The sequence below is a fragment of the Haliotis cracherodii genome, unplaced genomic scaffold (assembly GCF_022045235.1).
Source record: "Haliotis cracherodii isolate W230 unplaced genomic scaffold, xgHalCrac1.p SCAF_20, whole genome shotgun sequence".
In the NCBI taxonomy this organism is placed as follows: Eukaryota; Metazoa; Mollusca; class Gastropoda; order Lepetellida; family Haliotidae; genus Haliotis; species Haliotis cracherodii.
The window spans coordinates 3,119,247-3,170,665 of record NW_027266276.1 but is presented as its reverse complement, the minus strand read 5'-3'; the positions used below and the strand labels follow the sequence as shown (position 1 = coordinate 3,170,665).

At 42.0% G+C, this 51,419-nt stretch overlaps 1 protein-coding gene across 1 annotated transcript; it reads left to right on the top strand.

Moving 5' to 3' along the window:
* Window positions 1-13,133: 13,133 nt before the first annotated feature.
* On the top strand, window positions 13,134-42,512 carry LOC139470008 (3-ketoacyl-CoA thiolase B, peroxisomal-like). The gene is made up of 12 exons (XM_071252294.1): window positions 13,134-13,334; window positions 13,748-13,841; window positions 14,156-14,207; window positions 14,642-14,721; window positions 15,683-15,725; window positions 17,425-17,526; window positions 20,173-20,253; window positions 20,778-20,874; window positions 35,557-35,650; window positions 38,055-38,234; window positions 39,308-39,509; window positions 41,761-42,512. Exons 1-12 carry the CDS (start codon window positions 13,134-13,136, stop codon window positions 41,831-41,833), a joined length of 1,299 nt encoding a protein of 432 aa, XP_071108395.1. The 3' UTR covers window positions 41,834-42,512.
* The last annotated feature ends 8,907 nt before the right edge of the window (window positions 42,513-51,419 follow it).

Here is a 51,419-nt window from a genome sequence, read left to right as displayed (position 1 = left end):
ATTCAGGAAACACGTGTGCAGATGTGGAGTGCGGATTGTGCTGAGGGGCATCCTAAGTCTGAGTCTGGTTCTCCTGGTGTAAGCAATGATTGTAACAGTACAGGTATTTGGGTCAAAAACAACGAAGAACATGTGGAGGCATGTGATGGCACATCTTCTAGAAAGCAAGTATCGGCTCCAACAGAGCAAAGTGGAATAGAGCAGGGCTCCCTGTTGTGTTGTTCGAATCAAGCTGTAATGCAGAGTTCATTATTTAAGAACATATCAGAGTGTAACTTCAAGGCAGTGAAACACTTACTTCAAACTGGGACAGGAACAGGTCATCATCTATCGCCTTGGCTCTTTGTGGCTGCAAAAGCTGGCAGTGTAGAAATATTCAACTTGTTGGTGAACTCTGGTTTTAATCCAAACAAGAGACTACAATTTGGCCAAGCACCTATGCATTATGCAGCATATTATGGCAATGTAAGCATTGTCCAGTTCTTGATATGCAGTGGTCAGTCTGTCGACATAAAAGACACATTGTCCAACACTCCAATCCATTATGCTGTAGATACATGTCGGGACAATAGGAACATGATTGAGTTCCTTGTTCAGAATCACAAGAATGAAAAGATGGCTACAGATTTTCTAAACACCACGAGCGATACTGGGTCGGCGCCATTACTGATAGCCATTTGGAGAAGGAATTTCCAGCATGTTAAATGTCTGTGTGAATTAGGTGCCATACCTACGTATTCTGATTGTCGTATGGCAGTGCTTAAACAAGATGTAAAGATTCTTATGTATTTGTTGCAGAGAAATGCTCCTTTGACAGAGCAAAGATATACTTCCATAACACCTGGCTCACGGTCAGAGATAGAACGACACAACAATGAACAAATAGACATTTCTAGTGGAGAGGACAGTTTATTACATTTAGCCTGTGCCATAGAAAATCCACACTTACGGTTTCAAATGGTACACATCCTTTTAGCGAATGGGTATGAAATCAGGAGAGACTTCCGTTGGATCTGTGCTTCAGGAATGTCAGTGTTTCAGAAACATGAAGGAAAGACATTATACAATTATCTCAGAACACGTGCATCGAGTGTTCATCGGCTGACATATCTGGCCTCTATCAGGATACGACAACACATAGGCCCCTCTTTACCTACAGATGTGCACAGGCTTCCTGTTCCTGAACTGATAAAAGATCTGATCAAGCTGACAAACCATGGTGTCTCCTGCTATCGACTACAGGACACGACATTGCTTCCTGAGGGACCTCACATATAACGGTTGTTACACACTTTATATGTGTTTTTAATTACATTGATCTGCAATTGACAACGTCTGGCAGAGGTGTTGAAAAGTTCAATTCATCCTGTCGTTTATCAGAAATCAAATATGCACAAATTAAACTGACTGACTGAGTTGGGTTTAACGCCCCTTTTAACAGTACTCCAGTCATATCACGGCGTGGCCCAAATTAAAGGTGTGTGTTTTTTACATAAGGATTTTGGTGTTGATTTTTTTTAAAATTGATATTGATAATTATCATTGTTTATATTAGCTTCCAATAAACAAATCCAATGAAACTCATCTTTTGACTCAGTCTTTTCAGAGACTCTATTTAGAGTATCGATCCCCAGCACATTTTGCGTGTAGTGAGAGACAAGACATGGTCCAGCTCTGACTCAGTTGATTGCATGTCATCGTATGCCAAATGCGTGCATCGATGTTCGTGATGACAACAGCTGGATTCTCTTTCCAGAGTATTTACAGACCAGACTGCCGTCATGTGAATGGAATATTGCTGAGTGCGGCATACAATCAATCATTTTTTTTCAAATGACATTAAGAGTTTAACAGAAAACCACTGGCACTGATTCGACAGCTGAATCTTGGTTACATGCTTTCTCCGCATATATGTATGTGTTGATTCTGCACCTTCGTGTTTAGGTTTCATTTGTCATATTTCAGAAAAAACAACATAGACGTATTTAACTATTACTCAGAAATTGCCCTTTCAGCGAGTGAATAACTAAAACAAGAATGGTTAGTACCAAGATGACTGAAAAAAGTGTCTTCAAAGTTCAATGAAATCATTCTCACTTTGTCCTTAAATCCTCAGAGGAGACTTTCATGGCCATACCTTCAGTCATAGCAGCAGCAGGAACACGTCTTGAAACTCTCATAGCTGTTCTGCGTTTACAGTCTGGGCATTTCAAGTCACAGCTTAGTAAAAACGATACACCTCCTACCGGAAGAGTAGGGCGATACCAAACTTTAGCATTCAAGAATTCACGGAGATACACAATACCACACTCTGCACCAGGAGGAACACAAGGGCCATCTGGGGTATCCACTGTAACCATGGCAAGATGATCGCTAACAATAGGTAGGAAATCCCAATGCCACACAAAGTTCTTACGAGTTGCAGATGGTTACAATCTCTAGGAATCTTTAAGTGAGACAAATCTCAGAAACTGTCAAGCTACCCTCTTCCACAACAACTTCAAGATTCGGTGTGAAACCGTCGTGAAGACGATCACCAAAGGTCCCTGGTCTTCCTTCACGTCGTGTCTTAAAACTGACAAATACATGAGGATGTGTGGCGGGCTGATATTTTTTGTAGCTAGTTTGGAACATTCAGTAATCAAATGTCCACAAGCTTGTTTAAAAAATAAAGTTTGTTCTACCGCTGTGTGTTGTGTAAGAGCAAACTATAGTTTTGCCCGGAACTATTATAGTTCAAGACGAGGTCACTTTATCCCTTCATTATTTTTCTAAGATGCCGAATTTGAGACTAACCTTATGTTTTGTTGGTGTGGGCAGCCATTCGGTCAGAAAATGCAAAGATGAAATATAAGACAGAAGGACGTAACAAGAGTCAACTGCTACGAAAAAGAAAATGAATGTTACAAATAAAGGTCATTAATTATTTACACACGAATATTGAATTCAAAATAAAAAAACCAATACCAATGAACAGCTTGGAAAGAAAAGACGTCATATGCGAAGAAAGAACAATGTGCACTAAAGAAGGTCAGTTCAGAAAAAGGACACCAAACTTCTGAAGGATAACGTTGGCAGTAAAGATCGCCGTGTATATGATAAATGCATTCCTCGTGCATTCTGTGTGTGACGTCATATATATATGACGTCACATAATTAAACAATGCCTAACAGAACACTATGAATCAACCCCAATATTTGAATTCTTTTTCAAATTATCTGAGGCTAGGCGAGGCTATAGCGGCGTAGATCGTGTTACTGATCGATGTACTGTTGTCATCTACATCTCCACCTGGGTTAAACGGCTGATTGTCTATAAGGAACCAAAAGGTAGCGTTGTAGCGAGCGATCACTGTTTGCAACCATAAATATCTGCAGTCATCTGCATTTACATACCCTGCACCTAAAACTATCCGTAAGAATTTATTACACTCACATATTTCTTCCAAGACAACACTCTTATATAGTTTGTTTTAATATGATAGTAAAATGGTCACTGGTCATTGTCGCATTTGAGTGAGTGAGTGAATTGGGTTTAACGCCGCTTTTAACAGTATTCCAGTTATATCACGGCGTGTCAGCTTAATGTGGGAGGAAAGCCCGAAGTGATGCAGGTCTCAGACGTTTACCACTTCGGTGAAACCACGAGCACGGGTATGTTGCTGACAAACCTAGAAACATAATTGGGGTGAACCGGGATTCGAACCCAGAATCATAGGTTTCTGGCGTGCCCAAGGGACGCAACTCTGCACAGAGAATCGCGGCGCCTTAGGCGACTGGGCCACCCGTGCCCCCTTGTCGCATTTGAGCAGATACTAGTACCTGGATAAGTGGAGTATATAAGTGTATAATATAATAACAATAATTAACACTGTCAATAAAACAATATTTTCTGTAATATGAGTTTAACATTTTTTAGTTTTCATATTTTTGCAGGACATCAATGTGCAACTTATGCTATAATAAGGAGCAACCATTTTTGTCCAAGGTTATTTTTTCTGGAACCGAATATCATATGGTCGGTCCTTTAGGATGACCCTGGTTCAATGAACCGGGCGATTCCATTAGTACAATCAGGCAACAGCGAGTGAGGTGTTACTGTCATTCGTGACCAACTCGTCCCATTCCGGGACAAGCCGAATGTTACGGAAACGTGCGAGCGGTGCCGAATGGTGTTACTGTATACCGGATATAAAGTTTCGGTTGTTTAGAAAGATATCGATGCGTTTGCCTGCTGAGTGTCCGACAGACGTATACCCCTTACGACAACCAACAATCACACAGTGATTGATTGAGTGAGTGAGCTTGATGGCTGTGGGAAGCCCGAACTGATGCACGTTTTAAACGTTACCGCTTTGGTGAAAGCAACGAGCACGGGTAGGGTGCTAGCCAAAGAAGAATCCTAATGAGGGCGACTACGATCATCGGAGCATGGCAAGCCTGAGGAAAGCAACTCTGTACAAGCCGAGAATTTCTACCCTTAAACAAGTGGGCCATCCGTATCCCCTACAGGGCTATCCGTACCCTCACGGGGCCATCCGTACCCCTACAGGGCCATCCGTACCCCCTACAGGGCCATCCGTATCCCTACAGGGCCATCCGTACCCCTACAGGGCCATCCGCATCCCTACAGGGCCTTCCGTATCCCCTACAGGGCTATCCGTACCCTCACAGGGCCATCCGTACCCCTACAGGGCTATCCGTACCCTCACAGGGCCATCCGTACCCCTACAGGGCTATCCGTACCCCTACAGGGCTATCCGTACCCCTATATGGCCATCTGTATCCCTACAAGGCCATCCGTACCCCTACAAGGCCATCCGTATCCCAACAAGGCTATCCGTATCCCTACAAGGCCATCCGTATCACTACAAGGCCATCCGTATCACTACAAGGCCATCCGTATTCCTACAGGGCTATCCGTACCCCTACAAGCCAATAATGGGACAGACAGTGAATTATGGGACAGAAATGGGCTGTTGGGCTTCAAACAGTGTACCCATGTGGGGAATCGAACCCGGGTCTTCGGCGTGACGAGCGAACACTCTAACCACTAGGCTTCTCCGACGCTCGAGTGGATGGATGAATCGACAATCGACGGACGACTTCAAAGTGAGCTAATACTAAAAAAACCCGCATTAAAATCACTTGAAACTTTTTTTCTGTCACACTATCGACCGCCTCCGTGGTGGAAAAACATCTGCCCTGAGAGCGGCAGGTGGGTGGTTCGATCACCATCTGGCCGCGTCACACCAAACGACGTTGAAAGATGGTACTTGTTGTTACCCTGCCTGACGTTCGCAATTATTAACGGATAAAACAAGGACTGGTCGGCGTGCGTCAGCATACTGTGTCTGAGTGGGGTATTCATGTTAAAAAGCGGCATGGTATGTGGGGTAGCACGATAAAACCAACATTGGTCCGGACAAGTAAAACCACGCCACCTCATTTCACCTCACCTAACCCCATCAACGCTGGGCAGACACGGGTGGGCCAGTCGTCTCAGACATCGCAAGTCCATGTACACATGCACAGAAACATATAGCATCGTAGGTTCGAATACGGACTAGTACAAGCAGCCACACACTCGTATGGCAAGCCGTTTTCACATTTATTACGGAATTACAGATATCTTCAATTCTTTTAAAGATATCTTGAAATGAATTGAAGATATCTTGAATGGAATTGAAGATATCTTGAATGGAATTGAAGATATCTTGAATGGAATTGAAGATATCTTATATGCAGATAATTGTAGATATCTGCAATAAAATTTAAGATATCACGAAATAAATAAAGGATATGGTGAAGCGTATTAGAGATATCTTGAAAAGAATTGCTGATATCTTAAATTCGATTATTGATATCAAAATATGATTTAAAGATATAAAAATGTCATGTTCTGTTATGATGTCATTAATTCAATTCCTGATATCTTGAAACTAAATACAGATATCAATAATTAATTATTGATGCCTTAAATTGTTGCCATTATGAAAGATGTTACATTGATAATGTTACTTAAATTAGATAACTGTTATCAATAATTGATACAAAGATATCATAAAAATTATTAATGATATCTTTAATTAGATTTTTTATATCAGTAACGGTCAGAATTAATGATATCTTGAATTGAATTAAAGATATCTCTTATTGAATTGAATATATCTGTAATGCATTTGTGGATATGTATAACTTATTTCAAGATATCTTGAATTGAAATTAAGATATCTTGAATTTATTTCTAAGATATTTATGTACTGTAGGATGGTAATTGTTTAGTGATATCTTAAATAAATTTAGAGATATCACAAACGCATTTGTTGATATCACCGTAATATTTTAAGATATCAGTAATTGTAATATGGATATCAGAAATGAATTTAAGATATCTTGAATTATTTTTTGATATCTTAAAATCATTATAGATATCTTTAAATAAAATACCGATATCTTTAAAACAATTGAAGATATCTGTAATTCCGTAATAAATGTGAAAACGGCTTGCCATACATTCAGGCAATAAAATAATAAAATAATCAAAACTCATTTCATTTCACCTTGCCTGTGATTTTTACGGTTGTTCTCAGTGACTTTGCTTCTGGTTGCCGGGGATGTTGAGTCAGACTCTGGGCGAACATATGGACGTCCCCAAGACACGAAAACGTCTGTCAGTTAGACATGACAGTGGTGAACGCTTACCTGCTGAAAATGACGAGGAGCTTAGCACAATAGCCGACCTCGCTGTCACACCGGAGTCCATACAAACCAAGGTCACAGTAAACGAGAAGATAGACGGACTGAAAAGTTTGTTTGTTTGTATGTTGTTTTACGCCACACTCAGCAATATTCCAGCTATATGACGGCGGTCTGTAAATAATAGTAATCGAGGCTGGATCAGACAATCCAGTGATTGATATCATGAGCATCGATCTCCGCCATTGGGATCGATGCCATGCATCAAGTCAGCGAGCCTGACCACTCGATCCCGTTATTAACCTCTTACGACAAGGATGGTCGCTTTATGGCAAGAATGGGTTGCTGAAGATCTATTCTACCCCGGATTGTCACGGGTGTGGACTGAAGCGGGACTTCCATGACAGATTCACAACGTGACTAAATAACAGAAAACACGCTTTTGAAAATTAAACCTTCTTCTGTGTAAATAAAGTGCGATACTTTAGAATCTCAAGCACGAAGAAATAATGTACTAATACATTGGCATCGCTCCAGCAAAGATGAAAAAAACCCCAAATTTTATGGGTGCATCGCTGAACTTACAAAATACGAATTCTGTTCTCATTGAGTGAGTGAGTGAGTATAGTTTTACGCCGCCTTTAGCAATATTCCAGCAATATCGCGGCGGGGGACACCAGAAATGGGCTTCACATATTGTACCCATGTCGGGAATCGAACCCGGGTCTTCGGCGTGACGAGCGAACGCTTTAACCACTAGGCTACCCGACAGCCCCATTATGAGGGGAAGGGAAATGATAGCCAAGACGAACCAGAACATTCGTTACAGAACATAACCGCTATGTGCGATGCCAACATCATACTCACAGAGATTTTGAAGATGTCTTTGATGATAATGCTGAATATCTACCCGAAGGGGAATGGTATGATAGTGACGAGTTGTGTATGCCTCGTAACAGTAAAGACAAACAAAAAAAACAACTTCGAAGGGAAATTGATATTTTTGTGCAATATACTTACCGTCTTTCTGTGCTAAATGGAAGATTCCCTGGTGATAAAGACGGTAATTTTACAAGAAGGGCCTTTAATGGACATATTGGGGTAGACTATGTAATTGCCAACTCGGCTCTCTTCCCTGAAGTATTGGACATTTAGGTTTAAAAGGACGATGAATCCGACCATTTTCCCATGGATGTATATACTCTTAACGTGAAGAAGGAGTCAAATGTTCCGTCAGGAAAATATGGAAATGACTTTTCTTACGATAGGTTCATTTGGTAACCATACTTAGCTGATGCCTTAAAAATTTAGTAACAGTCGAACCCGTGAAGATCCGGGGTAGAATAGGTCTTCAGCAACCTATGCTTGCCGTAAAAGGCGACTACGCTTGTCGTAAAAGGCGACTAACGGGATCGGGTGGTCAGGCTCGCTGACTTGGTTGATGCATGTTATCGATCCCAATTGCGTGGATCGATGCTTATGATATCAATCACTGGATTGTCTGGTCCACACTCGATTATTTACAGACCGCCGTCATATAGCTGGAACATTGCTGAGTGCGGCGAAAAACAACCAACCAACCAACTAACATCAGACGCTTAAGCTATGATAGACATCATGCTTGTGGAAATAGATTCAAGAATTGACAGATGTTAATATGCTTCATCGCTTCTATACGAACGAGCAGGACAATGTATGACTTAACGTCATAGACCAAATAAACGCCACAAACCAGATCCACCTTCGCGGGGGATCTCAGACCGTAGTGTGACTAAGTCAGACAAATAAAGGGCTTTAAACAAGTTTCGTTTGACAAATAAAAAATATGATTTAAAGGGATATGAAAGACTGAAAAACATGTTTAAGACTCTGTGCAGAAGAAAGCAAGATGAATACAAAGTAAAACGAGATCATGTAATAAACGCCAAAGAACAAATTGATGAAATGTGGAAGATTGTTACAGCTGTCATAGCGACTGATTTATGACTACCATTGTCTGCAGTACATTTGACTCCAAGGGCAAATTACCCTGTAGCCATGTCTCCATAACTTAATTGTCATTACGTTTTAGGCGCTAATCCCCGGTGTTAATCCTCACCAACATTTCATTGTATATTGACTGTCAGTCAGCCTGGACTACCATATCACTTCCCTTTAACTACTGCTTTTTATAGTAAGGCTTTTATTGCCCTAATTGGTCATCCCATGAACTGTGTTGGTTAATCACGCCCACATGTCCAATGTCCAAAGCAATGTCATTGTCTCTTTGTCTGTCCATTGTTGTTCATAACTATATATGTGCTACCATTACACAGTTACAGCAAACCACTAACCAAACCAAAAATTCTCCATCCATCAAAAAAAATCGACAGAGTAATCACTAAACTCTAAACAGGACACACCAACCTAAATAACCACCTAAAAAAAATATAAAAAACACACTACAGGTAACTGCCCACACTGCAAACAACTAGAAACCCCAGAACACGCACTCATCCACTGCACACACTACCTAACACATCGAACCGCATTACAAACCACCCTCAATCTAAACAAGGCTCTCACTCTAGAAGCAATACTAAACCCACAAAATAAACTAGAAAACTTCAAGGCCTTAAGCGTATTCTTAATAAAAACGGAACTAATAAAACGCATCTAAAAACACAATAACCTACCAAATCAAAATCACATAAACAAACAAACATCCACCATACCAAGCTCCCTTAGTTCTCCTCCCCAACCCCATTGGCATCTATTCCAAATCTCAAAATTCCCAAATTCTATATAAGCAACCCCTAAAACCCCCTCTTGGGTTGCACAGGCCACTTTCGCCCCTTTCGGAAACACATTAAATGGCCTGGCCGGGCCCGTGTGCGAAATACGCATCAGTCTGAAAGCGCACGTTAAATCTCCAAAGAAAGTTAAAAGTAAAGTAAAGTAAGTACTGTTTCTACGGTGTTAGTCAGGCTTGGTATTCCGAGTGCTGGCATAGGGACGACCTCGAGCAGGATGTGCCGCTCGTAGGAAACGCCCTTAGGTGACCTGGAGCTCCGCTCACCTCTTGTACGCCTGAGCTGGAAGGTCCGCTCATCGCTGTGTTTGTGTCGTCAGAGCAGGTATTCCGCTCGTTGTGCAATTGTTGTTTATTGTTTACATGTTGTGCATAAAGCGTTCCGGGCCAGTGATGTCGATTTTGTCCTTTATTCCCCCAAGAGCTAATTCCCCGTCAACACATGCGCGGTGGCACAGCTTTTAATTCACCAAATTATGCCAACAGTACAGCATCAAAGAATGGTATCATTATCTAAAAAAATTATTATAAAATAATACCGAACAAACAACTGTGGAGCATATTGTGGAAGAACCTCGTCGGAACCTGACAAAACTTGTGACCTGTGTGGTCAGCAAATACCTTACGACCTAAATGTCTTTTTAATAACTAATTTTGGAAACATTCAAAAATCTGAAATATAGGAAATCTCCAGGCTGCTACGGCATAAACTCTGAATTGTTATTCTACTCCAAATATATTATCACACCTACGCTTGTGTTTTATTAAAAAAAATGTTCTGGAACAAGGTTTCTTTCTAGAAGAATGGAGCAAGGCCACGATTTGTCCGTTGTATGAAAAAGGATCGAAAAATGACACAAACAACTATAGAGGCATTTCTTTGTCGCCAATGACAGGAAAACGTTTTGGCATTTTTTAAATAATAGATTGCAAAAGTGGTCAGATAAAAAACAATGTTATTTTAATAACAAAAGCAGGTTTCCTGAAAGGACATGGAACTAGTGACAATATCTTCACGCTGCATGGCATGCTAATGAAATATCTCTCCTAACTCGGGCCGCCTTGATTTTGCTGGAATATTGCTAAAAGCGGCGTAAAATCATTCTCGCACACTCACTCACTCCTAACTCGGGAGTAGATTGTATTGCTCTGAAACGTTCGACTGTTTAAGTCACCAACATTTAAGATACCGTCAAACACAATATGATATCCATGGAAATACTGTCATGCAGGTACTTTGTTATGTTTATGTATTTACAATGTGCATACAGATTCCCATACCTTATAAGCAAACATAAATGTACAGTTAGAAGTTACAAGGTAACAACCTTCTCGTCTAGCACAGCTGGCGCACTGACGTCACACAATACAAATTTAAAAAAAAATAATTGTCACAGCTTGGCCTGTCCGTTCTTTGTGATGGTGACCTTCGTTTGTGGTTATAGATTGCTGGCTTGACGCCCCAAACGACATGCCACCTGTCAAGCATGTTAAGTCTCACCTTCATTGTAGATAGATAAGCATAAATAAATGTCAATCAGGTAAAGACAATTTATTCAGGTCCATTCGAATGAAATTGTGTAATATTCCTTGCTTATATTGTCCAATCAAAATATAGTATGTATTTCTGTGAATGCAACATCATGTATGAAACTGAACGTTTGTACTGGTATAGGGAAAAAGACATACAGCCGGAGTTGCAGTCGACCCACGGGTCCCGGGATTCGGTGTCACACTCGTAGTCGACGAGGGGGCACGGGTGGCCCAGTCGTCTAAGGCGCCGAAATTCGCTGTGCTGAGTTGCGTCCCTTGGGCACGCCAGAAACCGATGATTGTGGGTTCGAATACCGGTTCGCCCCGATTATGTTTCTAGGTTTGTCAGCACCATACCCGTGCTCGTGGGTTTCACCGAAGTGGTAAACGTCTGAGACCTGCATCACTTCTGGCTTTCCTCCCACATTAAGCTGACACGCCGCGATATAACTGGAATACTGTTAAAAGCGGCGGTAAACCAAACTCACTCACACATATAATCATTGAAGGGGATGGCTTGGGGAAGATTTGGCGTCTCATCCAAGGCATCAACACAGGTGTCTTGGACTAAACCCAGCGGCAGCAAGGGTAAAGGGCGGCACGTCTCACGCAACGGTTCTCTCTTCAATAACTAGCTTGCTCACTACAGCTGCTCGTGGGGTGTAGATAGCAATAGCTTGCTCACTACAGCTGCTCGTGGGGTGTAGATAACAATAGCTTGCTCAGTACAGCTGCTCGTGGGGTGTAGTTAACAATAGCTTGCTCAGTACAGCTGCTCGTGGGGTGTAGATAACAATAGCTTGCTCACTACAGCTGCTCGTGGGTGTAGTTAACAATAGCTTGCTCACTACAGCTGCTCGTGGGGTGTAGATAACAATAGCTTGATTATAAATGAACACAAAGGATTATGAACTTATAAAAACGCACAGAGTTCCCCTTTCATCTACTGGGTGTAAAGAGGAAATATATAAACAACAACATGTTGGGGGTGGGGGGATAATCTAGATACTCTATGTAAAAAACATATTGTTTAAATACTGATATGGATATACATGAATTGTTCAAGATGTTGGTGATACTAGTATTTCTAATCTTAATTAAAACAACAATTAGCAGAAGTTGACAGACAAAACTGGTAAACCTAAGCAGAAAGAAATTCTGAAATAACAGCTCATGTAACTTACAAATCCACAGTGAATGTGGGATTGTATTCGTCATGTATAAATCAAATATTAGACAAGCTCTGTCGAGATTTCGAAACGGGTGTCACAACGTTATGATTGAAATTGGACGCAGATCAGGTATTGATGTTGAATCCCGAATTTGTACTTATTACTTTAAATATGGCAATGATTATGTTGAAAACGAGTTTCGCTTTTTATTGGTCTGTCCAGCAGTTCATGATTTAAGAGTTAAGTATATTAATGCTCTTTATTGAAAAGAAATCATTAAATTCTTTTGTAAATTTAATGAAAACTGACTGTCCAGAAACTCATCAATATATACTGTATATATATATATTTTGCTTTGAAGTTGTACCAGTCATTTCATGCTTAAAATGTCAATTAGAAATTAAAGATACTGGAATGTATAAATGATGAACTGTAGCCTATGTTTATTAAGATTGAAGAGCTCTTGCATTGTTCATCAAGAAAATATGTACTTTTAAAATATGAACTATTTTGAAATAAATTAGTCTGATCTTTACGAAGTATTGATTTACTCAATTTTAGTTCAAATTTCCATAGCTGAAAGTTATTTTGGAACAGCTAATTAATACGTGATTTCCAGTTTATTTGATGGGTAATAACCAAAGGAATTAAATTAAATATTGGTTTGTAAAAGTCCATCACTTCCGAGAGAATGTATGCTTGCGTGTCTCTGTTTTTATGACAAATAAATCAACATTGTTAATGTATCAGGCAAAATACAATGTTTATGTGGAATAAACACAGCTGCAAGATCATTGTCAACAGACTATAGACGTGATAGAGTGATTCAGACAAGGCCGTTAAAGTTGTGACAATACATGTCCCATAATCCCACAGAGCCTCGTTCTTGACCATGTGACGTCACCAGGATTTCCCCTTCGTCACACAGGGATTCCCCCATGTCCTTGGACTTTGCTTGGGTTCAGAGTGCAGACTCGGTGTACGCAGAAATCATGGATCGTCTGAACGTAGTGTTTGGCCATTTGAGCTCATCGGTGACGACACACGATGTGGCAGCGTCAGCAAGCCCCTCAGACGACATCGTTGTTGTACAAGCGTTGAGAACTCCGATAGGAAAAGCAAAGAGGGGGTCATTTAAGGTTAATATTTTGTAAGATTCGTTTTACTGTTAATCATCAAAATGCCAAGTCATTGGAGAGTTTGTTGTCGGTGATTTGCAGAATGGACAGCTTCCTTTTTATACTACAACCCCAAGAATGCTTTAAGTTTTAAGTGTTTGCTCACTCAAGCTACAAGGAAATGTTTTTAAAAAGATAAATCTTATCGTCAATGTTTAATTATCTCGACTTCATAAACATACATGTTTTTACATATAATAAATAACAACTAGATATGAAATATATGATGAATGTCATGATGAGGAAGATTTATTATCCACTCAAAAATGTTGTTTTTTAAAAAAGAATTTCAATTAATCACCACTTATAATTTATCAACTTTTCAAGTTCAGGTGTTGATGATGTATTTCATATAACTAAACCTGTAATTTCAGGACACTTATGCAGATACTCTGCTGTCACACGTGTTCAAGGCCGTGATAAAGGACGTGGGGGTGAATCCTGCTGACATCGGCGATATATGTGTTGGTATGTGGAAACAGGGCAAGAAGTAACACAGGGTTTCAGTCGTTCAAACTGTCCGTAGACATTTTTCAAATTTGGAAATAATGTAGAAGAATGTCCAATCAAAAGTTGATGAAATCAGGAAAGTCATGAAAATGTCCTGATGCCTTTTGTCGCCAGCAAAATCACTGGATATACACATCAGATCAAAGTGTTACATGTACCTCTTCTTACTCGCTGTCAAACTACCTGTGCTACTGTGTGTGTCACTTTGAAAACTGCTCTTTGTTTGGCCAGCTTGCTGTTTGCATCAGTTATAGCCAGCTTTCTTACTTCAGGCACAGTGCTGGAGCCGGGGTGCAACACGGCCAGATTCGCTCAGTTTTACAGGTGAGTTCCACAGGTCATCTTCCCGAGGCAAGGGAGCTAGCTGACAATAAAAGTCCAGTTTCCACCCTTGCCAAACTAGGCTGGAATTCTGGAGTTACATTTTGATTGGACTAAAGAGTTTATGCATAGTCCAATCAAAATCGTGTAAACTTGTAAAAGCTTCCGGTGGTGCTACGATCGACCTCAGAAATTCCAGCCTAGTTAGGCAAGGGTGGAAACAGTACTTTTACAGTCAGTGAGCTCCCTTGCCTCGGGAAGATGTTCACAGGTAGACTTAGTGGAAAGTTATACAGGTGAGTTTCACAGGTAGAGATGAGCTGTAGGGGCAGCTACACACTTTCACATGTGAGTTTCAGAACCTCTGTTCATGTGTAGATTTGACTGACAGACCTCACTTTGATAAGGTGTTCATCCTGCGATTTCTTGACTTGCAGTGGTATTCCTGAAACTGTGCCATGCACGTCGACCAACAGGCAGTGCTCCTCAGGACTTCAGGCCTTCATGAACGTGGCAGGTGACAAACCCACTCTGTACCTAGATGGGAATGTTTGACTATCAGTGAGAGATGGATGTTTAATTATTAGTGAGAGATGAATGTTTTACTATTAATGAGAGATGAATGTTTGACTATAAGTGAGAGATGAATGTTTGACTATAAGTGAGAGATGAATGTTTTACAATTAATGAGAGATGAATGTTTTACAATTAATGAGAGATGAATGTTTTACTATTAATGAGAGATGAATGTTTTACTATTAGTGAGAGATGAATGTTTGACTATTAGTGAGAGATGAATGTTTGATTATTAGTGAGAGATGAATGTTTGCCTATTAATGAGAGATGAATGTTTGACTTTTAATAAGAGATGAATGTTTGACCTAATGTAATGATGTCTTCCTGAGGCAAGAGAGTTAACTGACTGTAAAAGTACAGTTTCAACCCTTGCCAAACTAGGCTGAAATTCCTGGGCTCGATCGTAGCGCCACCAGTGTCTATTACTAGTTATGTCCCTTCTAAGCCTCTCCTATATGGACCAATCCGATTCCATCACTTGCATTTGTTTCAAACGAAATGGCGGCACCCAGTCAAGACGATCTGATCGATAATCAAGATCTATATATTGTCTTACATCGCGAAGTGCATTAAATCACGTGAGGACCTTGATTAAAAAAACATAAAAAGGTTTGTAAAATATCTGTTGACAACGAGTTGGCGGTGCACATGCTTTGCAAATCCTGCAATCAACTGAAATCTGCATGACATTTTATGAACTGGATTTCGATTTCCTTGCACGGTTTTGATTGGACTATGCATAGACTTGATAGTCCAGCCAAAATGTAACTCAATAATACCAGCCTTTTAAAGTCAGTTAACTCTCTTGCCTCGGGAAGATGTGTAATGAGAGATGGATGTTTGACTGTTAGTGAGAGATGAATGTTTGACTGTTAATGGCACATGAATGTTTGACTTTACAGGGAGTATCCGGAACGGGCAGTGTGATGTGGGTCTGGCTGCAGGGTAAGTGCTTCCTTCCTGTGGTTGAGAAGATCACTCAGACAGACAGACAGACAACAGACAGACGACAGACAGACAGACAGGTTGTGGTTGAGAAGATCACTCAGACAGACAGACAGCTGACAGACAGATGGACAACAGACAGACAGGTTGTGGTTGAGAAGATCACTCAGACAGACAGACAGACAGACAGACAGACAGACAGGTTGTGGTTGAGAAGATCACTCAGACAGACAGACAGACAAGTTGTGGTTGAGAAGATCACTCAGACAGACAGACAGACAGACAGACAAGTTGTGGTTAAGAAGATCACTCAGACAGACAGACAGACAGGTTGTGGTTGAGAAGATCACTCAGACAGACAGACAGACAGACAGGTTGTGGTTGAGAAGATCACTCAGACAGACAGACAGACAGACAGGTTGTGGTTAAGAAGATCACTCAGACAGACAGACAGACAGGTTGTGGTTGAGAAGATCACTCAGACAGACAGACAGACAGACAGGTTGTGGTTGAGAAGATCACTCAGACAGACAGACAGACAAGTTGTGGTTGAGAAGATCACTCAGACAGACAGACAGACAGACAGACAGACAAGTTGTGGTTAAGAAGATCACTCAGACAGACAGACAGACAGGTTGTGGTTGAGAAGATCACTCAGACAGACAGACAGCCGACAGACAGACAGACAATAGGTTGTGGTTGAGAAGATCAGACAGACAGACAGCCGACAGACAGACACAGACAGTGGTTGAGAAGATCAGACAGACAGACAGACAGTGGTTGAGAAGATCAGACAGACAGACAGACAGACAGTGGTTGAGAAGATCAGACAGACAGACAGACAGGTTGTGGTTGAGAAGATCACTCAGAAACACGGGAACTTGTGTCTCCGTCTATCTGGCTGGTAGTACTCATTGTATTGCTCACAGTTGTAACAGATCTGCTTTGTGATGAATTAACACATATCATACCTTTATGTCAGAATGTGGAGATGTGATTGGTTCACATGGTCATGATAAAATACTATGTATCCAACCTGGGAGGAAAATACATTTCTGAGCCGGAGAATAAACCCTTATACCCCACTATGAAGAAAATAATGCACATTGTTTACTAGTCAATGGAAGTCAAGTGACGCAGCACAAGTTAACCTCAGCTCAACCGAACAGCTGTTGTCTATCAATGTTTAATTTGTTTGAATTTTGTTACATCGGCAGAAATGAACCATGTCGGCAAGATAAATGTCTATAGCTGTCTCCCTCAGCCTCTGACTCATGGTATAAAACGTAATGAGGACCACCTGTACCCTCCTGATACTGAAACAACTTATATGTCCTGATATATCAGTCAGCCAAGGGTCATAACAAATATGATGTGTGTAGGTGAAGGTCATGAAAAGTTAAATTTGACCTTTGAGGAAGGTCACATTATGAATTCAGAGACACCTGAAACATGTGGGATGTTGAAATTGTAACAACAAAAAATCAATAAGAAAATAATTATTTTTTTACGACATCCTTTTCAAAAAATTTATTGCATTGCCTGTGAGCGTGTTAAGGCTTTACCTCCTGACGGAAGGGTGGAGGAACAAGGGGTTAACATTTGGAGAGGGACATGAATTATTTTACAATGGTTTATAAGAATTCTCAGGTGGCCCATAAGTCCTAAGGAACCCTTGATTACTGGTGATGTGTTTCAGAGTTGAGTCTATGACGAAGAATGAAATGCTGCGGAAGGGGATGGACCTCAACCCCCATGTGTTTGAAGACGAGAAGGCAGCCCAGTGCCTCATTCCGATGGGGTAAGTGTGACACGGCGGTCACTGAAGACATTGTGTGTGCCAGGTAATGAATGTAATCAATATAATTGATTCTTGAGAAAATACTATTTCAAATATGACAATCGAAATGCAAAGGACTGGATTGTCGGGTCCAGACTGGACTGTTTACAAGCTGCAGTGATATGTCTGGCGTATTGCTGAGTGGGGCATTAAATAACATTCACTCATAAAGGTGACGCAACACATACACAGCCAGAAGCCAGTATGTGTGAAGAGAACTAACTTCCAGCATGTGACACTGTCAGTCTGATCTCTGCAGGGGCACACGAGGGGGCATGCAAGGGCACACAGGGGAACACAGGGGGGCACACAGGGGGAACGCAGGGGAACACAGGGGGCATGCAAGGGCACACAGGGGAACACAGGGGGGGGCACACAGGGGGAACGCAGGGGAACACAGGGGGCATGCAAGGGCACACAGGGGAACACAGGGGGAACGCAGGGTAACACAGGGGGCATGCAAGGGCACACAGGGGGCATGCAGGGGAACACACAGGGGGCATGCAGGGGAACACACAGGGGGCACGCAGGGGGCATGTAGGGGAACACAGGGGGGCACACAGGGGGCATGTAGGAGAACACACGGGGGCACACAGGGGAACACACGGGGGCACACAGGGGGCATGTAGGGGAACACACAGGGGCACACAGGGGGCATGTAGGGGAACACACAGGGGGCACACAGGGGGCATGTAGGAGAACACACAGGGGGCACACAGGGGAACACACGGGGGCACAGGGGGCACACAGGGGAACACACGGGGGCATGTAGGGGAACACACGGGGGAGCACACAGGGGAACACATGGGGGAGCACACAGGGGAACACACGGGGCATGTAGGGGAACACACGGGGCATGTAGGGGAACACACGGGGGCACGCAGGGGGCATGTAGGGGAACACACAGGGGGCATGTAGGGGAACACACAGGGGAACACACGGGGCATGTAGGGGAACACACAGGGGGCACGCATGGGAACACACAGGAGGCACACACGGGGGCACACAGGCGAACACAGGGGGCATGTAGGGGAACACAGGGGGCATGTAGGGGAACACACGGGGGCACACAGGGGGCATGTAGGGGAACACACAGGGGGCACGCATGGGAACACACAGGGGGCACACACAGGGGCACACAGGCGAACACAGGGGGCATGTAGGGGAACACAGGGGGCATGTAGGGGAACACACGGGGGCACACAGGGGGCATGTAGGGGAACACACAGGGGGCACGCAGGGGAACACACAGGGGGCACGCAGGGGAACACACGGGGGCACACAGGGGGCATGTAGGGGAACACACGGGGGCACGCAGGGGGCACGCAGGGGAACACACAGGGGGCACACAGGGGAACACACGGGGGCACACAGGCGAACACAGGGGGAATGTAGGGGAACACACGGGGGCACGCAGGGGAACACACAGGGGAGCACACAGGGGGCATGTAGGGGAACACACGGGGCATGTAGGGGAACACACGGGGGCACACGGGGCATGTAGGGGAGCACACAGGGGGCATGTAGGGGAACACACGGGGGCACACAGGGGGCATGTAGGGGAGCACACAGGGAGCATGTAGGGGAACACACAGGGGAACACACAGGGGGCACGCAGGGGAACACACAGGGGGCACGCAGGGGAACACAAGGGGGAGCACACAGGGGGCACGCAGGGGAACACACGGGGGAGCACACAGGGGGCACACAGGGGAACACACAGGGGGCACGCAGGGGAACACACAGGGGGCACGCAGGGGAACACACAGGGGGCACGCAGGGGAACACAAGGGGGAGCACACAGGGGGCACGCAGGGGAACACACGGGGGAGCACACAGGGGGCACACAGGCGAACACAGGGGGCATACACGGGAGCACACCGGGGGCATGTAGGGGAACACACAGGGGGCACGCAGGGGGTACGCAGGGGAACACACGGGGCATGTAGGGGAACACACGGGGGAGCACACAGGGGGCACGCAGGGGAACACACGGGGCACGCAGGGGAACACACGGGGCACGCAGGGGAACACACGGGGCATGTAGGGGAACACACGGGGGAGCACACAGGCGAACACAGGGGGCACACAGGGGAACACACGGGGCATGTAGGGGAACACACGGGGGAGCACACAGGGGGCACACAGGCGAACACAGGGGGCACGCAGGGGAACACACGGGGCATGTAGGGGAACACACAGGGGGCACGCAGGGGAACACAGGGGGCATGTAGGGGAACGCACAGGGGGCACAGTCATCTCGGCTGCAACATGTCAGTGTACAGGGGTATTGCATGCCAGGATCCTACGATTCACATCCTCCTTGGTATATGTTCAGATGTCTTAAATTCAGAGGGCATGGGTGGCCATATTGTCTAAAGTGTTGAATTCTTCATGTGTGCCCAAATTTGGTTTGTCACTGTTCAAACCTAACTCACTCACTCACTCACTCAGCCACCCACCCACGAAACCAACCACCCACTCACTCACTCACAGAGCTAGCTGTCATTGAGCGGATGCATCACATGTGTATGTAGTGTTGTGTTGGGGAACAGTTTGTGCATTTTACACATAATTGTATACCTGTGACTTCTGTAATTGTTTCAGTATCACGTCAGAGAATGTTGCTGAAAGGTTCGGAGTATCGAGGGAAAAACAAGACAGGTTCTCGTTGCGATCACACCAAAAGTAAGTATTTTTGAATAGACAATGAGAATATCACATAATGTGTTGTAACCATGACTCATGTCTTAGAAAACTGTTACGATGTCCTCCATTGTTCCATTACAGCCGGGGGCGGTCAGGTAGCCTAGTGGTTAAAGCGTTTGCTCGTCACGCCGAAGACCCGGGTTCGATTCCCGACATGGGTACAAGCCCATTTCTGGTTTCCCCCACCGTGATATTGCTGGAATATTGCTAAAAGCGGCGTAAAACCAAACTCACTCACTCACTCCGTTACAGCCCAGTGGTTAAAACGTTGACTTGTCACTCCGAACTCCTGGGTTTGTTTCTCACAAGGATACGATTTGAAAAATTTGGATACCCCACTCGGACACAGTTTACTGACTCCCAGCTGACCAGTCCTTATTTATCCCATTAATGCCGAGCACCAGGCAGGGTAACAACAAGTACCATGTTGTAATGTTTTAATTACCCTCAAGGTTCCATACACTATGAGTGTTGCCATGATTACAGTGTGCTGTTTGTTGCAGTGCCCACAAGGCGGCAGTATCCGGACTGTATGATGCGGAGCTGGTTCCCGTGACGACCAAGATTGTAGATAAGGATGGGAACGAGAGGACCATCACAGTAGGTGCTCATGTTTACTGTCAGAGCCAGGCGGGGGCCGTTCCTGAAGGTGATACAGGGGATTTATCTCCCCGTGAAGATTGGTCTTCATCAACCCATGCCTGCTGTAAGAGGCGACTAAGGGGATCGGGTGGTCAGGCTTGCTGACATGGTTGATGCAGGTCATCGATCCCAGTTGTGTGGATCGATGATATCAATCACTGGATTATCTGGTCCGGACTCGATTATATAACTGGAATATTGCTGAGTGCTGCATTAAACAACAAACAAACATGGATTTGTGTAGATGAGCTCAAATAGTCAATCTGCGGCAAATGTCAGTAAAACTTCCCACATGGGAATAAAACATTTCCTTATTAGGGCTCCAAGCCGAAAGGCTGTAGAGCCCTATTGTAATCGTTCGATTTATTATTAGGGCTCCAAGCCGAAAGGCTGTAGAGCCCTATTGTAATCGTTCGATTTATTATTAGGGCTCCAAGCCGAAAGGCTGTAGAGCCCTATTGAAATCGTTCGATTTATTATTATTATTATTTATTATTATTATTATTATTATTTATTATTCCGCCGATTTTTGTACCACACCTAGCAAAATAACCACTGGGTCGATTATGTTCTAATTTGGTGTGTGTATGTGGACCGTTGGGTACTAGTGCCCGCCAAAAACCCAAGGCCGTAGGCCCAAAGGCCAAGGGCAGATAACTAAAAGAACAGAATTTTTTGAAGATGTATTTCGCCCTATTGCTCCGCAATGGCTTATCCGATTACTTTGAAACCTAGCATGTATCTGCTGCTTGAGCTGCTTGACATCTTTTGTTCTTTGACTTTGGTCATTGGTCACGTGGTTTGGCAGCCATATTGGATTCAAGGTTTTTACAGTGTCTTTTGGGTACCTGTTTTCAAATGCAAACAACTTTGAGTCCACTGCATGAAATGCTTTCAAACTTTCTGAGAATGGTCTCCATACAGAACACATCAAACGTTAATAACCGATTTTGGATATCTTTTTTAGTTGCGGCCATATTGGATTTTGATTTTGATCATTTTTTTCACCCAAATTTTACTTTAAAGATCATATTTTATAAGGTTCTTAACAGAAACTATGGAAAGTTTGCATTAAGTTTTGATACTATGTGTACCTAAATTTTTTCTGGGTTGCATACTGAAAGCACCTTCGCTTGGTGGTATTATTTGATTTTAGTAAAATGTGAGACTTGAGTACAAATACTAAAGGAAGCGCCTCATAAATCTACCATAAACCCCCATTCACTGGCTTTGCAGATACCCAAACGTTCTCCACAGTCTTCTTCAGTATTATGTGTACTACCCTTGACAATCAGGGTTAGAATTGGCCTTTTTCAACCGATGCTTGTCTCAAGAGGCAACTATGCTTGTCACAGGAGGCGACTAATCGGATCGGGTTGTCAGACTTGCTGACTTGGTTCTTCATTTTTCAATTGCCACTTGCTATGGTACCTTATTTTTGACAGCGTTGTTAAAAGCAAACCATTTGCGGATTAGAATATGGAGGTCGGAAATGGGTTAAGTACACTCTGTGAAACTGTGGCACACGCCAATTTGGTAGTGGTAATGTCCTGAAAACGGTGACTATCTTTTGACGGAGTTGGTACAAGCAAACCATATGCGGATTCGAACATGGTAGTAGTCAAACATGGGTTAAGAACACACTGGGACACATTGGGTGATGTCTCGCAAGCGGTTCCTTACATTTGATGGCGTTGGTACAAACAAACCATTTGAGGATTCGAACAGGGTCGAAGTTGGAAATTGGTGTAAACATCCCGGGACACCCAGGCACATGTCAATTTAGTAGTGGTGATGTCTCACAAGAGGTTCTTTACATTTGACGGCGTTGGTACAGGTAAACCCTTTGAGGATTCGAATATATGAACGAGGTGGGAAACAGGTTTTAGCACTTTATCTCAACAATGCGACAGGAACCCGGGGCCCGGAGGAACGCAGAACGATAATCCATTTGACTTGAGCCCAACTGACTAAGAAGTTACAGCCTGTTGAAGAGTCACCAACCCGAAAGGCTGAAGAGTCCCAGTGTTAGCGTTTGATTTAATATTATTATTATTCAGCCGATTTTTGTACCAGAGCTAGAAAAATAACCACTGGCTCGATTATGTTCACATTTTGTGTGTGTATGTGGACCGGTGGGTACTGGTGCCCGCCAAAATCCGAAGGCCGTAGGCCCAAACGCCAAGGGCAGATAACTAAAAGAACAGAATATTTTGAAGATGTATTTCGCCCTATTGCTCCGCAACCGCTAATTCGATTACGTTGAAAACTTGCATGTATCTGCTGCTTGGGCTGCTTGACATTTTTTGTTCTTTGACTTTGGTCATTGGTCACGTGGTTTGGCAGCCATATTGGATTCAAGGTTTTCACAGTGTTTTTAGGGTACCTGTCTTCAAATGCAAACAACTTTGAGTCCACTGCATGAAATGCTTTCAAACTTTCTAATAATTGTCTCCATACATAACGCATCAAACATTAATAGCCGATTTTGGATATCCTTTTTAGTTACGGTCGTATTGAATTTTGATTTTGATCATATTTTTCAACGAAATTTTGCTTTGAAGATCATATCTTGTAAGGTTCTCCACAGAAACTATTGCAAGTTTACATGAAGTTAGTGTGCCATATGCATCTCATTTATTGTTATTGGTTGTATGCTAAAAGTAACACCGCTTGGTGGTAATATTTGATCAATACTTTGGACACCCCTGGAACACGGCAATTTCGTAGCGGCGATTTCGGGTGACATCTTTTGACAGAGTTGGTACAAGCAAACCATTTATGGATTCGAACATGTTCGAGGTCGGGAATGGTTTTAGAACAGACCTGGACACTCTGGCTCACGCCAATTTCCTTGCGACGATACCCTGCAAGTGGTGCCTACATTTGACGGAGTTGGTTCAAGGAAACCCTTTGAGGATTCGAACACGGACGTTTGGGCACAGTGTTACTTGGAGCCCGCCATTGCTGCTTGCAGCTTTAATTATTATTATTATTATTATTTATTATTATTATTATTATTTATTATTCCGCCGATTTTTGTACCTGCCCTAGCAAAATAACCACTAGCTCGATTTTGTTCAAATTTTGTGTGTGTTTGTAGACCATTGGGTACTAGTGCCCGCCAGAAAGCCAAGGCCGTAGGCCCAAAGGCCAAGGGCAGATAACTGAAAAACAAGTATTTTTTGACGATATATTTTGCCCTGTTGCTCCACAACCGTTTGTCCGTTTACTTTCAAACCTTGCATGTATCTACTGCTTCAGTTGCTTGATAATTTTTGTTCTTTGACTTTGGTCATTGATCACGTGGTTTGGCAGCCATATTGGATTCAAGGTTTTGCCAGGGTTTTTTGGGCACCTGTCTTCAAATACTATCTCCTCTGAATCCACTGCATGAAATGATTTCAAACTTTCTGAGAATTGTCTCCATACAGAACACAACAAATTAGCATAGCCATTTTTCGATATCTTTTGTAGTTGCGGCCATATTTGATTTTGATTTTGATCATTTTTTTCACCGAAATTTTACTTTTAAGATCATAGCTTGTAAGGTTCTTGACAGAAACTATTGAAAGTTTGCATGAAACTTTGAGACTATATGCAGCTCATTTGGTCCTGGGTTGCATACTGAAAGCACCACTGCTTGGTGTGGTATTATTCGATTTAAGTAAAAAAATCAGACTTGAGTACAAATACTGAAGGAAGCGCCTCATAAATCTACTATAAAACCCATTCACTGGCTTTGCAGATACCCTCGCGTTCTCCACAGCCTTGTTCAATATTATGTGTACTACCCTTGACGACCAGAGTTAGAATTGGCCTTTTTCAACCTATGCTTGTCTCAAGAGGCAACTATGCTTGTCACAGGAGGCGACTAATCGAATCGGGTGGTCCGACTCGCTTCAGGCTTGATTCTTCATTTCTCAATTGCCAATTGCTACGGTACCTTATTTTTGACAGCGTTGTTTAAAGCAAACCATTTGCGGATTAGGATATGGTCGAGGTCGGAAATTGGTTTAGTACACTCTGGGAAACTGTGGCACTCGTAAATTTGGTAGCGGCAATGTCCTGCAAACGGTGACTATCTTTTGACGGAGTTGGTACAAGCAAACTATATGCGGATTCGAACATGGTCGAAGTCAAACATGGGTTAAGAACACACTGGGACACATGTGGTGATGTCTCACAAGCGGTTCATTACATTTGATGGCGTTGGTACAACCAAACCATTTGGGGATTCGAACATGGTCGAGGTCTAACATGGGTTAAGAACACACTAGGACACGTGTGGTGATGTCTCACAAGCGGTTCATTACATTTGATGGCATTGGTACAACCAAACCATTTGGGGATTCGAACATGGTCGAGGTCAAACATGGGTTAAGAACACACTAGGACACGTGTGGTGATGTCTCACAAGCGGTTCATTACATTTGATGGCATTGGTACAACCAAACCATATGCGGATTCGAACATGGTCGAAGTCAAACATGGGTTAAGAACACACTGGGACACGTGTGGTGATGTTTCACAAGCGGTTTATTACATTTGATGGCGTTGGTACAACCAAACCATTTTGGGATTCGAACATGGTCGAAGTCAAACATGGGTTAAGAACACACTGGGACACATGTGGATGTCATGCAAGTGGTTCATTACATTTGATGGCATTGGTACAACCAAACCATTTGAGGATTCGAACATGGTCGAAGTTGGAAATTGGTTTAAACATCCTGGGACACCCAGGTCAATGTAGTAGTGGTGATGTCTCACAAGAGGTTCTTTACATTTGACGGCGCTGGTACAGGTAAACCCTTTGAGGATTCGAATATATGAACGAGGTGGGAAACAGGTTTTAGCACTTTATCTCAACAATGCGACAGGAACCCGGGGCCCGGAGGAACGCAGAACGATAATCCATTTGACTTGAGCCCAACTGACAAAGAAGTTACGGCCTGTTAAAGAGTCACCAAGCCGAAAGGCTGAAGAGTCCCAGTGTTAGCGTTTGATTTAATATTATTATTATTCCGCCGATTTTTGTACCAGAGCTAGAAAAATAACCACTGGCTCGATTATGTTCACATTTTGTGTGTGTATGTGGACCGGTGGGTACTGGTGCCCGCCCAAATCCCAAGGCCGTAGGCCCAAAGGCCAAGGGCAGATAACTAAAAGAAGAGAATATTTTGAAGATGTATTTCGCCCTATTGCTCCACAACCGCTTATCCGATTACGTTGAAACCTAGCATGTATCTGCTGCTTAAGCTGCTTGACATTTTTTGTTCTTTGACTTTGGTCATTGGTCACATGGTTTGGCAGCCATATTGGATTCAAGGTTTTTACAGTGTTTTTAGGGTACCTGTCTTCAAATGCAAACAACTTTAAGTCCACTGCATGAAATGCTTTCAAACTTTCTGATAATTGTCTCCATACATAACGCATCAAATGTTAATAGCCGATTTTGGATATCTTTTTTAGTTACGGTCGTATCGAATTTTGATTTTGATCATATTTTTCAACGAAATTTTGCTTTGAAGATCATATCTTGTAAGGTTCTCCACAGAAACTATTGCAAGTTTACATGAAGTTAGTGTGCCATATGCATCTCATTTATTGTTATTGGTTGTATGCTAAAAGTAACACCGCTTGGTGGTAATATTTGATCAATACTTTGGACACCCCTGGAACACGGCAATTTCCGGTGACATCTTTTGACAGAGTTGGTACATGCAAACCCTTTATGGATTCGAACATGTTCGAGATCGGGAATGGTTTTAGAACAGACCTGGACGCTCTGGCACACACCAATTTCCTTGCGACAATACCCTGCAAGTGGTGCCTGCATTTGACGGAGTTGGTTCAAGGAAACCCTTTGAGGATTCGAACATGGACGTTTGGGCACAGTGTTACTTGGAGCCCGCCATTGCTGCTTGCAGCTTTAATTAGGGCTCCAAGCCGAAAGGCTGTAGAGCCCTATTGTAATCGTTCGATTTATTATTAGGGCTCCAAGCCGAAAGGCTGTAGAGCCCTATTGAAATCGTTCGATTTATTATTATTATTATTATTTATTATTATTATTATTATTTATTATTCCGCCGATTTTTGTACCACACCTAGCAAAATAACCACTGGGTCGATTATGTTCTAATTTTGTGTGTGTGTGTGGACAGTTGGGTACTAGTGCCCGCCAAAAACCCAAGGCCGTATGCCCAAAGGCAAAGGGCAGATAACTAAAAGAACAGAATTTTTTGAAGATGTATTTCGCCCTATTGCTCCGCAATGGCTTATCCGATTACTTTGAAACCTAGCATGTATCTGCTGCTTGAGCTGCTTGACATCTTTTGTTCTTTGACTTTGGTCATTGGTCACGTGGTTTGGCAGCCATATTGGATTCAAGGTTTTTACAGTGTCTTTTGGGTACCTGTTTTCAAATGCAAACAACTTTGAGTCCACTGCATGAAATGCTTTCAAACTTTCTGAGAATGGTCTCCATACAGAACACATCAAACGTTATTAACCGATTTTGGATATCTTTTTTAGTTGCGGCCATATTGGATTTTGATTTTGATCATTTTTTTCACCCAAATTTTACTTTAAAGATCATATTTTATAAAGTTTTTAACAGAAACTATGGAAAGTTTGCATTAAGTTTTGATATTATGTGTACCTACATTTTTTCTGGGTTGCATACTGAAAGCACCTTCGCTTGGTGGTATTATTTGATTTTAGTAAAATGTGAGACTTGAGTACAAATACTAATGGAAGCGCCTCATAAATCTACCATAAACCCCCATTCACTGCAGATACCCAAACGTTCTCCACAGTCTTCTTCAGTATTATGTGTACTACCCTTGACGATCAGGGTTAAAATTGGCCTTTTTCAACCGATGCTTGTCTCAAGAGGCAACTATGCTTGTCACAGGAGGCGACTAATCGGATCGGGTTGTCAGACTCGCTGACTTGGTTCTTCATTTTTCAATTGCCACTTGCTATGGTACCTTATTTTTGACAGTGTTGTTAAAAGCAAACCATTTGCGGATTAGAATATGGAGGTCGGAAATGGGTTAAGTACACTCTGTGAAACTGTGGCACACGCCAATTTGGTAGTGGTAATGTCCTGAAAACGGTGACTATCTTTTGACGGAGTTGGTACAAGCAAACCATATGCGGATTCGAACATGGTAGTAGTCAAACATGGGTTAAGAACACACTGGGACACATGGGGTGATGTCTCGCAAGCGGTTCCTTACATTTGATGGCGTTGGTACAAACAAACCATTTGAGGATTCGAACAGGGTCGAAGTTGGAAATTGGTTTAAACATCCCGGGACACCCAGGCACATGTCAATTTAGTAGTGGTGATGTCTCACAAGAGGCGTTGGTACAGGTAAACCCTTTGAGGATTCGAATATATGAACGAGGTGGGAAACAGGTTTTAGCACTTTATCTCAACAATGCGACAGGAACCCGGGGCCCGGAGGAACGCAGAACAATAATCCATTTGACTTGAGCCCAACTGACTAAGAAGTTACAGCCTGTTGAAGAGTCACCAACCCGAAAGGCTGAAGAGTCCCAGTGTTAGCGTTTGATTTAATATTATTATTATTCAGCCGATTTTTGTACCAGAGCTAGAAAAATAACCACTGGCTCGATTATGTTCACATTTTGTGTGTGTATGTGGACCGGTAGGTACTGTTGCCCGCCAAAATCCCAAGGCCGTAGGCCCAAACGCCAAGGGCAGATAACTAAAAGAACAGAATATTTTGAAGATGTATTTCGCCCTATTGCTCCGCAACCGCTTATCCGATTACGTTGAAAACTTGCATGTATCTGCTGCTTGAGCTGCTTGACATTTTTTGTTCTTTGACTTTGGTCATTGGTCACGTGGTTTGGCAGCCATATTGGATTCAAGGTTTTCACAGTGTTTTTAGGGTACCTGTCTTCAAATGCAAACAACTTTGAGTCCACTGCATGAAATGCTTTCAAACTTTCTGATAATTGTCTCCATACATAACGCATCAAACGTTAATAGCTGATTTTGGATATCTTTTTTAGTTACGGTCGTATTGAATTTTGATTTTGATCATATTTTTCAACGAAATTTTGCTTTGAAGATCATATCTTGTAAGGTTCTCCACAGAAACTATTGCATGTTTACATGAAGTTAGTGTGCCATATGCATCTCATTTATTGTTATTGGTTGTATGCTAAAAGTAACACCGCTTGGTGGTAATATTTGATCAATACTTTGGACACCCCTGGAACACGGCAATTTCGTAGCGGCGATTTCGGGTGACATCTTTTGACAGAGTTGGTACAAGCAAACCATGTATGGATTCGAACATGTTCGAGGTCGGGAATGGTTTTAGAACAGACCTGGACACTCTGGCTCACGCCAATTTCCTTGCGACGATACCCTGCAAGTGGTGCCTACATTTGACGGAGTTGGTTCAAGGAAACCCTTTGAGGATTCGAACACGGACGTTTGGGCACAGTGTTACTTGGAGCCCGCCATTGCTGCTTGCAGCTTTAATTATTATTTATTATTATTATTATTTATTATTCCGCCGATTTCTGTACCAGGCCTACCAAAATAACCACTATCCTGATTGTGTTCAAATTTTGTATGTGTATGTGGACCGTTGGGTACTAGTGCCCGCCAAAAATCCAAGGCCGTAGGCCCAAAGGCCAAGGGCAGATAACTGAAAAACAAGTATTTTTTGACGATGTATTTTGCCCTGCTGCTCCACAACCGTTTGTCCGTTTACTTTCAAACCTTGCATGTATCTGCTGCTTCACTTCTTTGATATTTTTTGTTCTTTGACTTTGGTCATTGATCACGTGTTTTGGCAGCCATATTGGATTCAAGGTTTTCACAGGGTTTTTTTGGCACCTGTCTTCAAATACTATCTCCTCTGAATCCACTGCATGAAATGCATTCAAACTTTCTGAGAATTGTCTCCATACAGAACACAACAATTTAGCATAGCCATTTTTCGATATCTTTTTCAGTTGCGGCCATATTGGATTTTGATTTTGATAAAAAAATTCACCGAAATTTTACTTTAAAGATCATATCTTGTAAGGTTCTCCACAGAAACTATTGAAAGTTTGCATGAAGTTTTGATACTATATGTACCTCATTTTTTTTCTGGGTTGCATACTGAAAGCACCACCGCTTGGTGGTATTACTTGATTTAAGTAAAAAATATTGAGTACAAATTGACTTGAGTACAAATACTGAAGGAAGCGCCTCATAAATCTACTATAAGCCCCCATTCACTGGCTTTGCCGATACTAAAGCGTTCTCCACTGTCTTGTTCAATATTATGTGTACTACCCTTGACGACCTGAGTTAGAATTGGCCTTTTTCAACCGATGCTTGTCGTAAGAGGCAACTACATGTATGCTTGTCACAGGAGGCGACTAATCGGATCGGGTGGTCAGACTTGCTGACTTGGTTCTTCATTTCTCAATTGCCAATTACTACGGTACCTTATTTTTGACGGCGTTGTTAAAAGCAAACCATTTGCGGATTAGAATATGGGCAACTGTGGCACACGCCAATTTGGTAGCGGCAATGTCCTGCAAACAGTGACTATCATTTGACGGAGTTGGTACAACCAAACCATGTGCGGTTTCGAACATGGTCGAAGTCAAACTTGGGTTAAGAATACACTGGAACACATGTCATGTTTCACAAGCGGTTTATTACATTTATCGGCATTGGTACAACAAAACCATTTGGGGATTCGAACATGGTCGAAGTCAAACATGGGTTAAGAACACACTTGGACACTTGTGGTGATGTCTCACAAACGGTTCATTACATTTGATGGCGTTGGTACAAGCAAACCATATGCGGATTCGAACATGGTCGAAGTCAAACATAGGTTAAGAACACACTGGGACACGTGTGGTGATGTCTCACAAGCGGTTCCTTACATTTGATGGCGTTGGTACAAGCAAACCATTTGAGGATTTGAACATGGTCGAAGTTGGAAATTGGTTAAAACATCCTGGGACACCCAGGCACATGTCAGTTTAGTAGTGGTGATGTCTCACAAGAGGTTCCTTACATTTGATGGCGTTGGTACAGGTAAACCCTTTGAGGATTCGAATATGAACGAGGTCGGAAACAAGTTTAGCACTTTATCTCAGCAATGCTACAGGAACCCGGGGCCCGGACAAACGCAGAACGCTAATCCGTTTGACTGGAGCCCAATTGACAAAGAAGTTACAGCCTGTTAAAGAGTCACCAAGCCGAAAGGCTAAAGAGCCCCAGTGTTATCGTTTGATTTAATATTATTATTATTCCGCCGATTTTTGTATCAGAGCTAGCAAAATAACCACTGGCTCGATTTTGTTCAAATTTTGTATGTGTATGAAGACCGTTGGGTACTAGTGCCCGCCAAACACCCAAGGCCGTAGGCCCGAAGGCCAAGGGCAGATAACTAAAAATCAAGACTTTTTTAAAGATGTATTTCGCCCTTTTGCTCCGCAACCGCTTATCCGATTACTTTGAAAACTTGCATGTATCTGCTGCTTGAGCTGCTTGACATTTTTTGTTCTTTTACTTTGGTCATTGGTCACTTGGTTTGGCAGCCATATTAGATTCAAGGTTTTCACAGTGTATTTTGGGTACCTGTGTTCAAACGCAAACAACTCCGAGTCCACTGCATGAAATGCTTCCAAATTTTCTGAGAATTGTCTCCACACACAACACAGCAAACTCTAATAGCCGTTTTTGGATATCTATTTTAGTTGCGGTTGTATTGGATTTTGATTTTGATAAAAAAAATTACCGACATTTTACTTTAACGATCAAATCTTGTTAGCTTGTTGACAGAAACTATTGCAAGTTTACATGAAGTTAGTGTATCATATGCATCTTATTTTCTGTTCTTGGGTGCATGGAAAAAGTAACAACACTTGGTGGTAATATTTGATTAAAATTTGGGACACCCCTTGAACACGCCAATATCCTGCAAACGGTGACTATCTTTTGACAGAGTTGGTACAAACAAACCCTTTGAGGATTCGAACATGTTTGATGTCGGAAATGGGTTTAAAACAGACTTAGTACACGCCAATTTCGTAGCGGCAATACCCTGCAAGTTGTGCCTACATGTGACGGATTTGGTACAAGGAAACCCTTTAAGGATTCGAACATGGACGTTTGTGCACAGTGTAACTTGGAGCCCGCCATTGCTGCTTTGCAGCTATATTTATTTATTATTATTATTTATTATTCCGCCGATTTTTGTACCAGGCCTAGCAAAATAACCCCTGGCCTGATTGTGTTCAAATTTTGTATGTGTATGTGGACCGTTGGGTACTAGTGCCCGCCAAAAACCCAAGGCCGTAGGCCCAAAGGCAAAGGGCAGATAACTGAAAAACAAGTATTTTTGGACGATATATTTTGCCCTGCTGCTCCACAACCATTTGTCCGTTTACTTTCAAACCTTGCATGTATCTGCTGCTTCAGTTCTTTGATATTTTTTGTTCTTTGACTTTGGTCATTGGTCATGTGGTTTGGCAGCCATATTGGATTCAAGGTTTTTACATGGTTTTTTGGGCACCTGTCTTCAAATACTATCTCCTCTGAATCTACTGCATGAAATGATTTCAAACTTTCTGAGAATTGTCTCCATACAGAACACAACAAATTAGCATAGCCGTTTTTCGATATCTTTTTTAGTTGCGGCCATAATGGATTTTGATTTTGATAATTTTTTTCACCGAAATTTTACTTTAAAGATCATATCTTGTAAGGTTCTCCACAGAAACTATTGCCAGTTTGCATGAAGTTTTGATACTATATGTACCTCATTTTTTTTCTGGGTTGCATACTGAAAGCACCACCGCTTGGTGGTATTACTTGATTTTAGTAAAAAATATTGAGTACAAATTGACTTGAGTACAAATACTGAAGGAAGCGCCTCATAAATCTACTATAAACCCCCATTCACTAGCTTTGCAAATACTCAAGCGTTCTCCACAGTCTTGTTCAATATTATGTGTACTACCCTTGACGACGAGAGTTAGAATTGGCCTTTTTCAACCGATGCTTGTCTTAAGAGGCAACTATGCTTGTCACAGGAGGCGACTAATCGGATCGGGTGGTCAGACTTGCTGACTTGATTTTTCATTTCTCAATTGCCAATTGCTATGATACCTTATTTTTGATGGCGTTGTTAAAAGCAAACCATTTGCGGATTAGAATATGGGAAACTGTGGCACACGCCAATTTGGTAGCGGCAATGTCCTGCAAACGGTGACTATCTTTTGACGGAGTTGGTACAACCAAACCATGTGCGGATTCGAACATGGTCGAAGTCAAACTTGGGTTAAGAACACACTAGGACACATGTTATGATGTCTCACAAGCGGTTTATTACATTTAACGGCATTGGTACAACCAAACCATTTGGGGATTCGAACATGGTTGAAGTCAAATATGGGTTAAGAACACACTGGGACACGTGTGGTGATGTCTCACAAGCGGTTCATTACATTTAACGGCATTGGTACAACCAAACCATTTGGGGATTCGAACATGGTTGAAGTCAAACATGGGTTTAGAACACACTGGGACACGTGTGGTGATGTCTCACAAGCGGTTCATTACATTTGATGGCGTTGGTACAAGCAAACCATATGGGATTCGAACATGGTCGAAGTCAAACATGGGTTTAGAACACACTGGGACACGCGTGGTGATGTCTCGAAAGCGGTTCCTTACATTTGATGGCGTTGGTACAAGCAAACCATTTGAGGATTCGAATATGAACGAGGTCGGAAACAAGTTTAGCACTTTATCTCAGCAATGCGACAGGAACCCGGGGCCCGGACAAACGCAGAACGCTAATCCGTTTGACTGGAGCCCAATTGACAAAGAAGTTACGGCCTGTTAAAGAGTCACCAAGCCGAAAGGCAAAAGAGCCCCAGTGTTATCTTTTGATTTAATATTATTATTATTCCGCCGATTTTGTACCAGAGCTAGCAAAATAACCACTGGCTCGATTTTGTTCAAATTTTGTATGTGTATGAAGACCGTTGGGTACTAGTGCCCGCCAAAAACCCAAAGCCGTAGGCCCAAAGGCCAAGGGCAGATAACTAAAAATCAAGACTTTTTTAAAGATGTATTTCGCCCTATTGCTCCGCAGCCGCTTATCCGATTACTTTGAAAACTTGCATGTATCTGCTGCTTGAGCTGCTTGACATTTTTTTGTTCTTTATCTTTGGTCATTGGTCACATGGTTTGGCAGCCATATTAGATTCAAGATTTTCACAGTGTTCAAACGCAAACAACTCCGAGTCCACTGCATGAAATGCTTCAAAATTTTCTGAGAATTGTCTCCACACACAACACAGCAAACTCTAATAGCCGTTTTTGGATATCTGTTTTAGTTGCGGTTGTATTGGATTTTGATTTTGATAAAAAGAATTACCGAAATTTTACTTTAACGATCATATCTTGTTAGCTTGTTGACAGAAACTATTGCAAGTTTACATGAAGTTAGTGTATCATATGCATCTTATTTTCTGTTCTTGGGTGCATTGAAAAAGTAACAACACTTGGTGGTAATATTTGATTAAAATTTGGGACACCCCTGGAACACGCCAATGTCCAGCAAACGGTGACTATCTTTTGACAGAGTTGGTACAAACAAACCCTTTGAGGATTTGAACATGTTTGATGTCGGAAATGGGTTTAGAACAGACTTAGCACACGCCAATTTCGTAGCGGCAATACCCATCAAATTGTGCCTACATGTGGCGGATTTGGTACAAGGAAACCCTTTAAGGATTCGAACATGGACGTTTGTGCACAGTGTAACTTGGAGCCCGCCATTGCTGCTTTGCAGCTATATTTCATGTTACAATAGTTATTAGTGATGTCGGGTCTTGGTCAAGGTCACTTGTACTTCACTGTTATCAGGGCCAATGAGACGAAGAGGCTAAACTTGACCTTTGTGCATTGAATGAGTGAGTGAGTTGGGTTTAACGCTGCTTTTAACAGTAATCCAGTTATATCATGGCATGCCAGCTTAATGTGGGAGGAAAGCCCGAAGTGATGCAGGTCTCAGACGTTTACCACTTCGATGAAACCCACGAGCACGGGTATGAAGCTGACAAACCTAGAAACATATTTGGGGCGAACCGGGATTCGAACCCACAACCATCGGTTTCTGGCGTGCCCAAGGGACGCAACTCTGCACAGCGAGTGCTTGAATGAAGTGTTACAACACTTCTGAAGTTAAAGAAACGAGAACCTGTATATCTCAGTCATTTTCATTTTTCCCCAACTGGCCTGCCAAGGTCACTTTGTTTTGAGTTGGCAACAGGTCCAAATCTGTGAAGTATTCTTCAGGGTTATTACACCTGTAATAGGGTACTTGCAGCAGTGAAATTTATTACCTTTTTTTTGGAAATAAAAATAGAGCCCATCTATTGAATAATGCTATTTACCCTTTCTGTAGCATATTTCCAAATGTTGGTGAAAGTAGGGAGCTGAGACAGGATACAAGTAGATCAATATTGATGGATTAAGAGTTTTGCAAGTGAACTACATAACGTTTTGTTTATACTAAGGTTGAATATTATGTATTATTAATAATGCAGATTTCTCTGCTGTAGGTGACCAAGGACGACGGTATCAGGCCAAGCACCACAATGGAGGGGCTCGGGAGACTCCGCCCTGCTTTCAAAGAAGGGGGATCTACCACCGCTGGTATGTTTAGGAAGGATGGGGGTGGGGAGAGGGGGAACCATCAGTCTATGATAAAGTGTGAAAGTTACAACATGCAAATTCTAAGACTACTGTAGTGAGTGAGTGAGTGAGTATGGTTTTACGCCGCTTTTAGCAATATTCCAGCAATATCATGACGGGGGACACCAGAAATGGGCTTCACACATTGTACCCATGTCGGGAATCGAACCCGGGTCTTCGGCGTGACGAGCAAACGCTTTAACCACTAGGCTACCCGACCGCCCTAAGACTACTGTAAGTATGGCTACTGTAAGACTACTGTTAGTATGGCTACTGTAAGTCTACTTTAAGTATGGCTACTGTAAGACTACTGTTAGTATGGCTACTGTAAGTATTGTTACTGTACGTATGGCTACTGTAAGACTACTGTAAGTATGGCTACTGTAAGTATGGCTACTGTAAGACTACTTTAAGTATGGCTACTGTAAGTATGGCTACTGTTAGTATGGCTACTGTAAGACTACTGTAAGTATGGCTACTGTAAGACTACTGTAAGTATGGCTACTGTAAGTATGGCTACTATTAGTATGGCTACTGTAAGACTACTGTAAGTATGGCTACTGTTAGTATGGCTACTGTAAGACTGCTGCAAGTATGGCTACTGTAAGTATAGCTACTGTACGTATGGCTACTGTAAGACTACTGTAAGTATGGCTACTGTAAGACTACTGTAAGTATGGCTACTGTAAGTATGGCTACTGTAAGACTGCTGCAAGTATGGCTACTGTAAGTATGGCTACTGTAAGTATGGCTACTGTAAGACTACTGTAAGTATGGCTACTGTAAGACTACTGTAAGTATGGCTACTGTAAGACTACTGTAAGTATGGCTACTGTAAGACTACTGTAAGGATGGCTACTGTAAGTATGGCTACTGTTAGTATGGCTACTGTAAGACTACTGTAAGTATGGCTATTGTAAGACTACTGTAAGTATGGTTACTGTAAGTATGGCTACTGTAAGTATGGCTACTGTTAGTATGGCTACTGTAAGACTACTGTAAGTATGGCTACTGTAAGACTACTGTAAGTATGGCTACTGTTAGTATGGCTACTGTAAGACTGCTGCAAGTATGGCTACTGTAAGTATGGCTACTGTACGTATGGCTACTGTAAGACTACTGTAAGTATGGCTACTGTAAGACTACTGTAAGTATGGCTACTGTAAGACTACTGTAAGTAAGACTACTGTAAGTATGGCTACTGTAAGACTACTGTAAGTATGGCTACTGTAAGTATGGCTACTGTTAGTATGGCTACTGTAAGACTACTGTAAGTATGGCTACTGTAAGACTACTGTAAGTATGGCTACTGTTAGTATGGCTACTGTAAGACTGCTGTAAGTATGGCTACTGTAAGACTACTGTAAGTATGGCTACTGTAAGTATGGCTACTGTAAGTATGGCTACTGTTAGTATGGCTACTGTAAGACTACTGTAAGTATGGCTACTGTACGACTACTGTAAGTATGGCTACTGTTAGTATGGCTACTGTAAGACTGCTGCAAGTATGGCTACTGTAAGACTACTGTAAGTATGGCTACTGTAAGTATGGCTACTGTAAGTATGGCTACTGTTAGTATGGCTACTGTAAGACTACTGTAAGTATGGCTACTGTAAGTATGGCTACTGTAAGTATGGCTACTGTAAGTATGGCTACTGTTAGTATGGCTACTGTAAGACTACTGTAAGTATGGCTACTGTAAGTATGGCTACTGTAAGACTACTGTAAGTATGGCCACTGTTAGTATGGCTACTGTAAGTATGGCTACTGTAAGACTACTGTAAGTATGGCTACTGTAAGTATGGCTACTGTAAGTATGGCTACTGTAAGACTACTGTAAGTATGGCTACTGTAAGACTACTGTAAGTATGGCTACTGTTAGTATGGCTACTGTAAGTATGGCTACTGTAAGACTACTGTAAGTATGGCTACTGTAAGTATGGCTACTGTTAGTATGGCTACTGTAAGACTACTGTAAGTATGACTACTGTAAGTATGGCTACTGTTAGTATGGCTACTGTAAGACTACTGTAAGTATGGCTACTGTAAGTATGGCTACTGTAAGACTACTGTAAGTATGGCCACTGTTAGTATGGCTACTGTAAGTATGGCTACTGTAAGACTACTGTAAGTATGGCTACTGTAAGTATGGCTACTGTAAGTATGGCTACTGTAAGACTACTGTAAGTATGGCTACTGTAAGACTACTGTAAGTATGGCTACTATAAGTATGGCTACTGTAAGACTACTGTAAGTATGGCCACTGTTAGTATGGCTACTGTAAGACTGCTGTAAGTATGGCTACTGTAAGTATGCCTTAAGGTATGGGAGTACGATCGCCTTGTATTGTGTGTTCCCCGACAGGCAACTCCAGCCAGGTGAGCGATGGTGCGGCAGCCGTGCTGTTGGCGCGCCGGTCCGAGGCGGAGCGGAGGCGATGGCCAATCCTGGGTGTCCTCAAGTCCTACGCTGTGGAAGGATGTCCACCTGACATCATGGGGATCGGGCCGTCGGTGGCCATCCCATCCGCTCTCAAGAAAGCAGGTAGGACTATTATTATCACCTCATTAGGACCTCTTTTCCTATTTACAAGGTAACAAAAACTTCAAACTGTAGGGTCTGTGGTTGCAATAAAAATCATATCAAAATTGTTTGGAAAAGATCTCATAACATAATTGTTGGGCAGATGAAATAATAGTAAAACAGAGTAATTTTATTGGAAATAATTAGATTATTAAATACTTATTTTTTGGAATATTCAGTGTAAATATAATAATTATCATAATTAGATCTAAATACCTTTAAATGTATTTGTTTGAAATTTTATTTGACATTTGTTTAATTTGGGGCTTGGTGGATCCGGGGATTCTAAGTAGTGAGTTGTCAGGTGGGGTGTCGGGTATTAAAATGGTAGTCCCCGAGTGGCCACAGTGCCAACAGCAAATAACCTACAAACTATGTGTTATGCCTTATGTTTCTGTAGAAAAGATAGAGTATAGAGTAAAGAAAATCCAACACTGACTGTCCAAAGATTAATTTTATGTGTATTTCTTAACAGGGCAGAAATATCAGGTGTCAAATGTATGTTTTATTTGAATTCTTCCAGCATCCATACACAGTGGATCCCAGGCCCACTCCCAAGATAGTAAACGTCATCCCTAATAAATGAGACACCCTCCATGGTCTAGTGGTAGAGCGTCCTCCCAAAGAGCGGAAGGTCCGGGGTTTGATCCCCGGCCGCGTCATACAAAAAGGCGTTAAAGATGATTGTTTCTGCCCTGTCTGGCGCTCGGCATTAAGGGGCTAAAACAAGGACCGGTCGGCTCGGAGTCAGTATTCTGTGTCTGAGTGGGGTATTCATGTTAAACTGTGGCATGGTATTTCAGTGAGCTAGCATTATTGAATCAGCATCAGTCCGGACTAGTACATGCAGACAACACACGTGCATACACATCGCTATATGATCTTGGATGCGACGTTAAACCCCATTTCACCTCACCTCACCTAATAAATGATCCCCTGTTGCACCTGAAATAACACACCCACTTGGCTGACGGCATCGCCGTCCTACCCATTCAACCATAACTTGTGTCTGTATTTACTGTCAATCACTACAGGTCTGACAGTCCGCGATATCGACATCTTCGAGATCAACGAGGCGTTTGCCAGCCAGGCCGTGTACTGCATGGAGAAGCTGGGCATCCCCCTTGAGAAGGTCAACCCCAAGGGGGGCGCTGTTGCCCTGGGGCACCCCCTCGGCTGCACCGGCGCCCGGCAGATTGGGACGTTGTTGCATGAGCTCAAGAGAAGAGGCAAACCGTAAGTCATGGCTCTCCACAGCGATTCCGGTTTCGGGTTGTCCCCAGCAAACTATGCTGGTCGTTAGAGTCCACGAGGGGCGGTCAGGTAGCCTAGTGGTTAAAGCGTTCGCTCGTCATGCTGAAGACATAGGTTCGATTCCCAACATGGGTACAATGTGTGAAGCACATTTCTGGTGTCCCATACCGTGATATTGATGGAATATTGCTAAAAGCGGGTAACATCAAACTCACTCACTCACTTGAGTCCACGAAATGGATCTGATGGTCAGGCTTGGTGACTTGGTTGATTGCGTGTCATTGTACCCCGATGGTGTGGATCTGTGCTCACAATATTGACCACTGGATTGTCTGGTCTAGACTTAGTTTTTACAATCGCTGCCATATGGTTTGAATATTGCGGGGTGGGGTGTAAAAACAACAAACAAACCAAGTTACGGTAGATGTTACTGAGGCTTGTAAAGATCATCCATGTGTGAATTCCTGTAATCATGAATACATCATGAATACTTCATGAATACTTCATGAGCTTGTGTGGATCGTGGTGTATCATCACTCACAAATATACTGTAGCTACTGGTTGGTCAGTTCCCATCTTGCAAAGTCCCAGATGAGTCAGTGGACATCATGGCATCGTAGTGATTGACAGGAAGTCACTTGTCACATGACATTTGATCCAATTCGTTCATTGAGTCACGAGTCTGACATGATGTAGATCTTAAGGTCACACAAAATGTTTCACCAAACAGTTGTGGTGTCTTGTGCATTCTACGTGGTGAATGTTTCAGGGCCTATGCTGTGGTGTCTTGTGCATTCTACGTGGTGAATGTTTCAGGGCCTATGCTGTGGTGTCTAGTGCATTCTATGTAGTAAATGTTTCAGTGCCTATGGTGTGGTGTCTTGTGCATTCTACGTGGTGATTGTTTCAGGGCCTATGGTGTGGTGTCTTGTGCATTCTACGTGGTGAATGTTTCAGGGCCTATGGTGTGGTGTCTTATGCATTCTACGTGGTGAATGTTTCAGGGCCTATGGTGTGGTGTCTTGTGCATTCTACGTGGTGAATGTTTCAGGGCCTATGGTGTGGTGTCTTGTGCATTCTACATGGTGAATGTTTCAGGGCCTATGGTGTGGTGTTTGTGCATTCTACGTGGTGAATTGGTTCAGGGCCTATGGTGTGGTGTCTTGTGTATTCTACATGGTGAATGTTTCAGGGCCTATGGTGTGGTGTCCATGTGTATTCTACGTGGTGAATGTTTCAGTGCCTATGGTGTGGTGTCTTGTCTATTCTACGTGGTGAATGTTTCAGGGCCTATGGAGTGGTGTCTTGTGCATTCTACGTGGTGAATGTTTCAGGGCCTAAGGTGTGGTGTCCATGTGTATTCTATGTAGTGAATGTTTCAGTGCCTATGGTGTGGTGTCTTGTGCATTCTACGTGGTGAATGTTTCAGGGCCTATGGTGTGGTGTCCATGTGTATTCTATGTAGTGAATGTTTCAGTGCCTATGGTGTGGTGTCTTGTGCATTCTACATGGTGAATGTTTCAGGGCCTATGGTGTGGTGTCTTGTGCATTCTACGTGGTGAATGTTTCAAGGCCTATGCTGTGGTGTCTTGTGTATTCTACATGGTGAATGTTTCAGGGCCTATGGTGTGTCGTCCATGTGTATTCTACGTGGTGAATGTTTCAGGGCCTATGGTGTGGTGTCTTGTGCATTCTACGTGGTGAATGTTTCAGGGCCTATGGTGTGGTGCCTTGTGCATTCTACGTGGTGAATGTTTCAGGGCCTATGGTGTGTCGTCCATGTGTATTCTACGTGGTGAATGTTTCAGTGCCTATGGTGTGGTGTCTTGTGCATTCTACGTGGTGAATGTTTCAGGGCCTATGGTGTGGTGTCTTGTGCATTCTACGTGGTGAATGTTTCAGGGCCTATGGTGTGGTGTCTTGTGCATTCTACATGATGAATGTTTCAGGGCCTATGGTGTGTCGTCCATGTGTATTCTACGTGGTGAATGTTTCAGGGCCTATGGTGTGGTGTCTTGTGCATTCTATGTGGTGAATGTTTCAGGGCCTATGGTGTGGTGCCTTGTGCATTCTACGTGGTGAATGTTTCAGGGCCTATGATGTGTCGTCCATGTGTATTCTACGTGGTGAATGTTTCAGGGCCTATGGTGTGGTGTCTTGTGCATTCTACGTGGTGAATGTTTCAGGGCCTATGCTGTGGTGTCTTGTGCATTCTACGTGGTGAATGTTTCAGGGCCTATGGTGTGGTGTCCATGTGTATTGGCACCGGCATGGGAGCAGCCGCCGTTTTCCAGTATCAAGCATAATCAATTCATGGTTGGGGCCACTACCTGAAGAGGAAAACTCCAAACACCAGAATAAATAAGTGCTCACCATTTAAAAGGTGAAAACAAGAGGTCCTCAAGCAGTTGAATTTCCTTCACTCTTGCACCTTTATTATTTGGAGACATGACACATCACTCTCTATCATAAACAGACTGGTTGATTTTGTGCCTGTACCCAAGTATTATATCACTGTATTCGATGTAATAAGCACCCAGGGCGCTCTCAAACTTAGAAATAGGGGGCTCTTATTAGAATATTACTTTGGTGAAAAAAACAGATTTGAAAGATAAATTTCGTAGTTTATGCTAACAGCCTGGAATGTTTATATTCGAGCTATGTATTTTTCCAGAATTTAATTGCCCATAATTAAGGGTGCATAAATAAGTCTTGTGTACATCGATCAATCGGAAGGGGTGCTAATTGGGATTGTTCACAAGCAAATATATTAGCAAATATCGCCTTGGGCGCTTATTGCGTCGAATACGGTTCCTCAGATTACAAATGCCAGAAAAAATATGTTTGCAAAGGATGACCTCCACTTTAATGAACATGTCATTCCTATCAGATATTCAGACATTACAACGCCAGGAAAGTTGGTTCTTGGTTCTGAGGAATCAAGGAAGTCTTCAAGGCTGATTATACAATTATCAGCAAGTTATGAGAATCACTGTAATGATCGTTTTTGATTTGACAGCTTTATGTACATACACTTTAACATGCAATTGTACATACATTGACTTCCTACAGGATGTATATTTCCATGATAAGAGATGAATAAATTGTTATATTTACAAATTAGAAAGTGTCAGTTATTCTTTCTGTCCATCTTGAGACAAGGTGAGGTGAAATGGGGTTTAAAGTCACATTCAAGATTATTACTTTTATATAGCGACAAAGGGGGGAGAATGCCAAGGCTAAACTTTGCCAGGAGATTTAAATATGTACCGTGAATAATATCATGGTTTTACATTGCAAGAATTTGTTTTATTTTTTTGTGTTGTTTAATGCTGCTCCCAGCAATATCCCAGCTATGTGATGGCAGCTTGTAAATAATCCAGTCCGGATCACACACTGATGGGCTACAACGACACTTAAATCAACTACCAACCAATCCATTTAGTCACCTCGTACCAGCATCGGTTGCTGTAGATCGGTTCTAACTGGAATCCCCATGGTGTAGACCAGCATCGGTTGCTGTAGATCGGTTCTAACTGGAATCCCCATGGTCTAGACCAGCATCGGTTGCTGTAGATCTGTTTTTGATCCAAAATTTATTATTTAATGTCACACTCAGCAATATTTCAGCTATATGAAGTCCGTCTGTAAGTCTGGACCAGACCATTCAATGATTGACATCATGAGCACTTATATTTGCAATACGATGACATGCATCAACCAAGTCAGCGATCCTGACCACTCAATCCCATTAGTAGCTTCTTACAACAAGCATGGGTTGCTGAAGACCAATTCTAACCCGAATCTTAACTAGTCAGCTAGAGCTTGTTATGAAACTTGTCTTTCACTGGGGTTTGCGATTAGCTACCTGTGCTCTTGTCCCACGACAATGCATAAACATAGCTCCATTATTCCAGCCTAGGTTGGCAAGGGTGGAAACTGGACTTTTATGGTCAGTTAAGTCCCTTGGCTTGGGAAGATGGACTCTGAAATCTGACACAAAGTCTGACAAATAGTTGACATTTTATTGAATATGCATTAACAAGTAGAAAATGATGAGACTGAATGGTGACAGAATGAAAGATGAATGTACAAGATGAACATCCAAGATGAACAGCCTGAACGACTGTGGCAACCATCGCAATATCGCGGCCAGGAATCAAATGACAACACATACAACTCAGGAAGTCCTGAAACCTACAGCAGGACTCAACAATTTCAAATAGTAACTGCAAATTTGTGTCAATTTAAACAAACATTGGGTGACAAAACATGTCACATTATCTCAGAAAAAACGTTCATGATTAGAAGCCAAAATTGAATAAAAATTCTTGTCGCTTGCTGGAAATACAAAGATATTAAACAGTTGACAATCCTAAAATGAGGAAACCCAAGTCAGATAGATCATTAGATGGATCGTCTACTTCTCAGCTGAGAGCTATTGTGGACAGTTGATACGAGATGGTGTTACATTTCACCCCTGTGCATGTGAGACAAGACACAAAGCCACACCCTCAGCTTTCCACAAGGTCAGGCTAAAGCCAGGGCAGATCTTTACAAAATGTTGAAAGGTACAAAACATTTCATCAGATTCCCAATTTAATCATGAATCTAAAACTATTTCATAAACAATACATTCTAACAGTCAAGGAACCTATTTAACTTCAATACAAAGATGATTCAGATTCTGTTAATTCTTCTCATGATGAATATCTACCACGCCCGGGATATTCGTGGTCGTAGCGAAAGGGGGACATAACAAGGGATGCCAACAGTTAATTGGCGCTGATAGATGACTAGCAATGGACAATTGGAAGCCAACACTTAACAGTAAATTAGCTGATAGGGATGGACAATTGGAACCAATTGGATTCAAGTTTTCTCTGCTTCATGGCATTTAATCACTTGATGAAGGGGTAGGTATATACTCTGAAACGTTGTGTTCCTCAAAATAAAGAAGTGGACATCCATAATTCTCTTCCCTAAGGGACCAGTCCTTGTACTGAAACACTGCATGAATAAAGACGTTGAAATCCAAAGTCCACTCTGTTTTCATTCTCCGTTTCATAGACTAGTGTACCCCTAGTACAAAACCAGACCCTGAATTTCAGATGATGATGCACAACAATTATTCAGTCAACTATTCAACTCAAGAACCCATCTGTGTCATTAATATGGTTCTACCAGTCAGTGGTAAAACCTACAGCAACAACATTGTGATAATATTTTACAAAAACCGGGTAGTCCTGAACTTGGGTCTTTCAGTAGACCTGACTTAGACTCTAAGAACATCATATACAACAGAATTAGTACCTCATGGCAATATGATACAAAAATACCATAACTGATGCTTCACACCAGTTTGATAACTTACAAAATATTCTATCTTCAACTCAACATTCCATTACAAAAATACAACAGTTATATATATAATACTGAATTCCATGGAAGCTTCTCGCAAAGACCCAAGAAAAATCAATTCATTCAAGTGAGTGAGTGAGTAGGGTTTAACGCCGCTTTTAACATTATTTCGGTTATACTACAGCGTGTGAGGAAAGCCCGAAGTGATACAGGTCTCAGACGTTTACCACTTCGGTGAAACCCACGAGCCCGGGTATGGTGCTGACAAACCTAGAAACATAATCGGGGCGAACCCATAATCATAGGTTTCTGGCAGGCCGAGAGGGGACGCAGCTCTGCACAGCGAATCAAGGCGTCTAAGACGTCTGGGCCACCCGTGCCCCCTCAATTCATTCAAAAAAACGTTACTTGAATATGGTACATATGAATTTAAAGAAGTGAAAGAACACCAAATTGTTTTATATTACTTTCGTTAATCTGCCATGCCATAACAGATTAACAATAGTATTTTAAAAGTATTGGGTGTTTAATTTTTTTGGAGAAGTATATAATTGTTAGCCATTAACACAAATATGTAAAGTATGTTATATGCAACACTTCTATGTTGTCAGCACTGGAACACATGTAGTAGAATGAGTTCAACACAAGAGGTTCACTCAGGGAAATAACTGAAAAACTCTGCTTTTCATCAGTGGCTTCATCTTTTGTCTCTGCATGAAATTATTAACCCTTAGCGTGCCGAATTAATTTGAAGAGTGAAAAAAGTCTCCTCATTAACTGAAAATTTATTTTATATTTTTGAAATTCTTAATTTGTTAGATCCTTCCGTATGCACCTGTATAATTTTATTTTTCCTATCTGAATTATACAAATTTGAATAATATCTACAAAATTTATCTATTTTTACATTGCTTTGCATCTATCACTAAAAATCCTTAAATCTTCCAAAACTAAACAAATCCAGTACAGAATGCCCACACGTGTTTGCTTATAAAGTTTAGGATCTAAAGTGAATTTATTTATTCAAAGAACAGAAATTTAAATTCAACAAGAACTCTACTTCCAAATCTGACAAAGTAAATTGTGTTTTTTGTGCATTGATGTTTGGACATTTTGTCTCAAGATTTGAAGTAATTTTATCATAAGCAATGGTATAAAAAATGTAAAACAAAAACTGGTCAGCCTGGATATAAATTTCATCAACCTGCTGTGTGTATTTACAGTAATATTACTTGAAACACAACTCGAGCACTGCACAGGATAGTTTTAAAAAAGAGAAAAACTCAGGAAAATTACTTTTGGGTATATTGGTTTCAGAATGGCTTCTTTTCAGTGTGAAACATTGTGATACAGTAAGCAGAATTTGAATCCTGCTTTTAGTCAGAGAACCAAGATATTTGGTCCAAAATAGCCAACATGGTGCACCTTATTAGGTATGGAGGGATGAAATAAAATAAATTATCTGCGCCACTCATGAAAATATCAAGTCAGGTCACATGATGGGATAAACATAGCGTCTGACAAGAAACCCAAACATCTTTTATTTATCAGCACAAGAACACTAAATGGCGCCACCTCCAAGTCATCACCAATACCAGATCACTGAAACAGAGAAGCACCACAGCTAACTAGTAACTTCATGGCCGCTCTGCCTCGTGAGGAGGAGAAGGAGAGGCCTATTCACAATCACTGTATACACAGGTCAATAACTGCATTGAGTATATATATAAGAAGTCATAATTACAAATGATTCCATGAAAAGCTTGGTCGTTTTCGACTTTCTCATCAATCTTGTGCTAAAATTCATGTTTGAGGAATGTTACGACAATCTCAGCTGGTAACCATTTCCTGTTAATCCCTGACTACACCTCGCTGAAATCATAATTATGCTGTTTTCTGCACACAAAAATCCCATCTGTAATATACACAAGAAAATATGGCCTGTCATGTACATTTTCGCTTAAAATTACTTTCAGATTGTTCCAGAAGTTGGTCGACCTGGACAGAAAATAGCCTCCCTCTAATGGCGGGCATAGTGACTTTGAAGTTTCAGTGTCGTCAGAACAGAACCACTTCTAGTTTTAATGAAGTTCAGTTGAACATCTGATACAGTCAGTACTTCACAGGCTTTATGTCCATCCATCCCGTGATGTGGCCACCATGTGAGGGAGAGGTGGTGAGCGTTCATATTTAATCAGCTAATGTGTGTGAGTGAGTTGGGTTTAACGCTGCTTTTAACATTATTCCAGGTATATCACGGCGTGTCAGCTTAATGTGGGAGGAAAGCACGAAGCGATGCAGGTCTCAGATGTTTACCACTTCGGTGAAACCCACGAGCACGGGTATGGTGCTGACAAACCTAGAAACATAATTGGGGCGAACCGGGATTCGAACCCACAATCATAGGTTTCTGGCGTGTCCAGGGGACGCAACTCTGCACAGCGAATCGCGGTGCCTTAGACGACTGGGCCACCCGTGCCCCCAAATCAGCTAATTAAATGAATCTGTGCATTAACCATGGAAAACTATAAGCCTTCTCAGTGCGTGAACATTTTGCGAAGTTGGTTGGTTTGTTGTTAAACGCCGCACTCAGCAATATTCCAGCTATATGAGGGCGCTCTGTAAATAATCCAGTCTGGACCAGAAAATCCAGTGATTGATATCATGAGCATCGCCCAACGCAATTGGGGTCTCCCCAGTTTCCCTCTCCCTCAAACCAGGTTGTGTCTTGACTTGTTTGCAAACAGCGACGACACTGCAAATCGGTCACATGTATTCACGTTGATGCAGGAATGAAATGGGTACAGACCTGTGAAGTATTGACAATATTAACCCTGTCTTACCGTACTCCAGAAACATCCGGGTTCAGATCTCTCCAACCTAATCCAGTTATCAGGAATGTTCGAGTCTCACCACAACACGATGTGAGAATGTAAAGCCACCTTATAGACGAAACTACAGATTAGCTGACCTCAGTCTGACTTATAGCTGCTGACAAAGATTCTGGAGAAGATGTAAAAGTAACATACAAAATTACAACCCCAGTATGGACACAGGTAGAAGAAACATCCTGTGAACAGCACATGCCTGTCTGTACAAGTTGGCAGGAGCAAATAGAAGACATGCTAAGACTATACAAAGTTCATGCTTAGGCTAAATAAATATAAGTCTTGGTTCCCAGGCACTGTCCGCATCATCCCAACAGTCGGCTGTACGTTTCGTTTTTATTTCCATTCCCTTCTGAAACCCACGAGCACGGGTACGGTGTTGACAAACCTAGAAACATAATCGGGGCGAACCAGGTAACAGTATGACAGCCGAGTATCCCTCTTAAATGTTGAGTGGTAAAGTAACTCTCTGGAGTAACATCTGACCTTCAAGAAGTAGCAATCATGTGTTAGAAAGGTCATCCTCAATAATCCAGGGTATTATATTTTCGTTATTATGACAAATACTCTCCACCCATTTGCCTCCCACGTTTGTTTCAAAAGTGATGTCACATCTCCAACCAATAACTTCCCACAGAATACTTATTCTGGCTGTTTATAGCATTGTGTCATTCAATAGATGTCTGTATGAAGCTATGGTGGCAATGAAATGATTTATTTACCAATAGTAATACTGCATGTGATTGGTTGACCAAGCACTGAATTTCGCGTTGTTCAATAACCAAGAAATAAATTAGGCCAGACCAACAGACTACCGTTTCCAGATTGACTGATAACAGAATGGGCGAGGCTTTGCACTTTATTGTCTGTTGAATTATTGCCCAGAACGATGTTACGATTTCGTACTGTTGTCTACATTTTTTGGTGTGTTAATGATTGAATAAGCAGTCTGTGAAGTCATTGTAGTTGGTATATTTATTTAGGAGTACTGACTAATAGTGTTGCATTTATGTAGTGTGAGTGAGTGAGTGAGTTTGGTTTAACGCCCCTTTTAACAGTATTCCAGTTATATCACGGCGTGTCAGCTTGATGTGGGAGGAAAGCCCGAAGTGATGCAGGTCTCAGACGTTTACCACTTCGGTGAAACCCACGAGCACGGGTGTGGTGCGGACAAACCTAGAAACATAATTGGGGCGAACCGGGATTCGAACCCACTAGCTTAACTTGTAGAGGGATGACATTAAGAACTGATGAAATGAAGGCATCATCAAAGACAAAAGTATCTGGGAATAGTGAAGTAAATTTATTGAAAATGAAAAATGAAAATTTATAACAAATTTATGGCTTCACAGACTGCTGTGTGCACAACAAACCAATTGTCATGACAAAGGCAGTGTGATGCCGTTTAATAAATACTGGGGGACGAGAGAAAGTCTGGTCTAGATTTTTTCACAACAAGGTAGAATTTGAATTTATTCAAACTTAAACTTATAAAATGATTCTTTGATAAGAAAACCTGTTTTCTTCTCAAGTAAACACCAGTGCACTTTTTATCTTCAAAGAAAATGAGATTTTTTTAGCTTTGCCCTCTTGTTAAAAAATCACCATATCATTGATACATGACATGATATATACAAACATGAACACTAACTTTTGCCTCTGAGTATGTGTTATTTATCTGTCTGTCCAATTTATTCCGAAATACCTGTAGGGAATGATAAACTCCACCAGAACTAAAGGCATACTTTGATATGAAACCCTCACTTGAATAAGATCACATTCATTTCCACATGATCCAATATTTCCATAAATAAAATAAATAACCAGTTTTACTTGCAATGCCGGAGGTGTTCTCTGCATCACAAACACACATGTCACAAGGAGCAGGTGCCCCTTCGGAACACTCTCTGCTTCTTCTGATACAGTCGTAACTATCTGGCACATTCATATAATTTAGGGGACATGTACAAAATTGTTTCAACCAAACTTGGTCCACACATGACAGTCACACTATGACCATATATGTCCACAGATGCAACCATGACCTGTAAAGTCAGTGTGTGATATTGTGACCATATATGGCCAATTAATATCATCATGATAACATCCGGTCAACATGAGCCATTGTGGATATTTTCTTTCATGACCAAATATGGACAAGATATATCCACCATAACCATATATGGTCAATATATATATCCACAATAACCATATATAGTCAACCTATTGCCATGACGACCAAGTACTGATAGATAAAACAATGGAAACAAGACCTAGAGAAAAATTAAAAAAGGAGTCCAAATCACGTCTAGAATGATTTGGCAAGTCTAGATTGCCACAGGCCTGAAATTAAGGATCCATTTGGATTTTATCTTATATTTTGTAGATATAGATTTTTTAAACAAGAGAACAATTTCTGGGTCTAAATGTCTGTCCAACTCCCAGTACTGTTTTGGTAATGTGATAACACCCCGGAAATAACATCTCTCCGCCTTATTTTGACATTAATGTTCGTACAGAATAAAAGCAAACTTTCTTTCATATGTTCCTTTATTTTCTTCCATCAGTATATATGACAAAAATGTTCATCATTGCCATATAAGGTCAGAACATGCCATGATCACCATATATGGTCACTGTAAAGTCACTGTGACCATATATGGCCAGGCTGTACATCCCAGTCATATATGGTCAAGAAGACTTGTCATGGTGTACAAGCAATGAATGCCATCCAGTTGAGACAAGCAATACTCCCACAGTGACATAAGTCTCACGTCAACATATGGCAAGCAATATATTTATCCAATACCAACAGACTGTTTCATGACCAAATATGGCAGCACCACAGAGGGGGCCATAGTTAAAAGTTATGTAACCATAGCAACAACATCCAGCTTTGTACATGCAGATTTCTCTAGTTTTGGCACCGTCCTTCCCTGATAGACTCACATTAATAATGATGGCTGTTGGAACGAGAACCACCACGTTCCCAAGTATACTACTCAAAACAAGTGAAGGACCATCGCTTCTTTCCAACTGCTATAGCGTCATGTCCGATGAGCTACAGTAATATGAAGGAATTGGGTGATCCTTAACATTTGTGAGTAGTATAGGAGTATACACAAAAAACCCTACATGTACCTGGGCATAGCAAGGTATCCAAACACTAAGGCTTTCTTAACTCCTAGCTCAGCAGATACCAGTATCTGGTACATAGCACACTTGAGTATACGCCAGGTACCATGGTACACAGGTCAGTTGGCACCACTGTACCAGCTACGTAGTTCATTATACCCCATGTACCATGGTACATAGCTCAGTTGACACCAATGTACCAGCTACGTAGTTCACTTGAGTTTACTCTAGGTACCATGGTACATAGTGCACTTGAGTATACTCCAGGTACCATGGTACATAGTGCACTTGAGTATACTCCAGGTACATAGGTCAGTTGACACCAATGTACCAGGTACATAGTTCATTATACCCCATGTACCATGGTACAAAGCTCAGTTGACACCATTGTACCAGGTACGTAGTTCAATATACCCCATGTACCATAGGTCAGTTGACACCAATGTACCAGGTACGTAGTTCATTATACCCCATGTACCATGGTACATAGGTCAGTTGACACCAATGT

Bases quoted from the DNA above. Each gene is read 5' to 3' on its own strand.
- LOC139470008 (XM_071252294.1), top strand. From the start codon at position 13,134: ATGTCCTTGGACTTTGCTTGGGTTCAGAGTGCAGACTCGGTGTACGCA. The intron at 13,335-13,747 runs GTTAATATTTTG...CTGTAATTTCAG, and splicing joins CAAAGAGGGGGTCATTTAAG to GACACTTATGCAGATACTCT. The intron at 17,527-20,172 runs GTAAGTGTGACA...TAATTGTTTCAG, and splicing joins CAGTGCCTCATTCCGATGGG to TATCACGTCAGAGAATGTTG.